General features: G+C 40.5%; 2 protein-coding genes across 3 annotated transcripts; one reads left to right on the top strand and one right to left on the bottom strand.

The window, feature by feature from the left end:
* On the top strand, positions 16,588 to 22,419 carry LOC109231544. The gene is made up of 3 exons (XM_019397204.1): positions 16,588 to 16,699; positions 21,488 to 21,781; positions 21,893 to 22,419. Exons 1-3 carry the CDS (start codon positions 16,588 to 16,590, stop codon positions 22,417 to 22,419), a joined length of 933 nt encoding a protein of 310 aa, XP_019252749.1.
* LOC109231035 (boron transporter 1-like) lies at positions 40,245 to 45,037 on the bottom strand. 2 transcript variants are annotated; one of them, XM_019396560.1, is made up of 12 exons: positions 44,431 to 45,037; positions 43,623 to 43,705; positions 43,302 to 43,494; positions 43,079 to 43,217; positions 42,718 to 42,883; positions 42,453 to 42,619; positions 42,177 to 42,350; positions 41,962 to 42,057; positions 41,674 to 41,811; positions 41,223 to 41,545; positions 40,863 to 41,130; positions 40,245 to 40,780 (listed from the first exon to the last, which is right to left on the bottom strand). In XM_019396560.1, exons 1-12 carry the CDS (start codon positions 44,532 to 44,534, stop codon positions 40,475 to 40,477), a joined length of 2,157 nt encoding a protein of 718 aa, XP_019252105.1. In that variant the 5' UTR covers positions 44,535 to 45,037; the 3' UTR covers positions 40,245 to 40,474. The 2 variants fall into 2 exon arrangements, with proteins under 2 accessions (XP_019252105.1, XP_019252106.1); XM_019396561.1 differs by having other exon boundaries at positions 41,223 to 41,542; positions 44,431 to 45,036.

A 72,089-nucleotide genomic window follows, 5' to 3' on the forward strand; every position in this document is an offset into this window, starting at 1 on the left:
TCTTCTAAAGCTCCCGAAACACGCATTTGATCAAAAACCCAACCGAAACACCTCCGAATGACCTGAAATTTTGCACACACATCCCAAATCACCTAACGAAGCTACTGCAACTCTCGGAATTCCCTTCCGACCCTCGGATCAAATTCTCACCTATCAACCGAAATTCGCCAAAATACTAACTTCGCCAATTCAAGCCTAATTTTACACCGGACCTCCAAAATCACTTCCGATCACACTCCTAAGTCACAAATCATCCCCCGAAGCTAACCGAATTGTCGAAATCCACATCCGAGCCCTCTAACTCATAGGTCAACATCCGGTTGACTTTTTCAAAACAAGCCTTCCTTGAAGAGACTAAGTGTCTCATTTCCTTCCAAAAAAATCAACCCAATTCAACTCGTTCACACAAGACAATGATAATGAAGCATAACGAAGCAGGAAATGGGGGAAACGAAGCAGTTCTCATGAGACGACGGGTCGGATCGTCACATCCTCCCCAACTTAAACAAACACTCGTCCTCGAGCGTACCCAGAGTTGTCCTAGAAGCCAACCAATAGATGAATGACCTTACCAAGCATATACCCGGGGGTGATCCCACGTCACCTTATCTCGCATAGGTCCGATAACACAACATAGCTGAAATTTCACAATCCATCTAGTCCATAAACCATAGAACCACATTGCACTTTCCGAAATCATACACAAGATCAGAACCTCACATTTATTCTCAGAATAAGCCCGAACCAGCTGTAATAACCCATACCTGCAACCTCAGGTGCAATCATATGATATACTACATAACCCAAACACTCGAAACGATAACTTCTATTCACAGCAGTTGCCCACAACACCCGAATACCGGTAGAAAACCTCTTATCAACTAAGGTCTTATTCCAACACTTTCATATACTGCCAACGATAAATGAAACACGCCATAAACCGTAACCATTTCTCAGATCAACCATTCATGAAGCCACTTCCTTTTTGACTAATACCACAGCAGATTCCGAGCCGAACCTCGATATTATCCTTCCAACAAGCTGAAATCTAATCCGTTCGTATTCATTAGTGAACCTAACGATCACCTCGAATCCAACACACCACTCTGGTGATATGACACCTCAATATAGGCCTAAGCCACAACTTGCATAATACGCGCACCAATAAGAAACAGTCTGAACATACTCAAATCATGAAAAATGACTCAAACGAAAGAGTTGTACCTCAAGCTCATCAGTACCATCACAACACAACGCATAGACCCTGTCTCACATCATAGAAATAGAACACCTGAATCTACCCCGAAAGGTCATATCTCCACGTGGCCTCGCTATAATGCGCGATCTTATCCAAACACTGTTACACATGAAACACCTCAAGTCACTATGCTCAAATTCGACAGCCATGCACAATTTGATGTCTGGAACCAAAGCAATTCATTACACCCGCGGTGAAACAAACAACATACGCCACGCAATCTGATAGGTCATAACCAATACTCCATTTACCGAGCAAGACCCAATTACTCTTCTCGCTCGACTCTCACTATGAATCCCCAATAGAACCGCACCACATGTGCCCATAACCAACAAATCATAACGTCTCACAACACCGAAAAGCAACTCATAGCTCTCCTCAAATCACTAACAAGCTCAATAAAGATCGAATCAACCTATCCCTCAACAATACAATTCGGGGCCAATCAAGCCAACTCAAGCTAAACACGTATCCACATCGGCCTACCTACGAACTCATTACCAAGAAAGCCTGAAGTTACACCTTCCACTACTATAACTCATGCAGGAGCCGTACGATACGGTGCCCGGCACCAGATCAATATCGAAATCCACAACCTCGCCCGGCGACATGCCCGACCACAAGAAACGCATCCGAAAAGTCCCTTAACACCGGAACGAAACCAATGGTAGGAACCTCTGCACTGACATCCATCACAAAGGCCCAATTAAGAAAAGTAATCCTTCCCAACCGTCCACTAAGTCTTTGAAATATAAACCACTCTTCAAGAACATAATCTAATACACCTCGTCACTCAACCCGTGGCATTTCCGGCATAGCCCGCAGCGCAAGAGTTCAGCATCACCTAACACTAAGACAACCAGTCTGAATTTCAACATCACATCCTAAATCTAACATGCCAGCAAATAAAGATCCACTCGAGCCTCCAAATCCCGATTGCCGCTAAACGGTGCCGAATACACACGATCCACAACCACGACATAGCCTATACATGAGAACTCTCAGTCTCCAACTCCATATAGCACACGAATCATCATACATGATCCCAATCTTTGTCGTCCGAACGCATACCACACCTTAAATACCCCATCACTCCACGATAGATACTTTAAAATTTCCTGTGCCACCAAGCAAACCCGAATACTACCAGTTGATCCAACAAGAAAATGCCGCAATACTACCGAAGTATCATCAGTTTAATCACATTCCCTTTTTTTCTGAGACATATACTCTCGTCAAATCGCTTCCAGTTAGCATCACCATTTCCTTGATTATCTGAGGCTACCCGTTGCCTAAGAGTGTTATGAACTTCTTTTCAGAACTGAACTGAAACCTCGTACACGCAAATCTCGATCCTCCACAACATACCGCATATACCATACCATCCAAGGATAGCAGGAAAACTTTTATCTCTCTTCTGAGACACAGACATCTACGCACTCAACTAGTCAAGAACTTCCATTGATCCCATCTAGAAGAAAAATCATTACACATTCCATGTCTCTCATATTCGTAGAAAATGCACCTCTTCAACCATGGTAGAAATCAACAGGAACTCTCTCAATTTCGTTTGCATAGATTAAACTGCCAGGACGGAATCCTTCTAACTCGACCAAGCTAAGCAAGCCATCAACACCCAAGAGCATTGCTGCAAAATACTTGTAAGGGCTCATTACCTCGAACACATACGAAGAATTAATCATATCCTTACCATACCGATTCGGTCTACTATCAAGCTACTCCATCTATCTAATTCCCCTTCTAATTCATCATCAACTTGATATTCCCCATTGCTGTATTCCATCTATCTAATTCCCCTTCTGATTCATCATCAACTTGATATTCCCCCTTGCTGTAGCACCACAGTTCCTCAACCCAGACTCACTACACGAGACCCAAGCACAAGACCACACTATCTAAGACCCATAAGCCACTGAATCCTCTCTTAAATATTCCCTGAAATACCACATTCCAAAATACTTTACTCTGAAGAACTTTCTACGAATCTAAATCTGTTACCTTTACTTTCCAGATACGGATATATAGAATCCCATAATTAACATAAAATACCACAAGTCTTGACCTTTTCCAATGAAAACACAGTCTCTAACCACATACACAACCTTAAGACACCCGATTGTTACATGTAGAATCTTGAACACATTAAAATCATTCTCGAGAGTCATTTACTTCTTATTCAAACTGCAATTCACCTTATCAAACGAACATAACCAACCGTGCCTCATTAGCACTCTGACACCGCAGGATATGACCTCATCCCAATACAAACAAATATCTTCCTGCTCCATGCACCGAGCATTCTTTACCAACAACAGCTTAAGACATCCTGTGATTCTCACACATCTACGAAGCACCATATAACCTTTGTCAAAATTTTGCTTCACTCGTGCCATCCTCGGCTCAATTTCCGCAACCAGAACTGATTCGCCAGCACGCCTCAAACTGGAACCAACATAGCACATAACCATACAATTAGCTAATCAATAGCAAACTCCCCAAGTTGGCTCGAAGCCACAGATCAAAACACTCCTAACAACTCATAATGCACATACTCCATTGCTGCCTTAATACCATAGTGAGATTAAACTCAATCCTACATAAGCTTGTGGAAACACAAATCATCTAGAATTTTTTTTTAACTCTTCTGCAAATCTCGCATTCACTCACACAACAGTTAAGCCCACTCTCTAGGCGATCCAATTTAGATGTCAACGCATTTTCTTCACTTGTAAATGAGCTCTTCTAATAGATAACATAAGGATCACACAACTTTAGAACACTCCGCAGGAGATGACCCACCTGCTTTGCCTCCAACTACCATTTCTGTATACCTTCCACCGTCCTAAACTGTACGCAGTCGCTTAGTCTTCCTGAGTCTGAACTCATACCGCAACATAAATTTTTTACTTCACTCTCAACTGGAAACATGAAAAGATTCTTCACGCGCCCATAACTCAGGCTATACCTCGAATCGCAATGGAATTCAAACACCTAATAGCTCTTCTATCATCCAGTAGGCCTTCCTCATCACATCCAAGTCACATAGATGCACCTTGAAGCACTAACATACTCACCATGTAGCTAACCAGCCGTCACTCCCACTAATAGGGGCAATGCCGAACATATAAGTTCGAAACACTTGCTCACACAATCAGCACCTCGGTGCTCAAGCCATAGGAAAAGATCCGGTCTCAAGTCCTCCAGACTGGCCCAACATAAACTCACATAGATTACATCTCGCCCCTTGATCGGGGAATCACAAGCCATCAAGGCACATCTGATACTGAGCGCTCATGCGCGCGTACGAACACGTGGAAGGAATTTCAAGAGTTCTTTTCAAGGTGAATCAAGGACGCATGATAAGAATTCAAGAATGTGAAGTTTTCCTAAAGGTTCTGCAGCCTCTCGAGGATAAGTACAGACGTCTCTGTACCGATCCATGAGACTCTACTAAACCGGCTCATGACTCGCGAGACCAAGTAACCTAGGCTCTGATACCAACTTGTCACGACCCCAACCCCGGTCGTGATGGCGCCCAACATACTGCTAGGCAAGCCCGACCATTTAGACAACCTTAACCAATTAATCACAGTGCATGGATAAATTAATGTAGCGAAATTACTAAGTCAAAAATAGTTGAAATCCTGAAATAGAGTTAAACATACGGAAACCCCAAAATATAAAATAACTACACAGCCCGCAGAATTCGGTGTCACAAGTCTGAGCCTCTAATATACGAGTGTCGACCTACTACATAATAGTCTGAATAAATGCGGAAGATCAGGATTGCAGACGTCATCCAACTACCTTGATGCTCCCGGATGTGATACTCAACGAAGAAAAGTCTCACTCAGCCTCAGTGGGTGCACCTAAATTTGCACACAAGGTGCAGGGAGTAAAGTGAGGACTTCCAACTCAGTGAGTAATAAACATAAATAAAGACTGAAAGTAAGAAATCCTGAATAGGCACAAAGTAATTCTATAAATATAGCAACCTGAACCAGTAGCATAAAACAGCAAAACAGTGAAAACAATCATGGAGATATCACAACAGATAAAGAATGAGTGACGATTAAAATATGCAATGCAACACATAGACCGGTACTCTCTAGTACCCGCTGCGGCGTGCTGCCCGCTCCATTTATTTATCGTCGACGGCGCTCACTGGGGGTGTGCAGACTCTGGGAGGGGCCCCTTACGGCCCAAGCGCAATAATAAGCCATCTCATGGCATCAACTAGGCCCTCGGCCTCATATCAATATCAACATCATACCGCTGCGGCGTGCAGCCCGATCCCATGCTTAGTCCAAAAATCACATAAGCCTCTCGGGCAAACCAAAATGTAGAAATTTTCAGCCCAAACTTCAGTTAAAAATATTAATTAAGTTTCAAGTTAAGAAAGTGGGGCTGAGTTTGCAAAACAGTATTAAAGACCAGGACTGAGTTCCATGATATGCAAAAATGGTAAGAAACCAGTAATAATAATCCCTGAAGGATTTAATCAATTGGCACGAAGCCCAAACATAGCAAAGAGCTCAGTTAAAAATGATAATAAGTAAATTTCAGTCAAATACGCAGTATATTCATCTACCGGGACGGACCAAGTCACAATCCCCAACGGTGCTCTACCCTACGCTCGCTACCCGGCGTGCCAGTCACCTCAATATAGCACTACGATGTGCAAACACGGGGTTTCAAACCCTCAAAACAGCATTTACATCTGTTACTCACCTCAAGCCGGCCAAAGTCCAAGCTCGCTATGCCCTTGCCTTTCGAATTGACCTCCTCGTGTACCGAATCTGATAAAAACCACAACGAATACATCACAATATGCTAATGGGACAATACCCATTCGAAAACAATCGAAAAATAACTAAAATCTCGAAATTAGCAAAACCCGAGCCCCGGGCCCACTTCTCAAAAATCAGAAAATTTACCGTCAACGGATTCCTTATCTCGCCACGAGTCTATACATATGAAGAACACCAAAATCAGAGTCCAAATGACCCCTCAAATCCCCATTCTTAACTCTCTTAAGTTCAAGCCCTAACCTCCATTCTAACTCCTTAATTCCTTAGTTTTTCAGTCTAAATTCACAATAAAAACGTGTTTTTAGTTCATAGGACTTAACTCCAATCAATCCCCGTCGAAACCCTCTTCAATTCCCGTCCAAAAGCTCTCAAGGTGTTCAACAATGGAGGAAAATATGACTTAGTTAGCGGATGAAATATTAATAAAACCCTTCTGTCCAGGCTCCTTTATCTTCTACGCAATCGCAGCCCCAGGCCTGCGATCGCAGTGAACAAAATTCCTAGCTCCAGTGCTAACTCTACGCGATCGCATATATCACCCTGCGATCGCATTGAACATGCTCCCTACACTACGCGATCGCAGACACATCCACGCGATCACGATGAACAAAACCAATCTCTTAAAACTTCCTTCTACGCGATCACACAAACACTCCTCCGATCGCACTTTATGGACTCTTGACTCTACGCGATCGCGAAGCCTCTCCTGCGATCGCATAGAGCAAAACTCTACAGCACTGACCTGCAATTTTCTACAGCATCCAAAGTTCCAAAAAACCTTCCGTTGGCCATCCGAAATCACCCCGAGGCCCCGGGACCTCAACCAAAAGCATCAACGTATCCTAAAACATCATTCAAACTTGCTCCACTCACCAAAACACCTCAAACAACACCTAAATCACCAAATTACATCGGATTCAAGCCTAAGTTCTTCTAAAACTTCCGAAACACGCATTTGATAAAAAACCCAACCGAAACACCTCCGAATGACTAGAAATTTTGCACACACATCCCAAAGCACCTAACGAAGCTACTGCAACTCTCAGAATTCCCTTCCGACCCTCGGATCAAAATCTCAGCTATCAACCGGAATTCGCCAAAATACTAACTTCACCAATTCAAGCCTTATTTTACATCGGACCTCCAAAATCACTTCCGATCACACTCCTAAGTTACAAATCATCCCCCGAAGCTAACCGAATTGTGGGAATCCACATCCGAGCCCTCTAACTCATAGGTCAACATCCGGTTGACTTTTCCGAAATAAGCCTTCCTTAAAGAGACTAAGTGTCTCATTTCCTTCCAAAAAAATCAACCCAATTCAACTCGTTCACACAAGACACTGATAATGAAGCATAACGAAGCAGGAAATGGGGGAAACAGAGCAGTTCTCATGAGACGACGGGTCGGGTCGTCACAATGGTCGAATGGGGTGAGATTGGAGGCGGCCGGAGGGGCGGTGGAGTTCTTCGGAGAAGAGTGAACCAGAAGGTTCTAGAGAGAAGGGAGAGGGAGAGACGATATAGAGAGATAGACGGTCTCAAAGAAATGAGGGGTTTGGGGGGTAATTGATTTTAATTATGGGAATTAAATCTGGGCCGTTGATCTCATTTGATCAACGGCTCAGATTAAAAATATTGACCGGGTTATTTTGGGGATTGGGCTGGGTCGGTTTAAATAGGGTATTGGGCCATTTAAAAATCTGATAGGGGTGTGGCCAATTTGGCTTTAATTGAAGTAATAAGGGTTGTGTGTTAAATAGCCATTTTCCCCTTTTATTTTATGAAAATAGTAGAAAAATGATTTGAATATAAATTAAAGGTAATGGGCTAATTAATAACATATAAATATTAATGTAAAAATACTAAAAGTGATTTTATAATTATAAAATGTTGTTAATTGTAAAGTAGGCTATAATTGCAATTATATGCAATTTAGCTTAAAAAAACCAAATGAATTTGTAAAAATACATAAAAATTACCTTAACTATATTTAGTATAAATATGAGAATAAAATAAATTACTCATCAAAAATGATAATTTTTGGGAATAACTATTGATTTTATACTGTTAAAAATGGACAATAAATTGATTTTAAAACATTAAAAATTAGGAAAAATGCCAAAAAGCTTAGTTATGCTTGTATATGCATATAAATGTTATTTTGAAAGTAAAATATACAGGAAAAAATTGGGTATCAACAGACAGGAGGGTCTTTCAGTTGCAGTTTTATTGAAAATCGAAGAGCAGGAAATCAGGGACAACAACAACAGGTATCACGACCCAAAATCCCTCCGAAGGAGTCGTGATGGCACCTAGTCTCTAAACTAGGTAAGCCTAGCATTTACTGAAATAACATTAGCATTTACTAACTTCAAATTAAATAACTCTCAATAGTTCACAATTCCCCAAAACCAGTGGTACAAGTCATAAGCCTTTCTAAGAGTAGTTATATAAAATAAATACAACTCTATTCCAGAACGAGATGGAATCAATGGAACGTAAATACAAACGAATGTGACTCCCAGGCCTGCGAATGCAGCAACAGGTTACCGTGAGTCTCCACCGCGACCATCCGCACAGCAACTATCGATCAATACCTGGATCTGTACACAAAAATATACAGAAGTGTAGTATGAGCACACCACGGCGGTGCCCAGTAAGTATCAAGACTAACCTCGGTGGGGTAGTGACGAGGAACAGTCAAGACACCTACTGGTCAAATAAAATGAACAAGATATGATGGTGAAATATCGAGATTAAGATAACGAGATAATATCAACAACGGAGAGAAATCAAAATACAAACAGCATGAACAATAAAGGGAGAACACGGTAGTAACGAACGATAACCAAGTAAATCAGATAACCAAGTAAATCAGATAACAAAGTAAATCAGATAACCAAGTAAATAAGATAACCAAGTAAGTCAGATAACCAAGTAAATCAGATAACCAAGTAAATCAACACTGACATAACAGGAACAGAGACAAGTAAGAATGTATTCAAATAAAGAAGGCAATACCAACTCAATCAATCACATCATGTCTAATACACAATCCCGACCATCTCAATCATCGGTTTCTCATATCATAATTCCAACTTCCGAACCTTCAGCACACATGGCATCTATTGCCCCCATAATGTTCATCTCACTTTTAACAACAAAATCCATATGCTATACAATACATAATGTCCATACAAATGCACTCAAGATGTTCAACAAGTCTCATTTACCTAATATAAGTAAATTACAATTTCTAAACTAATTAGGAAAGCCAGCGAGAAAAGATGAAGTTGTTTCTTTTGAAATCATTTGAGTACAGAAGGTACCCCTTTCAATTAAAATACAACATCGAATGGATTTACTTTTAACATGGGAGTTAATAACTTAAAGCTTAGTAGAAATTCTATTTTATATGTAAAATACAACCTAAGGCGGCTTAAGGGGATATAATTGAGAAACAAATTGAATTAAAGATGTAACAATTATTGAAGTTTGAAGTATTGGAATGTATATATATAAATACGGCGAGGTATTAAAAATACTGTAGGTTCCAACATAAAGGATCACAGCAATAAAGGGATTTAAACAGTTAAAGCACTTGAATTGATAACAACAAATAAACACAGCAACAGAAAGTGCACGGCATCACCCTTCGTGCTTTTACACTCCTTCTCACCATAAAATCAATATTCACTCTTATTCTTTCTTTTTGCGGCGTGCAACCCATCCCAAATCATATAATACTGCTGTGGTGTGCAACCCGATCCCATTTCACATAATACCGTTGCGGCGTGCAACCCGATCCCATTTCACATAATACCGTTGCGGCGTGTAACTCGATCCGATTTCATATAATACAGTTGCGACGTGCAACCCGATCCCCAAATACAATTCAACATCAAGCATAAAAGAATCCTGACAAGGGAACAAGAGTATAACAACAACATCCCGGCAAGGGAGAAAATATCATAAACAATAACATCCCGGCAAGGGAATCAACAAGTACATCATAAGGGTCACGGAAAAGAAACCAAGAAGCACGATAACCTCAACAAAATAACAAGACATAATAAGCACATGATGCTACACCGGTAACCACAACAATTGGACATGTAACATATTTGCACGAAGTCATAGAAGAACTCACAATCAAGAAGTATCCAAAACAATAAGGGAGGAAATTACTTCAATTAAGGCAATTAAGGGTCATTGTAACACGTAGGAATTAGAGTAAAGTTAAGAACATCATATGAAGCATATAGAGGCAATTCATGCAATTATTAAACCCAACCATAACAGGATATTTTCCATATAATGGACATAAGGACCTAAGAACTCTAGAGGCAAATTTCCCACAAATAAATCCGAGCACACACTCGTCACCTCGCGTGCACGGACTACAATTAGCATAGAAGACTCAAATCCTAAGAGGAAGTCCCCCACACAGGGTTAGGCAAGTTACTTACATCAATCCGGCAAATTCAATACTCAATTTAGATTTTCCTTTATCAATTCATCAACGCTCGGCTGAATCTAGCCAAAAACGACTTGAATACATCAAAAAATGCAAGAGAAAACAATTTCAATTAACAAAACTATGATTCTTAAACAATTTGCAAAAAAGTCAACTCCCCGGGCCCGCACTTCGGAACTCGACAAAATTTACAAAAATATAATACCCATTCTGCTACGAGTTCACCCATACAAAAATTATCTAATTCCGATGCCATTTGGTCATTCAAATCATCATTTTATATTTTTTGAAAGATTTCACAATTTTCCCCAAATTTTCTTTTAGATTCTCATGAATTTGATGTTAAATCTAAGATACAATCACAAAATATAGTTGGAAATTGATAAAAGACACTTACCCAATGATTTGGAGAAGTTTGGGTCTTTGGAAAATCGCCTATGGAGGTTTAGGGTTTGAGAAAATTGAAAAATGGGTGAAAATCTCGTCAAAAACCTCACTTAACAGGCCTCAGATATCACATTTGCGACCCAGGGTTCGCAATTGCAAACACTCGCAAATGGCGAACAAAGAAGGGCCGGAAGAAGTCGCATTTGCGACAAAAAGTTTGCATTTGCGTTCTGGGCATCGCAAATGCGATGAAAATGTTCGCATTTGTGAACACACCAGAAACCAGCAATTTTTCCTGACACGAAAATGAGTATAACTTCCTCATACGATGTCCAAATTCGATGAATCTTTTTCCTATGGCTTCGTAATTTCGATACGGATCTAATGATTCAATAAAAACTGAATTTGGATCTCATTTGATCAATGTGGTATCATATTTTCTTGAAGAAACGACGATGAAGCATCCAAAAACAAGCGCAAAATAGCCTAAACCTATCCGAAACTCACCCAAGCCCTCGGAGATCCAAACCAAACATGCACGCCAGCCTAAATACATCATAAAAACTTGCTCGTGCGATCAAATCATCAGAATAACATCAAAAAATATGAATATAACCTCAAACCTCATGATTTTCTAACTTTTCAACTGGACGTCCAAATCACGTCAAACCAATTCCGATTCTAACCAAATTTCACAGATAGGACTTAAATATCATAACAAACTTGTACCAGGTTCCAGAACAGAAATACAGGCCCGATACCAATGAGTTTAAACATTAATTCATTTATTGATTTCCTTTAAAAACCAGCACAATAATTTTCTTCAAAAATTATTTTCTAAGGCTAGGGACCTCGGAATTCAATTCTGCACATACGCCAAAGTCCCATGTTTTACAGCGGACCTCCCGGGATCATCGAAATATAGATCCGGGTCCATTTACCAAAAACATTTACCAAAATTTAACTCTAGAAATTACAATATTTTTCATATTTTCACATAAAAGCTTTCCGGTTTCACGCCCGCACTGCGCACGCAAGTCGATACACGTAATATGAAGCTACTCGTGACCTCAAACTACCAAACCGGATGCCATTTCTCAAAATGACCAGTTGGGTCATTACAACAGGGTTCTTAGACAGGGACACATTTGTCTTCACTGTCCATATACAGACCACATCATAGACAGGGTAATAGGAGACCATCATCTTCTAGACATCATAATTCTGGGCCGATATATGCCACTACTCTAGTCTGCCATACCTGTGGTAGATCACATTTGGGCCAATGTCATGTTCTAACTAGAGAGTGCTTTCGGTGTGGCTGGTTGGGACATCACTTGGGATTGCCCTCACCCTCCGAGAAATTTCAACCAGGCTTCTATTCAGTCAACTACACCTACTCAGACTACTCGTAATACTTCAGGTGCTACAGGTACACGAAATAGAGGTCGAGGTGCTGGAGACCGTGCTACTGTGAATCAAGGACAAGGGAATGCTGGTAGAGGTCAGGCGAGAGTTTTTGCAGTTAATAGACAGGATACTCAAGCCTCAATGTTGTGGTTACAGGTATTCTTTCTGTCTTTTCATTTGATGCATTTGCGTTGATTGATCTAGGATCTACTCACTCCTATGTGTCTCGTACTTTACTTTGAGGTTTAGTAGATAGCCTGAGCTATTGAATGATCCTTTTCTAGTTGCTACTCCTGTTGGAGAGTCTCTATTAGCTGAATACTGTATCGTGCTTGTCAGACTCGAGTTGAGGGTAGAGATACTCTAGCTGACCCTATTGTACCGGATATGATTGACTTTGACATGCTGATGGGAATGGATTGGTTATCTTCTTGCTATGCTATAGTCGATTGTCATGCAAAGATAGCAGAGTTTGAGATACCAAATGAACACAGTTTTATTCTAAGAGGGAGTCAGGTTCTAGAGACTTGGAAAATTGAATCTTTTATAAAGGCGTAACGACTTATGAAGAAAGCTTGCTTGGGTCTCTTAGCTATTGTAGATAACACAAGAAAGGAAACAGTTAGTATACAAAATGTACCAGTAGTGAGAGAATTTTCTGATGTATTTCTTGAGGATTTACCAGGATTGCCTCCGGTACGAGAAATAGACTTTGGTATTGATTTGCTACCTGACACACAGCCCATATCGATACCCCTATATCAAATGGCACCAGCAGAGTTGAGGGAGCTAAAGCAACAGTTACAAGATTTTCTAGATAAGAGTTTTATTAGACCTAGTGTATCACCATGGGTTGCACTAGTACTGTTCGTAAAGAAGAAAGACGGATCCCTGAGAATGTGCATTGACTACAGGCATTTGAACAAGATAAAAATACGCAATAAATATCATTTGCCTCGTATAGATGAAATGTTTGATAAGTTACAAGGAGCTGCCCACTTTTCAAAGATTGAACTCCATTCTGGTTATCGTCAACTTAGAATCAAAGATGATGATATTTCTAAGACTGCTTTTAGAACTCGATACGGGCACTATGAGTTTCTTGTGATGCCTTTCGGACTGACAAATGCTCCAGGTGCATTCATGGATTTAACGAATAGGGTGTTCAAGTCATTTCCGCATAGATTTGTAATAGTATTTATTGATGATATCTTGATATATTTTCGTAGCCAAGGAGAACACGAGCATCATCTCACGACTGTGTTGCATACATTGCAAGATCGGCTTTATGATAAGTTCTCAAAGTGTGAATTCTGGCTTGACTTTGTAGCATTTCTAGGGCATGTTATATCCAAAGATGGAATTATGGTAGATCCTAAGATGACATAAGCTGTACAGAAATCGCTCAGGCCTACTTCTCCTACAGAGATTCACAGCTTTTTAGGCTTAGCAGGCTATTACAGGCGTTTTGTGCAAGATTTCTCCAGAATAGCAGCGCCACTGACTAAGCTAACACAGAAAAATGCAAAGTTTCAATGGACGGAGGAATGTGACCAGAGCTTTCAAAAACTCAAACATGTTTGACAACTGCACCAATATTAGCCTTACCATCAGGTTCTGGAGGATTTACGGTGTTCTGTGATGCCGCGAGGGTAGGATTAGGATGTGTTCTCATGCAAAATGGTTGCGTTATTTCTAATGCTTCGAGACAATTGAAAAAGCATGAGCAAAACTATCCTACACATGATTTGGAGATGGTTACAGTGGTATTTGCTCTAAAAAATTTGAGGCATTACCTATATGGAAAATCTTGTGAGATTTATAATGACCATAAAAGTTTGAAGTATATCTTTCAGCAGAGAGATCTGAATCTTCGGCAGCGTTGGTGGATGGAACTACTCAAAGACTATGATTGTTCTATTTTATATCATCCTGAAAAAGCCAATGTGGTGGCTGATGCATTGAGCAAAAAATCTATTGGGAGTATGGTGCATATAGCCCCTACAAAGAGACATTTGGCCAAAGATATTTAGAGACTAGAAGATACATGTAACAGATCAGGCTATGTCTTCATTAGTTGAGCGCATTAAGGCCACCCAATATGAGGATGAACGATTATGCAAATACAGAGACGAGGCCAAAGCTTGTAAAAGCAGGGATATGATTGTTGAAAGTGATGGTGTTCTTCGAATGGGTGACAGGCTATGTGTAGCAAACGTAGATTGGTTGAGACATGCTATTCTTGAAGAAGCCCACAACTCTAAATACACTATACATCCTGGATCCACAAAAATGTACCATGACCTGAAGCAATTTTATTGGTGGGAGGTATGAAGAAAGATGTTGCTAACTTTGTTTCTAGTTGTTTGACTTGTCAGCATGTCAAGGCTGAGCATCAACGACCCGTAGGACTACTACAACAAATTGAGATTCCGAAGTGAAAATGGGAATGAATTACTATGGATTTTGTCATCGGGATACCACGAACCCTTAGAGGCTAAGACTCTGTATGGGGGATTGTAGATCGACTGACGAAATTAGCACCCCTATTGCCAGTAATGACTACGTATGGCACAGTGAGGTATACACAGATATTTATGAACGGAACTATCTGACTTTACGGAGTTCCAGTATCCATCATCTCTGATAGAGGATCAGAGTTCACTTCACGCTTTTGGAAATATTTTCAAGAAGCATTGGGTACACGAGTAGATCTTAGTACTACATTTTTCCACAGACAGACAGGCAGTCTGAACGTACTATACAGATCTTGGATGATATGTTGAGAGTTTGCATTGTTGAGTTTGGAGGTAGTTGGGACACTTATCTACCTTTAGCTAAATTTACTTACAACAATAGCTCCTAGTCCAGTATTCAAATGGCATCGTACGAAGCATTGTATGGTAGAAGATGTCGTTCTCCTATCGGATGGTTTGAGGCTGGTGAGATTAACTCATTGGGACCCGACCTAGTACAGAGATTGATTGTAGGTCAAAGTAGACAAAAGTCTTATGATGATAAGAGAAGAAGGGATTTAGTGTTCACAATTGGGGACCAAGTGGTCCTACGAGTCTCCCGTATGAAAGGTGTGATGCGGTTTGGGAAAAGAGGCAAGTTGAGCCCCAGGTTTATAGGACCGTATGAGATACTAGACCGAGTGGGAGCTGTGATTTACCGTTTGGCACTTCCTGTTGAGTTATCCTTTATTCACACAGTGTTTCATGTCTCAATGCTAAGAAAATGTATATTAGACTCATCTCAGGTGCTTGAAGCACCGACTATACCGCTCGATGAGAAGTTATCCTGCGAGGAGGAATCGATGGCCATTGTAGATAGGCAAGTAAGAAAGCTAGGGTCAAAAGAAATAGTGTTCGTGAAAGTCTTATGGAGAAATCATTCAGTTGAAGAAGCTACGTAGGAAGTAGAAGATACTATGCGAGTCAAGTATCCTCACTTATTTCAGTCTACAGGTACATACCAGACATAAATTCGGGGAACGAATTTCATAAGGTGGGCAGAATGTAATACCCTATATAATAATAAGGGTATATAAGTCTTCATAAATTTGGGTTGCAGTGCATTTCAGTGTTATCGATGTCCGTTTGGGATTTTGAGTCTGGGAATAGCTCCATATGGTGATTCTGGTATTGGGAGCGCGTGCAGAAGTGAATTTGGAGGTCCGTAGGTCATTTTGGAGTCATTTGGCTAAAGTTAGAAATTTGAAGGATTTGAGAAGTTTGACCGGGAGTGGACTTTTTTATTTCGGGGTCGAACTCCGATTCCAAAAGTTGGAGTAGGTCCGCAATGTCAAATATGACTTGTGTGCAAAAATTGAGGTCAATCGAACGTGATTTGATAGGTTTCGGCATCGAATGTAGAAGTTCCAAATTCTAAAGTTCATTAAGATTTTAGCATTGTTTGATGTGATTTGAGGCCTCGAGCAGGCCCACGTTATGTTATGGGACTTTTTGGTGTGATTATATGGTGTCACGGGGGCCTTGGATGGATTCCGGGTGGTTAACGGATTGATAATGGAATTTGCGGAAGGGCTGAAGCAGCTAGGCTTCCGGTGTAACCGCACCTACTTGAAGAGGGCCGCAGGTGCGGGCCCGCATGAGCAGGAAGGGACTCGCAGAAGCGTATTTTACTGGGGGGGGGGGTGCATGGACCGCAGATGCGGTCAAGGTCCGCAGAACCGGGACCACACCTGCATGCGTGGAGATGCAGAAGCGAATGGGAGCCGGAGATGCGGAGTTGAGGGGCCTGGTGAAAGACCACAGAAGTGGTAGTGGGGGCACACCTGCGAACCGCAGAAGCGGTCAAGTGATCGCAGGTGCGGAAATCGGGCTGGGCAGTGTGTTCGTTTAAAATGATGGTTTGGCTCATTTTCACCTTATTTCCTCCATGAGAGTCGGTCTTGGAGCGAGTTTGGAGTCCATTCTTCGTCATCAATATCAAGGTAAGTTATTCCTGCTTATTGTGAGCTAAATACACGATTTATATAGGGATTTAAATATGGAAATCAGTAGAAATTTGGACATTTGGTGGAAAAACCTAGAATTTGTATTGTAGATTTCAACCATGATTTTGGGCATGGAACTTGGAATAAAGTATATATTTGAGTTCGTGAGGTTAGGGGTAAAGTTTATCTTCGAAAAAATTCGGAATTCGGGCACGTGGCCCAAGGGTGATTTTTATCAACTTTTCGATCGGGGTGAGAAATTGTTATAAATTGGATTATAATGAGTATTCGAGCGTATACTAATGGGTTTGCATAATTATTGGCTAGCTATGGAGCGTTGAACATCGGTTTGAGTCGTCGGAAGGGCTTGGAAGCCGGTTATGGAACTTCAGAGCGAGGTGAGTCTCCTTTCTAACCTTGTAAAAGAGAATTAACCCCATAGATGAAATAATTAAATAGGTGCTCCTGTTTGTGGGGGCTACGTGCGCACGAGGTGACGAGAGTCCGTGCGTAGCTACTATTATGCCTATGTTCGGGTAGTTTTAGGCTACATCATGCCTTATTGATATTGTTGTTGATTTATGTTTACTCTTTGCCTTGAGAAGAAATAAGATTGAGGTTTGCCTAATAATTGTGTTGGAAGGAATTTAAATTGAGGAATTCAAGAATTTATGTGTTCCAATTAAACTTAATATTTTCAAAAAGAATTGAGGAATCTTATAATAACTGAAAAAATCTATGAGTAACCGTGTCGCATGTATGTTTCGCGTGCGGGGAAAATTACCTTAAAAGCTTCACGTTGAATTGTCTCTATTTTTGAAAAGAATCAAGAAAAGGATTTTGATTTATTAATAAATTTATATTTGACCGTGTCGCATGTATGATTCGCGAGCGGGGAAATACCTTAAATCTATATTTGACCGCGTCGCACATATGATTCGCAAGTGGGGTATTTCCTTCTACTACTCTCATGGGAGCAGGCCGATCGCCTCGGCAGGTTAATAGATGTATCTATGGTTCGCGCCATTCGACCCTCTTTGCAGTGCACAATTTACTTTTATGTTGAATCAGGTCGAATATATATATATACACTCATGGAATCGTGTGTGACATTTGGCTAGAAGACAGTGTATCTGAGGGTTTTTCCCTGATTTGAATTATGACAACTTCCTTAATGAACTCCACTACATCTATATATATGCTCCATTTACGGAGGGAAGTTGCTTGTTGAGAGCTTGAGTAAAATTATAAAGAGGGGAATTGCATCACGTGTTTAATACTTGTTTATTTCATATATTTACTCTGTTTCATGTTTATTTACTTGTACCCGATATTATTGGACCACTAGTAAGTGTCGGAGTCGACCTCTCGTCACTACTTCTTCGAGGTTAGACTGGATGCTTACTGGGTACGCGTTGTTTTCGTACTCATACTACACTTGCTGTGCATTCTTATTGCACAGGTACATGTATCTCTAGTGGCCTAGGGCGTAGCAGCATGGTTGGTACGGAGACTTAGGTGAGCTGCATCCCTCGAGACGACCCGCAGCCAGCAGAGTCTCTTTCAGAGTATTGTGTTTACTTTCTGTCCAAATTTGTATTCCGGACAATTATTGCACTTCATTTTATTTTCTAGTGATTACTCATGCACTTGTGACACCGGGTTCTGGGGTGATTATGGGATATTCAGTATTGAAAATTGTAAACAGTTTTGTTTATACTGTGATGGTTACTTTTTACTAGTTAAATTAAAAGAATTTATGGTTTCAAAAAAATTAAAATGAGAGTTTAATATTAATTATTTAATGTTGGCTTGCCTGATCGAGGTGTCCGGTGCAATCACGGCATTTAATGCATTTTGGGTCGTGACAATGTGGTTGTAATTTTTAGTCTATTGAGGTGATGTACTTCCACTCTTCAGTTTCTATGTAGCTAATTTGTATATACCAAGTACTAACTTTTTTCCTATATATAGCAAGTTCACTTTGGGTGAAAATCATAAGTTTTTTTCCAAAAAATAAGCTGCTAGGTTCAAGTCGTTTTCTGCCTTTTTCTCGTCTTTATTATCTTCTCATTATGTGGATGTTTTTCCATCAATTTGATCCCGGGAAGGAGAAGAGAAGGCAAAGGGGGAAGGGAGAAGATGAAAGTCGACATAATACATAACGTGTAAGATAAACTGTCATCAGTACGAGAGGCGTATCTAGAATTTAAGTTTTATGGGTTCAACGTGTAAAGTTTTTAGCATTAAACCCATTGTACTTTTTAACGTTAAGGGTTCATATTGCTATATATCGCAATATTATTGTATTTTACGCATAAATTTATACTCTCCGCTAAAAGTACTAGGTTTAGTTGAACCCGGTACCAATGCCTTGCATCCGCCTCTGATCAGTACAGCTAGAATACAAGTCTTGTGTTAGTTTATGTAGTAACTCATCTTTGGCAGGGGCGGAAGCCGAATCAGTAATTTCAATCCAAATCCTGTATTTATATTTAAAAATCTTACATACTGATAGGAACATGTGGAGGTCGAGCATTATGGTGGTAGGCTAGGGGGTAGTCGTGAGTTCTTCCCTCTTTGTACCGGGTAGTTTTTTAGAGTTTCGTTAGGTTTGTTAGCGGTCTTTGTTGTATCCACATTGGTGTTTTGCATAGTTTTGTGTTATTGACCTTTCACTTATTTGTTGTGGTTATTTTCTTTCTGGTCTTTTATTGTTACATGTCTTTTCTCTTATTTCTTTTCTGATATTATTGTCTTTCCTGTTGAGCCGAGAGTCTCCTGGAAACAGCCTTTCTGCCCTTTTCGGGGCAGGGTAAGGTCTGCGTACACTCTACTCTCCCCAGACCCCACTAGTGGGATTTTACTGGGTATATTGTTGTTGTTGTTGTTTATATACTGTATGTACAAAAATTAAATTCAAAACTCATGCGTAAAACCATTAAATTCAAAACTCATGCTTGATCCCTTTGCGCATCGCCTCAAGACTTGAGAACAAAACAAAGAAACATCATTATTAAGGCCAAATTACTCCAAGCTGGTCCAATACAAGTCAATGTTGAAATTATGGGACTTTGGTGCGTCACAAATCAAAACCCAAAAAATAAAAGTAAGAAGTACAAAAATGGTTCTGTTCGTTGCTACAGCTTCAACAGTGTGACTGTATGACTTTGAAAAAAAAGATGGTGTCATTTCGTATCTGAGGTCCCGAATTCCTCATAACATTAGAGGGGCGTTAATTGAAATGACGGGTTTCCTATCTGAAAAGACTGAAATGTTTGTGAAGCTTCAATTCTTCAAAACTCTTGACTAGAATATTGACAGAAAATACATTTTGGAGATTCGATATTACTTCTTTTTGCCTTAAATATATATACGTTGAAGTATACTGTCTAAAGCAAAAGTAAATTGGTGACATAGTAAATAAAATAAGTAATATACAATAATCAGTTAATTATTCTAATCTACACAGTTGTATTTAATCTGAACTTATTTTGTTTAAAATACTACGTCTACAGTTGCATAGTACCAAGCAGTAGAGTAGTGCTTGTGGTTACTTTCATGATAAAACAATGGAGTCACTCAGGGATGGAGCTAGAGGGGCAGAAGGAGGCTCATCTCAATTTTTTTTATCGAAAAATCACAGCTTAATTATATTTAAGATCAAAATTATTATTTTTATAGAGTAGATATTATATTGAATTGAAGAGATTTTTATCTCCCTATATTACATATGAAACTTTATTACTATATGGGTCAAAATCCAACTAGAGAAATTCGGCACGCGGAGACGATTGTCATGAGTGACCTGCAAATCAATATGGGCAGTTTGGCCGAGGTCGATCAGTGATCAACAACAAGCCACTGAGTGGTTCATCAGGGCCGAGGTCGAGCAGCATAGATAGAAGTAACGGCTAGTTTTGCTTTGGAATCTTTAGAGGGAATATTCTATTGAATATTCTCTCTATTTGTACTTTTTAGGGTTCTTTGTGAATATCCCATATAAATAGTGTGAGAGATAAGGCTAAAGGCATGTAATATTCTATATGATAAGAACACTTTTGAAAACTAAGCTCTCAAGATAAATACAAAGGATAACTTTCTAGAGAGATTAGACCTTTTTGGATTATCTATTGTCAGTTCCACCAGATCTGAGAAAGTGCTCAACATTCTCTTATATTCTTGTCATTCATCATTGTCAGAGGGAGGAATCATTCACCTCGTTCAATATTGGGTGAATCTTCCTCCTTATTTACATTTATTGCTATTGATTATTATTTAATACTTGATACTTCACACACATTATTACATTCGTTACGTTTATTGTTAGCACATTCTGTTTCTTCACTGCTCAAACCGTTCGTACTGTCAACTCAAGATCTAAAGTTATTAACTTTAACTAGGATTAACCCTTCTTAGTAAATGATAATTAGTTTAACCAAAGATTATCATTTTTTGGTCAAACAATTTGGCGTAGTCTGTGGGGATATTCTAGTTAAAATCTTAGTCTCTTTCAGATCTAAAAGAAAACCACACAAAACCTTGCATGTTCTTGCGTGCATAGTTGAACATGGCAGGTAATGGAGAGAAAAGAATGAAGGAAGTAGCCAGTCTTACTAACAACCTCCTAAAACACCATCAACGAAGTCGCTGGGACAGATGCTGAGGACGTGACACCAGACGCCTCCCCCAGGCGGAATGGTTCACCTCTCCCTCATGGCAGCATCACAGCCTCACACGGTAAAGGGGGCTCTACATCCACAACGGAAGAGGCACCACCAGCAGTGAAAACGCTGCTCGAGGCGTGGTTGACAAACACGCTGACTAGCATTCTCGACAAGCCCATCCAAAGGACGAACAGAGAAGATGCGAGAGTTTGCGTCGCACCAGCGACAGACGAGCAGCAAGGCCCTCCTCTTGTAACAGGTATTACTCACAATGTTAATGATGCAGGTAACGACACCCTCACAGCCATTTTGAGGAAGATGGAAGAGATGGAGAACGAGAACAAAATGCTCCGCGACCAAATGAAAGAGCATCAAGAAAGGGTAGACAAAATACCAGGCGCCCCAAAACTCTTACCAAAAAAGGATGCCGGCCGATTTGTTGAGCAACCGTACAGTGATGAAGCTGCACCACACGCCATAACTAAAACCTTCAAAATGCCGCCATACTTGAAAATATACGACGGCACGATGGACCCTGAGGATCATGTGACCCACTACGTCACCGCAGTAAAAGGCAACGACCTCGCAAAAGAACAAGTGTCTTCCATATTATTGAAGAAGTTTGGAGAAGCCCTCACCGGGGGAGCACTGACTTGGTACTCACAGCTACCTGCACGTTCCATAGAGACGTTCGAGGAAATGGCCGACAAGTTTGTAACTGTCCATGCCTGGGCTAAGAAAGCAGAGGCGAGGGTGAATGACATATTTGCCATTAAACAATCACCCGGTGAAGCACTAAGAGATTTCCTCGCCCGATTCAACCGTGTGAGAATGACCTTACCAAAATGTATCCGAGGGAATGGCAGTAGCAGCTTTCCAGAACGGGTTAAACAGGAACGGTTCGAGGGCGACCAGAAAAGTTAAGCCGACTCATGAAATATCCCCAAACCACTTGGGACGAGATACACAACGCCTACTGCGCCGAAGTGCGAGCTGACGGGGAAGACCTCAACGGGCCAACTCAACGACTAACCTCAATCCAAATGGAATCCAAAAAAGACCGAAGAAATGACAACAGAAGGGACCACGTAGGCCCGCGACCCAACCGTGAAAGACATCAACCATATGTTAGAGCCGCCGTCATACCACCTCCCCGTCATGGCGATGGCCCATCTAGGCCGCCAACAGGGACTCACCGAAGCGAAAAAGGTATGCCTCCACTACTATCTGCCCACAATTTCTGTGTTTCTCCCTCAGAAATAGTCTACGCCCTGGAGAAGCTCAGCCCAAAAATGAAGTGGCCGTAGAAGATGAGGTCCGACCCAAACACCAGAAAGTCAAACGCCCTCTTTGAATTCCAGGAACAGGGCCACAAAACCGAGGACTGTATCGCTCTAACGCAAGAGGTTGTGAACATGTTTCACCAAGGACATCTGAAAGAACTTTTGAGCGATCGAAGAAAGGCAAATTTTGCTCGAGGACGTGAACAGCATCAGGTCCACCAGAAGCGCCCTCCCCAACTCGAACCATCCAAATGATCATCGGGGGAGGCAACGACTCGTCAATCAACAACGTAAAATTCACAACCACCCACAAGCTGATACGGTCAATCACTCATGAACGGTATGACGAACACGAAGAGAGTATCATCTTCGATAAGTCGGATACCCACGGTTTGGTCTTTCCTCATTATGACGCCCTTGTTGTTACTTTACGCATCTTAGATATTGATGTAAAACATAATATGGTCGATGATGGGAGCGGCGCGTGCACTGTCCACCCTCAAGTTCTCAAACAAATGAAGCTCGAGGATAGGATAGTGCCACGCTGAATCACATTGATGGGTTTTAACAATGCAGTTGAGCAAACATCTGGAGAAATCATGCTACCCGTCTTGGCCGACGACGTCACTTTGGAGACCACATTCCACATCATGGACCAGGATACGGCATACAACGCCATAATTGGTCGGCCCTGGATACACACCATGAAAGTCGTCCCCTCCAGCTTATATCAAGTCATCAAATTCCTACCCCTTGGGGGGTATTCAGCATCCGAGGAGAGCAACGCACTGCCCGAGAGTGCTATCGCATCGCCTAAGACTGCAAACACACCCAACAATTGAAAGGCAAAGCCGAGGCCGCATAGCAATTAATAGGGTCGGGGTCAGGTGATGACGAAGGGAAAGATGTCATCAGAGACCCCAAAATTGTAGAGGCCACAGGGTCGACCGTAGAGGATCTCCACCCCGTACAACTCGACAAAGACGACCACAGCAAAAAAGCCTATGTCGGCCACAAACATTAGGAACCAAGTAAATTCCATCAATCTTTAGCTAACAACGCAGACTTGTTTGCCTTTTCCCATGCAGATATACCGGGCATCCCGAAAGAGATAGCAATACACAAGTTGAATGTCGACCCATTTTACCCCCCAGTGCGGCAAGTTAGGCAAAAATTCAACTCCGCAATAAATGATGCGGTCCACGGGGAGGTTGAAAAACTACTGGAAAACAGCTCTATCAGAGAATCAAAGTACCCTCAACGGGTCGTCAACATGGTCATGGTGAGAAAGAAAAATGGGAAATGACGGATGTGCGTAGACTTCACAGATCTGAACAAAGCCTGCCCGAAAGACTCATTCCCACTACCCATATTGACCAGATCATTGGCACAACTGCCGGGCACGAGCTATTAAGCTTCTTGGACGCCTACTCGGGCTACAATCAGATCCTCATGGAGGAGGAAGACCAAGAAAAGACCACTTTCATCACTCACCAGGGGACGTACTGCTACAGAGTGATGCCTTTCAGGCTGAAAAACGCGGGGGCGACGTATCAGAGGTTGATGACAAAAATGTTCAAAGACCAGCTCGGCAAAACCATCGAAGTCTACATCGACGACATGTTGTTCAAGTCAAAAAGGAAAGAGGATCACATCAACCACTTGAAAGAGGCCTTCGACATACTCAGACGATATGGTATGATATTGAACCCCAAAAAGTGCACCTTCGGCGTAACCTCGGGAAAGTTCCTCGGCTTCTTGGTATCACAACGAGGCATCAAGGTCAACCCCGACCAAATCAAAGCTATAGAAGGAATACCGGAGAACCTAACCAGTAAGAAATAGGCACAAAAGCTGACCAGCCACATAGCCACCCTATTGAGATTCATCTTACGGTCCTCCGATAGATTCCATAAATTTTTCGGCATACTCAAGAAAGACAATGGACTCCAATGGAACTCCGATTACGTCGAATCCTTGAAAGAATTAAAGACGTACCTATCTTCACCCCCGTTGCTCGCTAAGGCGGAACCTGGAGAACGTCTTCTCATTTACCTGGCCGTGTCCGATGTGGCTGTGAGTGCGGTCCTGGTTCGAGAAAACAAAGGTACACAATCCCCCATTTATTATATTAGCAAAACTTTGGTTGACGCCGAAACGAGGTACCCACACCTCGAGAAGCTAGCCCTGGCTTTGGTCGTAGCTTCACGAAAGCTTAGACCCTATTTCCAGTGTCACCTCATCTCGGTGTTCACGACCTTTCCCCTAAGGAGTATTTTGCACAAACCTGAGCTTTCGGGCAGGTTGGCCAAATGGGCCATAGAATTGAGCGAGCATGATATAACCTATTAACCACGAACAGTGATAAAGTCGCAAGTGCTCGCCGACTTCGTTGCCAACTTCAGCACAAAAATAATGCCTGAAGTCGAAAAGGAAGCCGCCCATACCTCCCCCAGAATACACGGCCTATGGGTTTTATATAACGATGGCGCCTCTAACGCATCGGGATCGGGACTTGGACTCGTGCTCGAGGTCCCAACAAGCGAAGTAATTTGCCAGTCCATAAGATGCCCAGATATAACTAACAACGAAGCTGAGTAAGAGGCCGTGATTGCAGGGCTAAAGTTAGCACTCAAGTACGGAGCGAAGCGAGTTATCCTACGATGCGACTCTCAGCTCATCGTCAATCAAGTCACAGGGACTTTCTAAATCAAGGAACAAAAACTACAAAAATACCAGGCAGAGATCTGCAAGTTGTTACCTGAGTTCGATGAATTCCACCTCGACCAAATCCCTCGAGCATAGAATATCGAAGTAGATGGCCTTGCCAAACTGGCAGCGGCTACTAAAAGCATAACCGGAGAAGGGAACATGGTCACTCTCCTCCACTCGTCGATCGATCAAATCGAGGTACGAACAATAAACCTAACTTGGGACTGGCGCAATCGTATTATCACATATTTGCAGGACGGAGTAGTTCCAGATGATAAGAAAGAAGCCAAGAAGCTTCGAATGCAGGCGGCTAGGTACAGCGTCATCAACAACGACTTGTACAAAAGAATGTATAGCGGCCCCCTAGCAAAATGCTTAGACCCAAACCAGACGCAATGCGTTCTGGAGGAAGTCCACGATAGTCAGTGTGGAGCTCACACCGGCAATTGAGCCCTAGTCAGATGCCTTATACGAGTAGGCTACTACTGGCCCACAATGAAAAAAGAGGCCGCCGACTTTGTAAAAAAATGCGAACAATGCCAAAGATACGCCCCCATGATCCACCAAGCGGGCGAGCACCTCCACTCAGTCACCTCGCCTTGGCCTTTATTCAAATAGGGGATGGACATTGTCGGACCCCTCCCGGCGGGACGAGGTAATGTACGATTTCTTTTAGTTTTAACTGACTATTTTTTCAAGTGGGTGGAAGCAGGTGCATTCGCCCAAATACGCGAGCAAGAAGTGATCGCCTTCATATGGAGGAATATCTTGTGCCGTTTCGGCCTCCCCAAAGAAATCAGTTGTGACAACGGGCCTCAATTCACTGGAAAAAAGATCGCCGAGTTCTTCGAGAAATGGCATATCAAAAGAATACTTTCCACGTCATATTATCCCGCGGGCAATGGGCAAGCGGAGTCCTCCAACATGTCAATATTGAATATCATGAAGAAGAAGCTCGAGAACGCCAAGGGATTGTGGCCGGAGTTGCTACCGGAAGTGCTATGGGCATACCACACAACGCCAAAAACAAGCAACACCGTATTCACTAGTCTATGGGACCGATGCAGCAATACCGGTCGAGGTCGGAGAACCAAGTCTAAGGTACTCACATGAAAGCAGGCCGAGAAACGACGAAAGCAGGAGGCAAGACTGATGTCGCCCAAACTCACACCACTAATTGGGATTATGAGGTGGTCGATGCAATTACAAATACCCAACGCGTGTCGGGGTCGATTCCACAGAGAGCTTTATATGGGATTAGGTATATACCAAGTCTAGTGTATGACGTTCCCAAGATTGCACTTCCACATATTCAGTTGTTTCTTTTCTACTTCTAATTTATATGCTAATGCTTGCAATTGAAAAGTTAAGAGACGATGTTTTTGGTATTGTTATTTTTCAAGTTTATTAAAGATCTAGGGTCTTGACTTCCACCTAGGTGGTTACCTAATGGATTATAGGCTATAGGGCAAGTTTGTTTGGTCGGGGTAGTAATATAGCAATCACACGCAATTACCCACTCAATACCTCTCGGTAGTTAGAGTGATTTTGCCCACTTTGGCTTTCTCAAGTCCAAATGGGTATTGCGCAAAACAAGTGATAAATGCTCAAATCGGGTCTTACTATCTCTAGATTCAACCCTTTAATTGGGGCTATCAATTTCTTGAGTTTACCCCAATTCCTTGTTAGCCAAGTTTTCCTAGACTTAGTCTCTCTTTCTCAAGTACAGACTAAGTCAACTAGGCATGAATCAATGTTTGCAACCATCAATTCTCAAATTCAAGCAAGAACAAGGCTAAATATCACTAACCCAATCACAAACAAGTCCTAAATAAAACACCCATTAAGTACCCACACTAGGGTTGGGTCACAACCCTAGCTAGAAATTTAGCTACTCATGGAAAATGAAGAAATTAAAGAAGAAACTAAGATAAAATTCATAATAGATGATTAAGGGAAGAAAATCTAGTGTTAAAATGTTAAACTATTACAATGTTACCAAATACAGTAAAGAAAAACGGCTATCTATTCTCATGTGCACACAACTTAACCTAAAAATGACAAAAAGATCTATTTATACCCAGCTAAAATTGTCGGACAAAATTGCCCCAGCGGAGGTTATGCGGCCACACAATTATATGTGTGGTCCGCACATTGAGACTTGGCTTGACAGGTTGGACTTCTGCGGCCGCACAATTCTGGATTGTGGCCGCACTCCTTCAACTTCTGCGGACCGCATAATTCTGAGTGCGGCCGCACTCTTGATTCTGCGGCCGCACAATAATGGTGCGGTCCGCACTTCTGGACCTTGGGCTTTGGCATGGGGGACTTCTGCGCACCGCACATTTCTGAGTGGGGCCGTGCTCTTCATTTTGCGGCCGCACAATAATGGTGCGGTTCGCACTTCTTCATGGACCAAAATCACAACTCTCTGAACTTCATATTCCGTGGCCATACCATAATCGGTGTGGTCCGCATTTTGCAAAGGAAAACTGACAGGGGTTGTCTCATGTTCTGCGGCCACACTCAATATTGTGCGCTCCGCATTTTGCCTTTTTAGCCTTGTTTTGGTCCTTGTCCAAAATTACTCCTTCTTGAGTTGATTTTCATCTCTTTAGCTCATATTTCAAAACCCCTGCAAGGAAGCACATTTCATTAGTTTTCGGGAATACCTTAAAGCAATTTTGAGCTAAAATGAAAGTAAAAGAGTGCAAATAAGTAGTCAAAATCCCTACTTATCAAAGACCTCGATGAGGTCGTAGAACGAAGAGACATGGCGTACATAAGGATGGTCGCCCAGAAACAACAGGCAGAGTGATACTACAACAAAAAATCCAAGATCATACCGCTCAAAGTCGGGGACTACGTACTCAAAGCCAAAACACAGGAAAGCAAGGATCCACGAGAAGGAAAGCTAGGGACTAATTGGGATGGCCCATACAAAATTACGGCGGCAACAAGCAAAGGGTCTTTCCAACTAGAAACGATGGAAGGAAAACTACTACCAAACAATTGGAACATCGCCCACCTCAAGTACTTCAACTTCTAAGGAAAGATGTTCTCCGAGCCGTACTCTTTTTCCCTCACCTGAGTTTTGTCCCAATTGGGTTTTCTCGGGGAGGTTTTTAACGAGGCGACGAGGAGGACATTTCGAAGTTAAGCATGAGCAGGTGAGAATACAAGTTATCAAGTTCATTGCTCGACCCCTCGAATACTTCTCCAGGTCAACCAATAAAGGGACTAAATAGACTAGGACTGGAATACCAACCCGAAAAACGTGTAAACTTCTCCAATGTATATATGTAAGCAATGCATACAAGCACATGATGGTCGCCTATGTCTCCACCAAGTTTTAACACCGCACCAATCAAGATACTCACATTCGACCTCGATCGAATTAACTAAGAGTAACATTCAACCTCGCTCGAATCAACTCACATTAGACCTCGCTCGAACTAATTAAGAGTAACATTCGACCTCTCTCGAATCAACTCACATTCGACCTAATTCGAATTAACTAAGAGTAACATTCGACCTTGCTCGAATCAACTCACATTTGACCTCGTTCGAATTAACTAAGAGTAACATTCAACCTTGCTCGAATCAACTCACATTGGACCTTGTTCGAATTAATTAAGACACTCACATTCGACCTCCTCCGGATTAGTTAAGAGTAAAATTCGACCTCGCTCGAATCAACTCACATTCAACCTAGCTTGAATTTCATTTCACAGTTAACCTCATCCGAATTAATTATGGCGGCGTTTAACTTTGCTCGAACTAATCAAAGACATACTCGGTCATGTTCAAGTTAACGCCTACCAACAGTTCTTTTAAATCAAGACAATCAATCGAGGAAAACATTCAAAGAAAAAACAGAGACCTAGAAATAAACAGCAAAAGTAGCATTCCAAATCAAAAAGGTATCTTACAAGGGCCGAACAGATGCCCACAAAAGTATAAAAAAGATTACAAAAAGCATCACTCAGCGCCATCATCCCCGCCTTCATCCTCTCTGGTCGAGTACGCATCATCATACCAAGCACTTTGCTCGATTCCGTCTAGCTCGTCTTCATCATTGCCCGCACGTGGCATGGCGGGATCATAACCACAGGCGATGTGCATGCCTTGGCACGAGCACCCTCGAACTCAACCTCAGTAACTCTCCTTGCCACCATCAAGTCCCTAAATATGTCTAGCCGGGCGGCATGGATCCACTTCTCATACGAATCCCACGCACCGCCAGGATAAGCGGAAGTGTGAGAGGAGGATGGTCGAGCCAATAGTTGCGCCCTTTCGACCTCAAGAGCAGCGACCTGATCATTTAAGTTCGAAAACTCTCCCTCAATCTCGCCAACCCGCTCATCAAGCCTTGCCTCCCTAAGCACGATCGTCTCCACTTCACTCGCCCGTTCAGATTTGAGAACGCGGATAACCTCCCCCGATTCTGCCATCCTGGCCTCCTCGGCCTTCTCCAACTCTGTCGTTTTCTCGATCAACTTATCACTCAAGCCATTGGCCCTAGCCGAACTCTGCTCAAGTTCAGCCCGCAGGGATGCCACTTGGGCCTGAAGATTGCCACACTCAGTAGCGACCCCTCTGCTTACCTCAAGCTCGTCCTCCTTGGCTCTAAAAGCTCCCTCGAGCTCGCTACATTTGCCGATGACCCTCACGAGTTCATCATCCTTCTGCCTCAACTAATCTCTATGAGACAGGAAATTACCGTTCGTGCCGAATTGGGCGCGTATCTCACGGTACTTGGCACGGTACTCACGAAACTTCAAAACCATTTTCTTAAAAATAACCTTCCGCTTCTCCTCTCGGCGGGCGCTCTCGATCTCCAAAATGAGAGTCTAGTGAAAAAGGAAGCCAAAAAGAGTCATTAAAAACAAAAAGGAGAAAGGACGTAAGGTACAAGAACAACAAAAACAAAAAAAAAAAACAAAAAAACATAACCTCAAAGCCATTCCGGATATGCCTAACGACAGATCGGCATCATTGAACGTCCGTAAAGTCCTGTTCTTGGTGCTAGAGCAGAGAGGAACCAAAGAAGGAACTATGCTCTCTGTATTCACCAACAAGTCACAGTCCAAGGGAATGACTATGGTGTGAGTGGATCCCTCCGACCTGACAGCAAAGACAGAAACTACATGAAGTGAAAAAGAAGACGGTATGAAGGTCGAAGCAACTGAAGATCGAAACAAGTTGACTTACCGGTCAAAGAAGGTTTACATCCAAACATCTTGTTGAACAATGACCACTCACGGATCCCCACCGTGTGGGGTAAAATTTGACTCACCCAGTCGCGAATATCGGTGACCAACGTAGGAGGCTCCTTCTCGGCTGCACAAAAGAGGGAGAAACAAAACAAGCAACCAGTTAGCAAAAACACTTACAGGCGAAGTTCCACACTTCAGGGAACCCACTGGGATTCTCCACCACGTGCTCGGTCTTAATGAAGAAGAAGTTGAACCAAATTTGACGATTTGCCTTATCTTCCATCTTAACCAATCCCTTGGTCCCACGATGGCGTAGGTGTATCACCGTACCCCTGTGAAAGCTTGGCGCAAAAAGGTGTAGCAGATAGCGGATGGAAATCTTGCGGTTGGCCAGCTCCGCGTACTTTATCAACATAAGGAAGAGTTTATAAATATAGGGGGAGAGTTAGGCCGGACAGATGCCATAGTAGCGGCAGAATTCCTCTGCCGGCAGGGGAAGAGGAAGAGAATAGCCCACTTGGAGCGGGTACGCATAGAAGGCAAAATACCCAAGGTGATGGATATGGATTATGTTATGGCCAACCGAGACCAAGTCGATATGGGCTGGGATGTTGTATTTGGCCCTAAGCTCGGCCAAGGCGGCCGCGTCCATTTCGGACTGCAAAGGTTCAGGTTCATCTGTAGCCGACTTCGAGAAGTCTGGCCTGGCTCTATTGTTACGAGGAACTATTTCCTCCATGATGCGAAAGCTCTCATCCTCAACAGCAACAACAGCATCCTCGTCGTGAGGGGGCATTCTCACTACTAGTGTAGTTGGTTCAGGAACCTCACCAGAGACAAGGGGTGTATTAGCCATTTTTGGTTAGTTTTAAATACAGAAGATACGAATTCGAAAGAGGCAGAAATGACAGGAATCACTCAAACCAGAAAGGAGAGTAAGAGTGCGAAAAATGGAAGCAACTAGAGTAGGAACACAGAAAGAAGAAGAAGAGAAGAAGAAAAGATGTAGGTTCGAAGGCTGGAAAATATAAAGGTTTACTCAAAGGATCCCCACCCTTATTTATAGAGAACACCGGCACTCGGATCAAGATAATCAACCATCAAATTCACAGGGATCAAAACGACAGGGACACGGGAAGCGATGCAACGCATCGGGAAGATGCGTAATTTTGATGCATGAGGCCGTGATGTCATTCTGAAGCAACGTCATTAAGTGTGGTTCTCAAAACACCATGTCACCATCTCGGCCGCGATCTTCACTATTTAACCTCCCCATCCGAATTTCTCAAACTACGACTAATGAAGTCCGCTCACCGAGCTCGACCAAAAGACGACCTCGATAAGCGAAGGGACTAACTGTATGGGTCAAAATCAAACTAGAGAAATTCGACACGCGGAGACGATTGTCATTAATGACCTGCAAATCAATATGGGCAATTTGGCTAAGGTCGATCAGTGATCAACAACAAGCCACTAAATGGTTCATCAGGGCCGAGGTCGAGCAGCATAGATAGAAGTAACGGCTAGTTTTGCTTTGGAATCTTCAGAGGGAATATTCTATTGAATATTCTCTCTATTTGTACTTTTTAGGGTTCTTTGGGAATATCCCATATAAATAAGGCAAAAGGCATGTAATATTCTATATGATAATAACACTTTTGAAAACTAAGCTCTCAAGATAAATACAAAGGATAACTTTCTAGAGAGATTCGACCTTTTTGGATTATCTATTGTCATTTCTACCAGATCCGAGAAAGTGCTCAACATTCTCTTATATTCTTGTCATTCATCATTGTCAGAGGGAGGAATCACTCACCTCATTGGGTGAATCTTCCTCCTTATTTACATTTATTGCCATTGATTATTATTTAATACGTGATACTTCACACACATTATTACATTCGACATATTTATTGTTAGCACATTAATTCCGTTTCTTCACTGCTCAAACCATTCGTACTGTCAACTTAAGATCTAAAAGTTATTAACTTTAACTAGGATTAACCATTTTAGTAACTGATTAATTAGTTTAACCAAAGATTATTATTTTTTGGTCAAACAATTACCCTCCCTAATCAAGTTCTAACTTAATTAGATGGGCACATACAATTTACCAATTATATACAAATTATTATTCATGAGTATCCCTTTATATTAGGAATTAAATAGGGAATTCCCATCCCTGCGCTCTCTCTCTCTCTCTCTACTTCTTTGTTCTTTTCCCAATTTTTCTTCCTTTATTTTTCTCTGCTTTTTGTCCTTTTTTTCCTGATGAATTTCAATTGTTATAATATAGAGTTTTAACTTAGCAATTTCCTTTCATGTTGCACAATTGGTGTTCGAATTGAAATAGTCAATCATAAATTTTGAAGGTGTTTGACTCTCTACCATTGACAGCCATTAAAAAGTTTCGTAGCTTTGAATTCGAATTTGGGTTTTTAAAAACTATTATTTGTTTGGATTGGGTGTTATTGAAAATAATTTGAAATATTCTTGGAGTTTATATCTCAATTTTGAGAGTGTTTGATGAAGATTAGACTTGATTTTGGCTGAATTTCAGATTGAAACTCGAAAAAGAAGAAGAAGATGGCATACAATATACTTACAAAATTTTATTAAAGTTGTATTATAATTGTACGTAAATTGTATTTAAGTTGTATTCTATTGTAGTTATATATTTTTTTATTTGAATGTTTTATAAAAGTTGAAAATAGTTGTATAATGTATGAAGCATTGTATGAAATTTGTATTTAAGTTATAAATACTATATTTTTACATAAAGCTGTTGATATGTATCAAAATTGTACAAAGAGATGAAGTTTTGATTGGAATTTCAGAGAGAAAAAAGAACACGCCACATACAAAATACATACATAAGACATATTGTATAAAAATTGGACGAAAATTGTATTTAAGTTGTATGATATTATAGTTATATTTAACTGGGTAAAAATAATGAATGAGAGGGGAATGCCGAATTATTAAAACAGATTGGATGGTCTCTCCTGTAGATCGTGATCTGTTAATACTAGAAATGAATTCTTTGTCCTCGCCAAACTTTATGACATGATTAAGGGTCATACAAAGCCAATCATAAGAATGGTGAAAATCAACTTTCTGCTAGTTTACTGAAGCCGACTCCTAAATTTCTAAGTGAATCGTATGGTATTAATGCCAAAGAAATCAAACATTTACTTCAAGTGTTACACATGTGTTTTTTTTTAGTTTCCCACCCGGTGTCCGGTACTCGCATTGGAGCCCGACTATATCCGGATTCGCGCCGCGTAGGGCTCCTTTCGGGGGGAAGCGCTCCCTACCAAGGATTTTTCCATACCCAGGGCTCGAACTCGAGACCTCTGGTTAAGGGAGGAGCAGTCCCATTCACTGCACCACATCCTTGGGTGGTAGTGTTACACATGTGTTGTTTCCCTTCAGAGATGAAAACTAGCAGCCTAATTTGGGACCCTTGGCAGATATATAAGTCCAGCGAGATGCTAACTATGAAAAAGTAATATGGCACGATCTTATGCAAAGTGAAAAAGTTGGGAATATTTATAGAAACTTTGAAAAAAGACATGGAGGATAGCACAAGTCTGAATTAACTTCATATGAAGCGTGGCTTCACTGCCCACGAATTTTGGCTCTCAATTGTTGAAGAGTGATTCAAAACTTTACTGTGTAGTAAATTGGGAATGGATAGTTTGGTTGAACTAGTGTTTTGGTTTCTGTTAAGTAGTTTCCTTTATTTACTCAAGTAAAGTTAGCTTTGCTAATAAAGTGCAATAGTGGGCTACAGGTCCTAGATATTAGGTCTGTTTTGTTTCTTTCAGGCAATATTCAAGTCAAGTAATATTAAAAACAAAGTTGACATCTTTAAGTTCCTTTCTTCTCTGTTTCTGCTTATTTTCTACTCTCTGCCCAACAAATTTGGCATCAGAGCCATTGTGGTCTTGTGGGCATTTGAGCGAACAACTTGGGTTCATTGGGTATTGAGTGATATTTTTTTTTCTTTTTGGGTCTTTCAGGGAAACACGAGAGAAAGAGAGGTAGAGAGTTACTTTGGCTTTTTTTTAAAAAACTATACAACAATGGCAGCAGTAGTTGGATTTTTTTCTTCTCAACCACTCATACCCATTTTTAATGGTGAGAAATATGAGTGGTGGAGCATCAAGGTGAAGACATTGCTCAAATCTCAAGAGCTATGGGACTTGGTGGAGTATGGGTTTATAGAAATATTTGAACCCAATGAAGAAGAGGAGGAGAATCTGAAAGAAATTAAGAAGAAAGATGCCAAGGCGTTGTTCATTCTTCAACAAGCAGTCCATGAGACTATTTTCTCACGGATTGCAGCAACAACCACATCAAAAGAGGCATGCTCAATCTTACAAAAATAATTTCAAGGTGATTCAAAGGTTATGGCAGTGAAGTTGCAATCACTAAGGCGTAACTTTGAAACCTTGATGATGAAGAACGGTGAACCAGTTGTTGATTTTTTGTCACGAACAATGGCAATAGTCGGTCAAATGCGTTCCTATGGTGAGCAGATTTCAAACGAAACGATCGTTGCTAAAATTTTGAGAAGCTTGACATCAAAATTTGATCATGTTGTTGCTGCCATAGAGGAAGCAAAAGATCTATCAGTTCTTTTTGTTGATGAATGGATGGGATCTCTTCAAGCTCATGAGGTGAGAATCAATCGATTGATAGAGAAGAATGAAGATAAGGCATTCCAAGTAAAAGACACAATCACCAAATATGGAGAAAATGATTGTCCAACAAGCAGAGGTCGAGGAAGAGGAGGATTTCGCGGTGGTCGAGGTCGTGGTCGCGGTTATGGAAGAGGCAGAGGAAGGAATGATGGGTACAGCCAGTCCAATGAACAAGGTAACACAAAGAATGGCATTCAATGTCATCATTGCAAGCGATACGGGCATATAAAGGCTGATTGTTGGTATAAAGACCAAAAAATAAATTTTGCAGCAACAGAATGAGAAAGACAATTATCTTTTTATGGCTTGTATTGATACCGACCATAGGCCGAGTGACTTATAGTTTGTGGACAGTGGTTGTTCGAATCACATGACTGGTACCAAATCCTTGTTCAATGAGTATGATGAGACACAAAAGATAAAGGTGCAGCTTGGCAACAAAGGGGAGATGCAAGTTGAGGGAAAAGGCACAGTAGAAGTTGACGCTAGCCATGTCAAAGTAAAAAAGTTGGATAATGTTCAATTTGTACCTGATTTAGGATACAATTTGTTGAGCGTTGGACAACTAATGACTAGTGGATATTCTCTTTTATTTGATGACGGTGCTTGTGTTATTACAAATAAAATGTCAGGCAAAAAGGTTCATATCAACATGACTCCGACAAGATGTTTCCGTTGGATATTTCTAACATGGAAAATTTTGCTCTCGCTGCAAGTGTAGAGAACGACTCAAAGCTATGGCATTTGAGGTATGGGCATCTCAATATCAAAGGTCTGAAACTGCTAAGTGATAAAAGTATGGTTCTTGGACTATCAAAAATTGGTTCTCTTGATTTATGTGAAGGATGTATTTATGGAAAACAAACCAGGAAATCTTTTCCCACCGGAAAAGCATGGAGAGCTTCTAAATGCTTAGAATTAATACATGCTGACTTATGTGGCCCTATGCAAACTAAGTCTTTGGGTGGGAGTCGTTATTTCTTGTTATTTACTGACGATTATAGTCGCATGAGTTGGGTGTACTTTCTGGAAAACAAGTCAGAAATATTTGAGAAGTTTCAAAAATTTAAGGCTTTGCTGGAGAATTAAAGTAGCTGCAGTATCAAAGTTCTTCGCACAGATAGAGGAGGAGAGCTCGTGTCCAATGAATTCAATTTATTTTGTGAAGAAAATGGCATCCATAGGGAGTTAACAACTCCTTATACTCCAGAGCAGAATGGTGTCGCTAAGTGAAAGAACCGTATCATTGTAGAGATGGCAAGAAGTAGGCTACAAGCAAAAGGACTCACAAATGAGTTCTGGGCAGAAGCTGTTGCAGCATCTGTTTACTTGCTGAATCTATGACCAATAAGGGATGTTATGAAACTCCTTATGAAGCTTGGCATGAAAGGAGACCAAATGTAAGTCATTTACGGGTTTTTGGATGTGCTGCTTATGCTTTGGTAAATTCACAAGCTCGTCAAAAGCTTGATGAAAAGTCTGAAAAATGCATTTTTATTGGCTATTGTACTCAGTCTAAAGCATATAGATTGTATAACCCTCTTAATGGCAAGATCTCAGTTAGAAGGGATGCTATATTTGATGAAAATACTAGCTGGAATTGGGATAGAGAACAAGGAAAACATGAGATTCCTATGTCCATTGAAGACTCTCCTGACAAACGACAAGAATATGCTCCAACAAGTTCCTCCAGTAGCTCAACAATTGCACCAGACACATCTGTAACACTTGAAGAAACTGCAGCTGAGCCAATTCCACTAAGAAGATCGACAAGAGTCAAGAAACCGAATTCAAAATATCCTAACAACATATATACTTCTTGTCAATTTGCTCTTGCTATTTCAGATCCGCTATTTTATGAAGAAGCTGCTGAAAAAGAAGAATGGCGGAAAGCAATGGTAGAAGAGATGAAATCCATTGAAAAGAATGGAACATGGGAGATGGTAGATCTACCAGAAGGCAAATATTCTATTGGCTTGAAATGGATATTCAAGCAAAGTTTGCTGCAGATAGATGTTTACAGAAGCACAAAGCTCGTCTTGTAGCAAAAGATTATGCCCAACAATATGGTGTTGACTTTGAAGAGACTTTTTCTTCAGTAGCTCGATTTGAAATAGTGAGGGTGGTTCTAGCATTAGCTGCACAATTGCAATGGCCAGTTTATCAATTTGATGTCAAATCGGCGTTCCTCAATGGAGAATTACAAGAAGAAGTCTTTGTAGTACAACCTGAAGGTTTCATAAAGGAAGGCAATGAAACAAAGGTGTACAAGCTGAAAAAGATAGTTGTATGGCTTGAAGCAAGCCCCTCGAGCATGGTATAGCAGGATTGATAGCTACTTTCAACAAAAGGGGTACATGAAAAGTGAGAACGAGCCCACCTTGTATGTGAAAAAGGAAGGTAAAAATGATTTCATCGTTGTTTGTCTTTACGTTGTTGATACCATTTATACTAGTTCCTCTATATTTCTTGTTGATGATTTTAAGTCTCAAATGATGAATGAGTTTGAGATGTCAGATATGGGTTTGTTGCACTATTTCCTTGGTCTTGAAGTCCATCAAGTTGAAGATGGAATTTTTATTTCACAAAAGAAATATGGCAGAGATCTACTCAATAAATTTAGCATGCTTAATTGCAAGCCTGCAGCCATACCCATGAATATTAATGAAAAATTACATTAGGAAGATGGAGAAGAGTTGACAGATGCAAGACTGTTCAGAAGCTTGGTTGGAGGTCTAATTTATTTGACGCACACTAGACCCGATATCGCATTTTCGGTAGGTGTTATTTCCAGGTTTATGCAGCAACCTTCAAAGATTCATTATGGAGCAGCAAAGAGAGTCTTGCGGTACATTGCTGGAACTTTGGACTTTGGTATCTGGTACTCAAATACTTTTAGTTTCAGATTGTACGGGTACACAGATAGTGATTGGGCAAGTTCATTAGATGATAGATGAAGTGTTTCTGCAAATATTTTCACTCTAGGCTCAGGTGTGGTGACTTGGAGTTCAAAGAAGCAAGCTACATCAGCATTATCAACCTCAGAAGCTAAGTATATTGCAGCAACTTCAGCAGCTTGTCAAGCCGTTTGGCTAGGAAGAGTGTTAGCAGATCTTCAACAAGAGCAGAAGGGAGCAACGAGATATTTTGTGATAATAAAGCAACTATCTCCATGACAAAGAACCTAACATTCCACAGTAGGACAAAGCATATTGATATTCGTTATCATTTCATCCGTGATTTGGTAGCAAAGGAGGAGATATCACTGGAATATTGCAGCACACAGGAGCAGCTAGCTGATGTATTGACGAAGGCTTTATCAAAGGAGACATTCTGCTATTTCAGACGATTGCTTAGTGTGTGCAGTTTTGAATCAAGGGGGAGTGTTGAAGAGTGATTCAAAACTTTACTGTGTAGTAAATTGGGAGTGGATAGTTTGGTTGAACTAGTCTTTTGGTTTCTGTTAAGTAGTTTCCTTTATTTACTCAAGTCAAGTTAGCTTTGCCAATAAAGTGCAGTAGTGGGTTACAGGTCCTAGATATTAGGTCTGTTTTGTTTCTTTCAGCCTATATATATGTAGGCACATGTTGTTATCTATTCAAGTCAAGCAATATTAAAAACAAAGTTGACAGCTTTAAGTTCCTTTCTTCTCTGTTTCTGCTTATTTTCTACTCTCTGCCCAACATCAATTACAGGAATTTTGGGTGGAGAGAGGCAGCAAAAATAGGAAAATTGAGGGGAGGAGAGGAAAAAAAAAGGAAAATGATGTAACTAAATCTCCTAATTTAAGGCACTAATAATGGATTGTATATAAATTGTAGGAAAAACTTGTTTAGGGTGGGTAATATACAAAATTTGGATAATTTTAGTAAATAAGTTTCAAATATTATATAGGAAAGAAAAAATCCTTATATTGAAACCCCGCAAATTCTACCTCTGGTGTCACTAGCATCTATTTCGCTAGACATGGCTAACTGGGTGGGCCCTAATTAAATCACGTAGTCATAGGCCTCATGTCATAACCGACCATATGAATACGTGAAATGAATTGTCACCTGAGTTTGGTGCCTTCAGTTTGGTCGTTTTCAATCTTCACTTTTCAACTCTTACCATTATTCCCTCAGATAGGCCAAAATAAAAAGAACAGAGATCCTGAAATCATTAGACAGTGATCTCCTATGTTTTCCACTTATTTAAGTCAAATGCCATGAAACCCACAAACTTCTCCCATTGCTTTCACATTCTTTCCCTCACTTCTCATTGTCCCTTCACTAATTCCATATAACATGCTTTCTCAAATTCAATTCTGACCTTTGCTTTCTTCCACCCTTCATAATGACTTCTTATCTAATAATCACCTTTTTTTTCTTTTCATTTCTCTATGCTTGGCTATATTCAAGTCACCCCTCCTATCACAAATCATTCGACTGTTGACTTTTTGTCGATTCATAAAAATTGATCTGAAAGAAGCTCCCGGACACAATGCTGATCAATCTAGAAACAAACTTTTGACCATTCAAAACTTAATCCTCTCCGATATACTTGTCACATGTTCAAATCAGGAATCTAATAACATCATTGATGTAGCTAAAAACTGCTTAATCTATAACATTATTCATGTCCTAGACTTCTTTTCTTTTTTCACCCTAATTAGTATTGAATCTGGATTTGGATGTAGCTGATCCATATGTTATGTGCAATTAATTAACTTTAAACAATAGAGTACTGTTGTAGTGTTATATTGTCTTTAGGATGAGCACTCCACTTTCAGGTAAGCGATTAATATGAGTTGAAAAAAGACTTGTGCAAAGCTGTACAAGTAAGTATGGATAAATACACTTTAGCTGCTATATATTATTAATATTATCTCCAAATTAAACATATGAACAAACAAACACTTCTCAACTATTATCATTCTAAGACATCAATACTCGGCTAATGTTACAGGTACATTTCCAAATGCATTGCTTAAAATGCAGGAAAAGGAGACAATCAAATGGAAATACAAAGCTTCAGGCATATCAAACTAGTTTAATCTTAGGAAGTCAATCGTCTCTTAGTCGTTAGAAGTTGATGTTCGAGGACTCGTTCCCAAATTGGATGGCTTTGGTTCTCCATTTCTCGGACTAAAAGGCCCTCTTCCGCCAGAAAGGGGACTTCTCAGTTTGCTAATCTGCGGACTGTATACTTTTTCTGGAATGCGTGGGCTCTGAAGGAGCTTGGAATCTCTTATTGGAGTTGCTGTTGAGCTTGTGATCTTCGGACTGTTAATGCGTTTGACTTCACCCCTGCTTCTAGTAATCATCTCATCTAAAATTTCCCCACTTCCTGCATAGGAAGGTCTTGAACCAAATTCACCCTCCTACATGCTATGTCATTAGTCCTCAAGTCCTAAAATTCATGTAGTTACAATCAAACACTAGTTTACTGAATAGAGAATTTACCGTAGGAATATTGAATGGTATAGCTGGCGACTCTTCATAATCTGCTGCATCTAAATCTTGTAGGTGTACCCCTTTGAAAAACTTAGGCAATATGTATTGTCTCACAGGAACCAAAAGCATGATCAGAAGAGGGAAAAGGAGCCCCGCGATTGGAACCCACGTAATGCCAAAGCAAGCTAGCAAGTATAGTGTTTGGAATATTGTGAATGTCACTATGCTCTTGAAAGGCACAGTCTCTACAAAAGTGGCATGATAATCCTCTAGAACTCTGCAAGCAAGATTCATCATTTTGTTAAGGAAATACCTTAAAAAACCAATTGGAAAGATAAACTTAAAGGCATTTTTAAAAGGGTTAATTACTTGTATCTTCTGCTTGGTGCAGTGAATAGTAGCAATATTCTCTCCCAAAATTGATTGCCTGGCAAACTTTCAATGGCCATGTAAGCGAAATATCCCCATAGCACTGAGGTTGGGATCATTCTGAGCACTGGCATGGCAGCAACACATCCCCCTACCATAGTGGCTTGAAGCAAGTTACTGACGCGCTGTTCTTTCACTTCAACTGGCAACAAATCATCAATTTCCTTCTCTACGTCGAACACTGTTTCATCAACTGGAGCATCAATGTTTCCCATGCTTGATGCTAACTGAATTGTTGATTCTTTTAACTCCTTCAAACCCTGCTAAAATAAAGAAATCAAGTTGTTATATGAGCTATAATTGAAATACTTGGTAAATTCAAGTAGGTAGTAATGGTTATAGATAGCAAAACTTTAAGCTTCATAAATCGGTGAAGAGGCATGTCACATACTCTAGCTGATGGATCTTGGTAGATCAGAGGAGTTTGCATCTGTTGATAAGCTTCCTGCATATTCCCATATAATTGTCCCAAGCTTGAGTTTTTCTGCATACTTTTGCGTGCCGTGGCAACAAGTCTGTTGCGAAGCAACTGCACGACAAGGATATCTTAGTTTTTGCTATAATTTACAGACGAGGGGAACATAACAGTCAACTTGTCGCCTTGCTGCTGCTTAATAGACGTCAGAGGACTGGAAACTGAAGAACAGATGTGAAGTAGTTTCACTAAGCTGGAATTTACCTGGTGTTTAAGAGTGGCCAGACTTTTTGTATGCATTGGGGACTGTGGGATCACACCGTTTGATGGAGGGATACCAACAAGGCCGCACATTAGTGTCTACAACCAAGAATCCCAAAGCGAAACATGAAGAGAAATGTTAAAGGAAACATATATGTGGAAGGTGAAGCAAAATGTGGAAGCTAAAGCTATGTGTAGCAAAATGATTTTTTGCATACCAAGAACCCCAAAAGAAGCAAGTCATAATGGAAAGAAGGTGGCTTTCTAAGATTGAATTCTTTCTGCTGTGCCAGTTGAGACGCCACACTGTGGTCAAAATAGTAAAGCACAGCAATCATAGTTGCAGGAATGAAAGCACCAAGTATGTAGAGGACTGGCACTTTTAGCATGTCCTGCAGATGACCAGAATATCAGAGTTAGTTGTCCATAAGGCAAAAATATAGACAGACGGTAGTTAGAGATGAAGTAAAAATCAGTAAGGAAGAAACATTTACCTTGATAACAGTCCAATTCTCAAAAGCACCAGGTGACCACGGATTTGGACTAACGAGGCGTCTTGGAATTCCTTGAGGAACACTTTCGGATGGTATATAGGAAACTGCTGTCCAGACCACAACCATAAGTGGCACACCATAGTCTGCAATAAGACTACGAAGCCAACCTGCAAATACGGAAGACAAAATGGTAAGTCATCCAAGTCTAAAGTGGTCGATTGGTATCCAAATATCAGTGACAGTTTAGTCAGCATGATGAAATTACCTGTTCCATATCGCCATGACCTTGCTTTTCGACTTTTCAAAGCAGTTAGCAGTAGACCAAAGGAGAGAACCAAGGCAAACATTCCATTAGCAAATCTCCACGAAGGCATGAACTCTGTTAAACGAGGATTGGTTCTTTCCGGAATACGAAACTCTTCTACCAGGCCCTAATATATAAATGTAAAAACAGAACAGAAAATTATTTTTTTGATTGCATTTAGCTAAACAATAGCGCGATAACCAGAAAGGAGTAGTCGAGGTAACACATTTTAGTGTTATTTCTTTTTCAAGTAATTCAAAACGCCCTCCTGATTGGATAATAAGGAGGGTAGTTGATTAAATAGTACTACTATTTCGCTTACTTTGATAGCTTGTTGCATGAAGAGCATTGCAATAAGCATGCCAAATAGTTCACCAGCCAAACGGGTAAACCTGTTAATAATGGAGCAAGCTCCTAATATTGCCAATAAGAAGAGTAAAATTGCAGTCCAGACGCATACCCTGGAAAATCAAAATGATATTAGCTTGTTGATTAGACTAACTGGTTATTCATGTTCAGACAAAAAAAGATGAATGTGTACTTACCAACCAGTCCAAGCAAGAAAGAGACCAGGACCTAGTTCAGGACGTTGTTTAGCAAAGTTAAACATGAATGTGTACATTATGACAGTAGGTTCTGCAACTCCTAAAATCAACAAAGGGTGACCACCAATGATGGAGTGTATAATTCCACAAATTGCAGTTGATGCTAATGTTTGAACTGCAGTTAGAGTTCCATCTGCAAATGTTGACTTTTGAGTATCAATTTTCAAATTGATGGACGAAACAGAAAAGAATTCTAAACTGCCCGTCTAAGTACTTAAAAAAACATTTGTAAAGCAAATTGCTAGTCTTGTAATAACATACCAGTATTTCTCTCCAGCTGCTCGCCAAATGAAATCACTGGAATTGCCGAGGCAAAGAATATGTATGTTGTAGGTGCCAAGATCCTGAAAACCAGTAGCTTCTTGTTCAGCTAAGCTAAACCTCATCAACATATAACGAGAGCCTAATGAAATAATAGTGCAAAAATTGAACCGCGGGCCTAACTTAACTAATGTGAGACATTTATCTCCCCTCTCATGCCCATGCCAGAGGGGAAGGTAGGAGAGTCTGATGAAATAACAGTGCAAAAAATGAACTTCGGACCTAACTTAACTAATGCGAGACACTTATCACCCCTCTCATGCCCATGCCAGAGGCGGAGGCAGGATCTGAAGTTTATGTATTCTGAATTTGACACGAACCTTCACCTAGTTTTAGTTACTAGGTTCCCAATTAAATAGCTATATGTATTTAAAGGATTTTATAATAAAGTATAGAGCCTAAGCAAAAGTTGCTAACCAAACCCGTAATTCATTCTCTAGCTCCGTCCATCTGGAGCGTGGACAACGTGATATGAAGCCCAACATTTGTTAAACCAGAAATAAGGATGGGTGTAGCTCGATACTATGGACCTCGTTTTAACATAACCTTAAAAAGTTATCTAAGAATTACCCAAAACCATATAGATAAGGAGACATCAATTAATTCCCTCAACCAACATGGAATTTTTAACAAGTACTAGTACTTGAATAACAACAACAACAAGTAATTTTATGAATTAGTCAACTGAAGACATTTAGCTCAACATACAGTTGGTTATTGGATAGTAGAAGAAGTGAGTGTGGTGTACCTGAAGCCAGCTTTGATTCCACTGGTCCAATCTTGCTTGTAGCAAAGCAGACGTCCCTGTAGATCATTCTTGATTCCACGAAATGGGACAAACGACTCTTCCATTTGGGCAGATAATAAAGTCGTTGGACTTGTATAAGTTGACGAATTTGATGAGATTTCTGTACTAGGGAATGGAAGAGCTGCACAATTAAAGTACTATAGGGAATGGCAGCAAGCCATTGTAGTAGCAAAATACACCATTTTCTAATTGGCACAATATAATATTTCTGGGGAAACTTCAAAAGAACACAATGCACGACACAAAATAAAATCTAGCAGAATTACATGATGCAGGGGACAGTGAAAAAGAATCCAAATAGGACAGAAGAAGATTCAAGTATGAAGAGAATAGCTCCTCAAAAGTTGATTAGGTGTGGGAAATGGTTTTAAGGGAAGGGAACAAATGTGAGCGCGCTAAGACGACAGTGCTGAAATACGCCAATATATAGAGAGAGAAAGACCAAAAAAAAGTGGAGGGGACGTAGAGAAAACTAGAAGGAAGGGAGAGGGTTGAAAGAGGAATTGGATATTCAGATTCTTCACTGTCAGTCTGTCATTGTTGTGGTTTGGTCAGCAGTGTCAGCACATACTTCGGAATAATAGTCAAATGAAACGAGTTGCATTAAACAAGTTAGTAAACCCTCTTGGGTTAAGAGCAGATCAGGGCAGACAATAATATTTTCTCATAATTCTCCAAATTCAAATTGAACTATACTTCAAGAAATTAATAATTATTAAACTTAATATATAAATAAGTATATTTTCTCTGTCACAATTATACGATATAATTTCTTTTTAGTTTGTCTCAAGAAAAATGTTATATTTATATATTTAAAAATAATTTAAATTTAAAATTCTACTTTTACCCTTAATGAGATGATTTATAATTATGCAAATGCCCAAAATTTATTTTAAATCACAAGTATCAAAAAAGGTAGTACGTGTTGTTGTAACTTTTCTCAATAAATAAAATGCTTGTTCACAGCAAAAAAAAAAAAAAGACCATTGCCTTCATCAATTTTCCATCTCTTTGCATATCTTTTGAAAGTTAAATTGTAAAAACAAAATCCAAACAAGAATTGAAGATTATGAAATAACCTAGACGTATTTCAATATCAAATGGCATATTTATCATTTGAACTTGTTCCATAATCAAAATTTAGGGAAGGCAAATAATGGATGTGGCGTTTAATTTAAGGGGTTAAAGCTAACATAAAATTATAAAATAAAAATAGGTAGTATTAGCAACAATATGAATACTTTCCATAAACTATATACAGTAAATGTTTAACAGAATATGCAGATGGTATATCGGTAGTTGACAATAATAATATTATATACATGACAGCAAACCACAGGTATGTTATAGGATCAACGATACCTCTAAACAACATTAAATAAAAAGAGATGAATATACAATGCATGCACTTTGAGCAACTTGAGATTCTGTTCTGGAAAATGAAAAGAGGTGGGTTTTCTTGCATCATAACCTACAAATTAATTGTTCCCGTCATTCTTCAGCAAAGTTGATTTACTAGTTGTGTTTGGGGGAAGTTAATTAACCTTTTTATGTTTTGTTCAGGGGCGGATTAGTTGCGGGTTCGGCCGAACCCAGTAGCTTTTATTTAAACCCTGTGTATTTGTATTAAAAAATCCAATAAATATGTACGAATTATTAATTTAGAACACAGTAACTTAAAAGGATTATAATCTCGAACCATAAGATTCAAATACTAGCTCCGCCTCTGTTTTTGTTCAATATTTACTATGAAAATCAGCCACCGAGATATTTATTTTAATTTTATAAATTATAAAAAAGGATATGAAAACGTTGTAAGATTCACCGAGAAGATGTTTTTCCCCTTCCTTTTATTTTCTTCTTTCATAAATAGTTTTAGCAAGATTCTTATGTTTAAAGCTTCTAGTACCTTAAATGTTCTGCTATTGTTGCTAATTTATTTTGTCATCTATGACCATTTAGGAATTTTACTAATCATATGTTTACCCCCTCCGATTTTGTCATCCAATGGTTAACAGAGCAAGAGACGGGGGTTTTATAATTTAAGAGGTTTTGAATTCCAAATACCGTCGTCATTTTCTTGAAAGTGTGAGAGAGCGTGTCAGTTTACATCTTTTAATAGGAGTATTATCTAAACATCAAGATATTTTCTGACCTCTTGTAAAAGAAAAGTTACGTTCTTTCATCATAATGTTTGCATTAAAATAAAATTAGCAAAATGGCTAAAAGAAAATAATTAACCACTCATATTATTCACTAAAAAATGGGTTGGATAATGAACTTTTAAAACGGGTCAAATATGGATAAGAACCATATTATCCATTTAGAAAATGGATATGGGTAACCAATGGATAATTAATGGGTAATTTTTACATTTGTAAAGTCTCAAATTGGAGGTTTCTCAAATTAGGGAGACTAAGCCCCGTTTGGCCATGAGTTTTGCCAAAATAAATTTGGGATTTATTTTCAAAACTCATGTTTGGCCATAAATTTTGCCCACATTTCGGCCAAATCCCAAAATGAGCCTGTTTTTGGGCCAAAATCCCAAAACTTGGGAATTATATACATGTTTTTCCAAAATAAAGTTGGAAAATATGTTTTGAAAACGTATGTCCAAACACATTTGCAACTTCAAACCAAACTTCACCCAAATCAGATTTTTCAAAATCAATTTGGGATCTATGGCCAAACCCTAGCTAAGAATCCTCCCAAAAGTGAACATATGCAAGAAGTCTTATCCGTATTAAATATGGGTCGGGTCGGATAATTTATCCGTTTTTCATTATACGGATTCGATCCGAACAATATCCGACCCTCTGTTTTAAAAGGCAGAATTGGGACTCGCCCGGGGGTCGCCCCGGGGCGGAGCACTCGTAAAACGCCCCTGGGCTTATGTGTGGGGCTTAGTTCCGTGAGACTTACATCTTGGCCACCAGGGCTTACGCCCCGGACACGCCCAACGCCCAGGGTACTGGGCTCGCCTAATAGAACTTTATGCAATTGTATGTAACTAAACTTGTAAATCCTCAAGTTTTCTTACCAAATCGTTGACTATTAAAAATTACTTTTTTCTTAATCATAAATCATTAAGTTGAGAGTATTTTATGTCATAATTAAAATAAAAATTATTGCACGTTATCCACTAAGACTACTATGATAGTAAATTTTAAATAAATCTTTCTTTTCAAAAGTATTTAGTTATTAACTTTTGTTATGACTTTACTAAATAATAGTCCATAATTTTTTTATAATTATTTTTCTAAATATTATTTTTTCACTTTTACAAGATACAGTACTTATTAATTTAATATCTCAATATTAACTAGTAACTATTTACAAATAATTAGTTATCATGATATTGTATGATGAATTATGTGTCAGTTTATTAACTTGTTAAAACTTCAAAATAAATGATGCTAGAGAATCATATTTAAATTGTGAATTATGTTTTTACATAAATTCTCTTTCAAATAGAAATCATATTAAATGAAAGGAGTATTTTAAGTAAAATATCAAATTATAATATTAAAATTCTTTCAAGATTTATTACTCCTTAAGAGTTACATATAAGATTTCATATCGAATACATTACTTTTGATGTTTGAGTTGTAACTACGTTGCAACTAATTTGCATATTATGATATATGTCATACTTTTCGTATTATTCATAGTCGAATTATAATTTATAAATATTTTAAATAGATTTTTTGTTATAAAGATGTAATTTTTATAATTATTTTTTATTTTGTACTATCTTAAAATTCTTGAAATTAGTAAAATTTAAAGATCTGTGGGACTTACGCCCCATGTTTCAGCGCTTACGTCTCTCCTCGTCAGAGGTAAAACGCCTCGTCTCTCGCCCCCGCCTTTTAAAACATTGATATGTAGTATCACTCACCTATTATTCTCGTTTTTGTTTTTCACCATTTCTTTTCAATCATAAATATAGTCTATATATAGAGAGAGAGATAGATAGGGACTATATTTATATAGTTTGGATTGAAAAAGTTTAAGTTATTGTATACGGGTAAAAGGGATAATGCATAAAATCCTCCCCGACCTATGATCATAGTACCAACTACGCACATTTTCTTTTCGGGGGTCCTATTACCGCCTTGAACTATTTTAAAGTGTAATAAACATCACCCTAAGTGCTCACGTGGCATAGAGAGTGTGCACACTCTCTTAAGGGCAAGTGGAAGTTACAAAAATAATTTTAAAATTGATTAACATGTACAAATGTCATCTTTTGATTAGACATTACATAATTAATCACATCTAATTAATTAGTCTCCTTCGTCTTCTAAACCTCTTCTCGCACGAACAAGGGGGACATCGTTTCAACAGCGAAATGCCGGAGCAAAAATCCAATATAACGCAAAATCAACCTAGAAAACAAAAGCAGATATGCTTAATAAAAGAAACAGAGCTACAACTAGAGGGAGCAACGAGCATGACTCAGTAAGAACCTACGAACAGTAAAAACGGTCAACAACAATGGAGTTTCGCCGGAGCAAGGGTCTTCGTCGGATTTCGTTCTCCGGCCAGATATGACAATCTCAAACAAGGAATTATATAAAACGCATCAAATGAGGCTTTTGCCTTTTGGTCGGATATGGTAATGAAGGTCTGCAAATAGAAAAATAAGGAAGAAGGAGAAAACGGTGAAAAATAGTTTTTAAGTAAGAAATACACATTTTAGGCGCGTGTATTTCACCATTTTGTACGCATCTGGTTGTAGCTTTTTAAGGGGTAAACAATTTTACTTTAAAATAGTTCAGGGGGATAATAGGACCTCCGAAAAGAAAAGGTGTGTAGTTGGTAATATGGTTATAGGTCTGTCACGATCCGGATTTCCCCACCCTCGGGGGTCGTGATGGCGCCTACTCGTAGAAGCTAGGCCAGCCACAAATCATAAACTCCTACCTATTTCATTTTAAATCCTTTTATCAATCATAACAACAAGCGTTAAATATTTAAATGACAGCGGAATATCAAATTAAAGCGGAAGACTTAAATTAAATAAGTTGAACAATGATGCGGAATTCAACATGTGCCTCTACCCAAGAACTGGTGTCACATCATCCACGGACTACTAAGAGTGCTAAATACAACCGTTTGAAAGAAATATAACACTGTTTGTCTCGAATACATGGGATAACAAAATGAAATAAAAGATAGAGGAGACGTCGGGCCTGCGGACGCCTGCAAGGCTACCTCGGTGCCTCAGTGGACTGAAGGCTGGCTCCCGAGCTACTGCTGCTGTCCGGGACCTGGATCTGCGCAAAAGAGCACAGCGTGTAGTATCAGCACAACCGACCCCATGTGCTGGTAAGTGCCTAGCCTAACCTCGGCAAAGTAATGACGAGGCTAGGACCAGTCTACCAAATAAACCTGTGCAGTTATATAATGTACATCGGAAAGTAAAACAGAAATAAATAAGTAAGGATGGGAGGGGGAAACATGTTGCGGGGAGATAATAGTTCCGAATAAAGCATCAAGTAAGGAAAGGAACAACATAACTACAATGTCAACAAGAAGCAGAAATCAAATAAGTGCACGGCATCACCCTTCGTGCTTTTACTCTCGTCCTCACCAAGCAATAATATAATGAAAACGTGCACGGCATCACCCTTCGTGCTTTTACTCTCTTTCCTCACCAAAGCAATTAGAATAATAAAATGTGCACGGCATCACCCTTCATGCTTTTACTCTCTTTCCTCATATATAATCAATTGAATTCGCACGGAATGGTACATCGTNGGAGGAATAGTAAATTTTTGAGTGAAACTTTTAACGAACCCCCCCCCCCCCCCGGCAAATGGGCATTGTCCCATATTGGAAGAGGAAGAGACTTTTTATTGGTATATAAGCAATTGCTCTTCTTCTAGCTCTTAAAGAGTTGAGAAGAAGGCAAGCCTCGCGCCGTCGTCGTCGTCGCTCGCTCGGCTTCGGCTTGGAATCAAATGATTGATTGATTAACTTTTTGGACCAAATTTATTTGTTAATAGTAAAATATTAACAGAAATGTTATTAAATATTTATTTTAATAACAGAATATTAATATTAAATATTAATATTAAATCCAAACTCTCTTCAATTTTTCCTCTTTATTGTTGAGTAAATGGCCATTTATGTAATGGCATTTATGCTGTGGGCGTTTTGCATAAATAGCCATTCTGAAGAGTTGCACCTCTTCAGATTTCAGCCCAACTTTGGCTATAAATACAACACTATTCTGCTCAGAATTTCACTACGATTTTCTGAGTTTTCTCTCCTTCTTCTGCATACTTTTAGCATCAAACAAAGTAAAAAGTAAGTGTGATTTGCTACCGAACTTTGTGTTCGCTGAAACACTGGGGTTTGAAGTACCACTACACCAGTGTGTAATTCGTTCTATCCTGGGAGGAAATAATCCATAACCTTGGGTACTAGGAGGGGATTAAATTCCTTAAGAAAACACTGTGAATTCAGTGGGCTCGAATTGGTTTTATGTCATTTCTGTTTATGTTCATTTCTATTTATATTCATTTATATTTCCAGAATTATTTTACAAATACAGTCTATTAACAGCATCTAAGCTGGAGCTCAGTCATAGTTAGAAGAGAGAAGAGGGGCTGGAAAATGTGAACTGTTTCATTGAAGAATAAAGCTACAGTATTAATAATAGATGTAACCGACTAAATTAACTCATGTTCAAATTACATAATTACCCTTCAACACATTAACTACTTAACTACCCTCGAGTCTATGTTCTCAATACTCCCCCTCAAGTTGTGTAGTGTGAATAAGTTGTACACTCCTAGCTTGGATAATAGAAAATCATGTTGTGCCTTCCCTAGTCCTTTGGTAATTAATACATCTGTTATTTGCAAATTTGTAGAGATATGTGCAGTCTGAACTAGGCCCTGTTGGATTTTCTCTCGAATGAATTGGCAGTCGATCTCGATATGTTTGGTCCTCTCATGATAGATGGGATTTGCTGCAATTTGAATGGCTGCTTTGCTGTCACAATACAACTTCACTGGAAGTATAAGTCCACATTTAACTCTTTGAACAACCCTGTCAACCAGACCACTTCTACTATTGAATTGGCCATATTTCTGTATTCAGCTTCTACAGAGCTTCTTGACACTGTATTTTGTTTTTGGACTTCCAAGAGATAAGAGAGTCACATAGGTTATGACAAAATCACTCACTAACCTTCTAGTCATTGGGCATGTCGCCTAGTCTGTATCACAATATACTGTGAGTTGGCTAGAAGACTGAGATGATAGTAGAACCCCCAAACCAGGTGCATTCTTCAGGTATCTTACCACCCTTAATGCTCCTTCCATATGTGACTTCTTTGGCTTATGCATGAACTGGCTTAAGTTCTGTACAACATAGCTGATGCTTGGCCTTGTAATGGTAAGGTACAACAGCTTCCCCACTAGTCTCTGATAGTTGCTTGGATCACTAAGCAATTCATCAGGACCTAAATTTCCATGCGAACTGGCTTGATCATACTCTGGACTGGTGAACTTATGGCTTGTGTCTAGAGGTGTGCAAGCTGGTTTGGAACTTGCAAGACCAAGTGTGGCAATGAGGTCAAGAGTAAACTTCCTTTGATAAACCAAAATGACATGCCTGCTCCTTGCAATTTCAAGACCAAGGAAGTATCTCATCTCCCCCAGGTCCTTAATCTTGAAGTGATATTGGAGCATAGTTTTAGCTTCCCGAATCAACTGAGGAGAGGAACCAGTGATTAAGAGGTCAGCTACATAGATCAGGATAATGACCAAGTGAGAACCAGACTGCCTACTAAAGAGGTAATAGTCATGCTGACTCTGGACAAAGCCTGAGGATGAGAGCGCCTCACTGAGCTTCAAGTTCCATTGTCTAGATGCCTTCTTGAGCCCATATAATGATTTCTAAAACTTGTAAACTCTAGGAGGCTCCCCCTCACCTAGAAGACCAAGGGGTGGAGTCATGTACACTTTTTCCAGTAAATCACCTTGAAGAAATTCATTGAAGACATCCATTTGGTGTAGCTTCCATCCTTTCATAGCAGCTAAGGACAAAATAGTCCTCACTTTGACCATCTTCACCACAGGGGGAGAAGGTCTCTTGATAGTCAAGACCTTCTTGTTGTGTGTAACCTTTGGCCACTAAGCGAGATTTATACTTTTCCACCTCCCCTTTGGCATTGTACTTCACCTTAAACACCCATTTACACCCTATAGCTCTCTTGTCAGCTGGAAAGGGAACTAAACTCCAGGTGTCGTTATCCTGTAAAGCCTACAATTTTACATCCATGGCAGCAATCCATTTGGAATCTTGAAGAGCATCATCATAGGAAGTTGGTTCTGTAACAGCTGGAAAAGAAAAAAGTGCCTTGAAGTAAGGTGGAGATAAAGAGGCATAGGACATGTAGGCAGACATGGGGTAGCTTGATCCCAAAGCATTAGAAGGACTAGCTTTTGGCATTCCATGAACAAAATCATTGAGCCAGCCAGGTGGTTTTGAGGTCCTAGTATACTTCTTTAGAACCTCTTCTGGCATGTCATGTAAGGGAGCCAAAGTTGGGTGTGGCATCACTACTACAGGAGGTGATGTGAGGTGAGGCTGTTGTATCACCTCAGGAGCTAAAACATCAGGGTTAAGAGTTGAGGAAACCTCAGGAGAAGGTTGAGGTGCAACTGCTAAATCAAGAGCTATCTCTGAGACTTCTGGGGTTGGATCTATGATGATGCATCGTCAACATCAACAAAGTGCTCAACATTAGGCCTCCTGTCCGTGAATGTTGCTGTTTTGAAAGGAAAAATGGACTCCTTAAAGGATACATCCCTGCTTACAATGAATGTTTATTAGTAGGACTATATAGTCTATAACCCTTTTGAGTAGATGAGTATCCCATATGCTCTGCTGGTTCTACTCTAGCTCCAAATTTTTCACTTCTACCAGTCCCCTTCACCTATAGTATAGATCTACTTTCAATCTACCAGTCCCCTTCACCTTCCTAGTGTGAAGGTCCTGCATTAGGCAAAAATCAGAAAAGAACAACGTACAATAATTTAGTTCCCTAGTCATTTTCGATACTGATAGTAGGTTATATTTAAAACCTGGGATGCAAAGCACATTGGATATAATTCCTTGATCTAACTCAAAACTTCATACACAAGAAATGCCCAAGATATCTCCATTTGGTAAATGAACCTTTCCACCAATACATTTATTAGACAACTGTTTGGGCTTAGAAATCATTTCACTATTTTAAACCATGTGATCTGTTGCACCTGTATCTACTATCCACTTATCATCATTTGCTTTACTATCAGTAGAATTAGTTACACTAACTGCATTTGCAAGCATTAGAAACCAGTTATACCTGTTGCATTAGTTGTAGGCCCAGGTGTATTATCCTTCTGTAGTATCTTCAGAATTTGATCATATTGTTCTGGAGTGAATGGCATTGGCATGCTCAATCCTGCATCTCTATCTGTCCCTTCATAACTTGTTGTTAATCCTGTGTACCCTGCATTGGTGTGATGATCACATTTGGACCCAATGGTCGTGTATTATCCTTGATGTTGTGCATGATTCCCAAATTGTGCAGGGTTACCAAAGTGTGCTAAATTAGCCACTTGCTTCCTTCTGCCTTTGAAATCTGCTAGATATCCAATCAACTTATAACAATTCTTCTTACTGTGTCCTTTGATTTTACAGAATTCACACTGTATATTGAAATTCTTTCTAGGTTTCTGCGTCTGAGGTCCTTTAGCACTCCAAAGTGCAATAATGTCATTTCTTTCCACTAACGAGTTGAGACCTACAGAGTTATGCCCTGACGATCCTCTCCGATTCTCATCCTCAATAACTGTTACACCCCATATTTTTGTACGTAAAAGTACACCATAAGTAAATTGATGAAAGCTTCGGAAATGACATGTTACATTCTGCATTTTCGTACGCTAAAGTTCCGTCATAAGTTAATCGACGTAAGCTCGGGAATGAGATTATTTTTGAGGTTATAAGTATTATGCTATTTCAAACAAGTTCGTGAAGGTGAGAGGGTAAGCAAATCGAAGAAGATGAGTTTCGTCGAAGTTTGATATTTTGGGATAAATACGGTCCAAGCTATAATACCCGATATTTATGGACTAGTGTCATACAAGGTACCACATGAACATGATAGTAAAATGTATAAAGTGTGTTAAAAGGGAGTAGTATTTTAAGTAATTTGGCATAATTCTTAATTAGATAGATAATTGGTTAATTATTGGTTAATGGGAGATTAACAAGTTAATTAAGAAACTGGTGGATAATTAATTAAGATCTTTTGGATAAGCCCTTGAACCCCAACGTGACAGCAAGAGATAATCAATCAAATGACTCGTTATTCACAAAGTAAGGTGGCACATATAAAGAGCTTTGTGGCTTAGTCATCACAAAGAATGTGGGGCCCACAACCCATAATCTTAAAAGCCTTTCCTACATTATGAAGTGAGATAGATTGGCTTTCTAAGTATCAGGTGAGATTCTCAAACAAGACTTCATAACGAATCCTTTACAATGCTTATGGCAACGTAATTTTGCTTCAACAAAATTTCATACGAAGTTATACTACGTAATAGCAACGGGATTTGCAATTCTAAGAGAGCACGGTACAATCTTTCTCAAGATTATCATACGAATTTTCCCCTACTTCGATCAGCCGTTACGTGTTTTCGCAAAAGACATGTATTAGAGGGATTGTCAAGAGAATCGACTCAGGTATGTTAAGGCTACCCCTTCTTTCCTTTTGGCATGATCCCTATGATACAAATGAAACGAGAAACGGCACAACTTTCAAAAATAACTCTATTCATAGAAATACTAGAGGTACCTACGTTCTTGATTTCCCATGTATTTTATTATTCTACCATCTATTCATGAGTCTCAGAAAATACGTAAGTTTATGAAGTTTATTTCATGATATTAATTAGAGGCATAATGGTCTTATGACGTTCCGAGAGATTTTATTGACGTACTTCTCATGCATTACATTCATTTATACATGTACATTGACCCATGACCAGATGGCGTTATATATATATATATATATATATATATATATATATATATATATATATATATATATATATATGTGTGTGTGTGTGTGTGTGTGTGTATGTGTGTGTGTGTGTGTGTGTGTGTGTGAGATAAGGGAAAAGGTTACAACGTTATATACGCACCACCACCTGATCAGCTGGTATACGTTGATGATTTTGCCCATAATGGATGAGATGATATGATAGGATACCCTCAGAGGCTTGATGATGTTATGAACGCATATACTTATGCATGGTATGACATTTATATGCATATGCATGACATTATAAATATTAAATGATTCACAGAGCTATTCAGACTTACATGTTGAGTCTTTTACTTCGTGTTTCTCTCATGTCTATTATTTAATGATTTTCATTCCTTACATACTCGGTACATTATTTGTACTGACGTCCCTTTAACCTGGGACGCTGCGTTTCATGCCCACGGGTCCCGATAGACTAGTCGAGAGTCTTCCAAGTAGGCTATCAGCTCAGCAGAAGGTGTTGGTGCACTCCATTTGCTCTAGGGTTGCTTACTTGGTCAGTATGATTTGGATGTGTATTGATTAGTATGATGGGGCCCTGTCCCGACCTTTATGGTATTGATCTACTCTTAGAGGCTTGTAGACATATGACATGTATATGAAAGATTGTATGGCCTTGTCGGCCTATGTTCAGTGTACGAGTGATCATTTTGGCCTTATAGTCCCGTATGTCATTTGTATAATTTTGTATTACATGTCGGGTCGTCCTATGTCGAGTGTTCCCTCATGTTTCATTCTAGTTATCTCACAACAGTCTTTCCGTTTCATTTACCTATGATAGTATGATACGAAAGATACGTTATGTTGGTACTCGATTGAGTAAGGTACCAGGTGCCCCTCGCGATCCATCGGTTTGGGTCGTGACAATAACCATGGCATATGCCTGATTTAAACTAGGTTTAGTGGATTTCATAAGGATTTGATGTCTTGCCTGACTATATAAGTCATTTAGACCTCCTAAAAATTGAAGTAGCCTCTGTTGACTTAGGTGCTCAACATAGTCCTTCACGGAGCTAGGAGGTGTCACTATTGCATCAAATTCGCCCCACAATTCCTTTAATCTTCTGAAATGTGTAGAAATAGAATCGGTACCTTGAGATATTGTTGCAATTTCCCTATATAGCTGATAGATCCTCATTTGATTGACTTTGTCAAACCTTTCACGAAGATCCTCCCACACAGCTTGGCATTCGATACATACACTATCCCATTGAGTAGATCTGGTGATACAGTATTCATAATCCATGAAAGGACTATGGCGTAACAAGTTTCCCAATCCTCATGCAGCGACACTGGAAATGAGACCTTGGTGTGTTTACCATCAATGAACCCTAGCTTTCGCTTGGCTTGAAGTGCAATCTTCATCGATCTCCGCCACAAGCCGTAGTTCTCGGATCCTTTGAGCTGAACCGGAATTAGCACTGAGCTCAGAGTGTCTGATGGATGCACGAACAACGGATGGATATGATCAATTCTATTTTCCCCTATTTCGGAGTCGAAGAAAACCTAATTGCAGAAGAAAGGTCACAAATGCCAGAATTTTGAGAAATCAACTATCTTCTAACTGAGCTTTTAGCTTCTGTAATCGAACGATAGAGAGGCGTATTCAGATCTTCTCTGATAGCTCTGATACCATGTCGAAGGCAGCCTTGGAAGCATCTAAGCTGGAGCTCAGTCGTAGTAAGAAGAGAGAAGAGAGACTGGAAAATGTGAACTATTTCATTGAAGAATAAAGCTACAGTATTAATAACAGATGCTAACCGACTAAACTAACTCAGGTACAAATTACATAATTACCCTCAACACATTAACTACTTAACTACCCTCGAGTCTATGTTCTCAATAACTTGTCATTTTATAGATCTTCTCTACTCAAAGTTGTTTATATAAACTTTATAATCAATCGATTTCATAATGGCCTTAAATGCATGTCAGTCGTCGGTTAGTTGTTCCTAGACGTGAAACGTCGCGCAAACCCTATAAATATCCCCTCCTTCATTCATTTTTTACTTTACGTTCAACCTTCTACCCTCGCACCCTAAGGATTTCATCACCCTTTCTTATACTCTAGAATTTTTACTCGTGTTGCTCAAAACTCTTCAGTACATTGCAAAGATTTTTACCTATTCTCCATTCAAGACAACACACCTGAGCATTCATTCTCCCACCTTTCTCTTATCTTTTTCAAGCTTTTCCAGGTAACAATGGCCAAAACCTCCAAATCCGTTCCCCAAAAAGATGCACCTTCTACTTCGCGGCCGTCCACTGAGGTTGAGGAGACTGCCACTGATATGGTCGTCCTCGAGAAGTCCGCTTCGAGCGTGGATGTTGACGAACCGGCACCCAAGCCCCCCTTTAAAATGTTCGTCCCCGGGGGATGTTCGGTCAATAATGACTTCAAGGTTGAAAAGCCTTATTCTGTCCAAGGCCGATGTGAGGCAGTGTCTCAGTACATCTGCTCCATTACCGAGGTCGTTCTCCCTACTGTTCGAGAGGACTACGGCTGGACGGATAAGGAAGTAGTGATTCCCGGGCCTGATGACGATATTACTACACATGTTGAGGGATATCTAAGTGTTTACACTTATACCTTTACAGTGGGCCTGGTAGATCTAGTTATCTTGGACTTCTGTAGGAGGTACGACATGTGCCTCGGCCAAATTCACCCATCACTGTGGAGGATTGTGATACTCTTCTGATTCTTTGCGAATAAAACTGATTTGTGCACGTTCACCATCGATCACCTGCTCCATTTATACAGTCCCCGAATCTTCCGGGAGGACTAATAAAACTTGTAATCGGGCCAGTAAAGCCCTATTCTCAAGCATCGACTAGGACCAGGATCGGGGTTGGCAAGGACACATTGTCGGGTAAATACCGCCGAACTGATACTCGCCAAGTGGAGGCCATTTCTCGATAAGTGGAACGTATCACGGAAGTACATCTCCTTTCAACGTTGGTTTTATGTTTTATCTTCGCTTTTCTCATCGGTGTTAACTGTGGTGCATCCCTTGCTCGAGTTCCAAACGTCATCCTTGGCTTAAGGAATGAATCGATGGCATTTGTTCTTAGATGCACTTTGCCGAACGTTCATGGCGCGAGCTCTCGAAGGGCCACTGGGAATCCTGTTATCATGGTAAGATCTTTCTCTCCGAATAAGTAGTTCTAGACATTCCTTTTCAGCACTTATGTCCTCATTGACTCATTTCTTTTTTGCAGGCCTGCCCAAGACTATCGAGCTTAGGCCTTTGGTAGGGGGCAAGGATCAGCCCACTGATCCCTATGCTCCCGGGAATCCCGAAGCCACAACAGGAGAGAAGAAAAGGAGGAGAGATCCGAGTTCCCCGAGCTCAGAGAAAAAGAAACCGAGAAGGAGGCTAGTTCATAAGCCAAAGGAAACCTCCAGCTCCCAAGTGCTCGACCCAGACTCACTCCTCCGGCTTAGGGGCAAGCTCGAGGAGGATGAACTCTTTATATTCCACGAGCCGTCTGTCCCTGAGGAACGGGTGGCAGTCGAGGGGGAAATGACAGAGGCTAATCCTTCTCAAGTTTCTGAGGCTGATGCCGAAGTGAGTTCCGAAAAATCTAGAGATGTTGGCTCTGCCCCACCTGGTGCTATAGATATTTCAAGATCACCTCCGTTCACAAAATCAATATTCGATGAAGCCCGAACAACGAAGGAGCAATCTAATGAGGGGGTCCATAGAGTGGACGATCCCCTTTGAAGCTTCTTTGACGGTGTAGACTCTTTCGCTGTGGAGGAATTCACCGGAGTGGGCGACTTAGAGGTGCCGAGGAAATCATCCTTTGAGGTCGACGGGCCGAACTCGAGCCCTAGGTTGGTCAACTGGTTCCCGACTCCGAGCACGGATCCTGTCCAGAAGCGATCAGTCGTTATTACCGTTCCGGAGGATGCCCGGATTCTTCCGCCCCCGCCGGGGTAGATAGTTACCTCCAATGCCTGGTAACCCATGAAGACCAGGCAAAAATGAACGAGTTGGATGCGCCATGCCTGTTCAACGAATCACAACAGGCGCTGAATTGGGTAAGGTGTTACCAAACTTTTTTATATTTCAACTTTAGTTCTTGATGATCCTAATATCTGTTCTCATATTTTCAGGCCTCAGTGCTCCACCATGAAACCTACCTCCGGTATAGGGATGAGCTGAGCCAACTTAAGGCCGAAGTCAAAGAGCTTGCTGAGAAGAGAGACATGTATAAGATTCTCAGAGAGCAATGTGAAGGAGAAGTCAAGAGCCTTCGAGCCGAGTTAGACGCAGCTCAGAAAGAACACGCCGACCTGGTGGAACAGGTAAAATTTTTTGAAGTTAGTGATGACGAGTTAGACACAATGACTAACAGTTAAAACCTGTAGGTCCAACAGAAGCTTGATCGGATCGACTAACTCCGAGCCGAGATGGACGTAATCAAGGTCGAGGCCAGAGAGTGGAAAGGCAAGATGGATTGTTTCGCTTCGGAAAAGGTACTGGCCGGGAGCAACTGGCCTCGAGGGAGGCTCAACTTTGAGCGGCGATGGAGAAAGTTGAGGCCCGATCCCGAAAAATCAAAGACCTCTAGTCTCAACTAGGCTCGGCTGTTGCCAATCGGGATACCCTTGCCAAGGAGCTTAAAGTAGCCAAGTCAGTGGCGGAAATAACCAAGGCCGATGCTAAAAAGATGGTGGCCCAGTACAAAGTTGATGCTGAGGCAGCCCAGGACCGCCGGAAAGACACTGTTGAATACCTAAAGTGGCAGTCCTGAAAGGAGGCCCTCTAGGAAGTTCATGCCCGGGGTTTTGACTTATTGGACGAGATCGAAAATGCTACAAGGATCGAGAACGAGGCCAAGAAGTTAGCTTACCCCGAGGACGAGGAGAGCTCCGAGGGTTTCGACGGATCTGAGGGCAGAGAAGACCCCGATGGCTCCGGTGATGAGATGGGCTCTAGCGAATATCAAGCTTGTTAGGTGCCTTGTAGATTTTTCTTTGTTTTTGTACTTTTTGTATTTTTCGTTGAGGCTGTTTGGCCTTTGTAAAGATCTTTATATATATACATACACACTCTTTTTTCCTTTCAACAATTTTCAAGCTTGTTTCTTTTTGCTTTTTTCTTTGTGATTGCAAAGATTTTGAATGGCTTATCATGTAATAATAAGGTCTTGTTCGGAGGTTCGAACAAGGCTTTTTCTCGAAGCAATTTTCCTTAAGATTCACAGGGGCTTGGTACAATCGAAAGCTTTCCCCAAAAATGCTTACTTAGAAATTTTTAGATTATAAGTTATCGAGGGTAGCCCTTTGAACCGGTTTGGAAATTTTTGAAGGCCTTATGTTTTGGTTACGGGTTCAGATGTCTCCAAGCCATTTCAAGGATAGCCGTAGCCTTTTAAGTGCGGATATTGCCAAATAGGCTTATTACCCCGGGCTTCGATACCCGAGCCACCCGGGCTTGCCCAGGACGACAGTCCTCGAGTACGGGCAGCCATAACCTTGAAGTTCGGGCACTACCTAATAGGTTTTTGTGCCACCAGGATATTACATCCCGGGCCATCCAAGTATGCCTTGGACGATAGTCCCCGAGTGGGATGATTTCCTGGATCTGGACAGAGGTGGCCCTTGGGCCTGATGTCCTAAAGGAACAAAATATAGTAGTTTTTAAGAGACAAAAAATGTATCTGCAAGGTAGAAACTTTCTTTCATTTCTGTGCACTACATACAAGATTGCAAATGTGTACACGCTTCATGTTATGGCTTAAGTGGTCTATGTGGGCATGGTTCATTTGATCGTTTGGCCCTTACAACAAATCCTATCCACCAAGTCCAGACTTGTTCGAGCCCGAAGTTTCCTTCCTTGCTAAAATCATTACTCGAGGGTGATGGTCCCCCAGTATTCGAGGCCGATCGATACTGTTGATGTGAACCTTGACTCCGATTCATAGTCGGTCTTCAATTCTAAGTTAGCACGATCCATTGTTGCCTCGTTAAAAACCTTGCCGGAAACCCATTTGGGACAAAACCGGTTCAAGAGAAAAAGAATACAACGCGTGCTTTCAGGCCTAATAGTTGCATTACTCCTTGGCCATTACCTGCAAGCGTTAGTCCAATTCATAATATATTTAAGGAAAGAAATGAATGGGGTCGTACCTTAGCAGTAGTATCGTTTTAATTAGGTTATGTTCCAGTTGTTCGGTAGCTGCTCACCATTCAGCGTTTCGAGTTTGTGTGAACCTTTGCAGGTGATCTCGATAATTCAATGTGGACCTTCCCAATTCGGCCCCAGCTTCACTTCGTTCGGGTTCGGGTGCTCAGTATCACCTTTCTTAACACCAAGTCCCTAACATTGAAGTGTCGAGGGTTGGATCTCTGATTGTAATACCTTTCGATTCGTTGCTTTTGGGCGGCAATCGGACGAGGGCGGCCTCGCGCCTTTCGTCTAACAGTTCTACGCTCGTAACCATGGCCTCGTCTTTTAACTCTTTGGTCGCGTATCGAAACTTGAGACTCAGTTCTCCTACTTCAACCGGTATTAGAGCTACGGCACCGCATACCAACGAGAATGGGGTGGCCCCGTTACTGGATTTTGAAGTTGTACGATATGCCCATAGGATTTCAGGCAAGATTTCCTTCCATTTTCCTTTGGCGTCGGTCAACCTCTTCTTGAGATTTTGGAGTATGGTTTTGTTCGTGGATTCCGCTTGCCCGTTCCCACTAGGGTGATAGGGTGTCGAAAGGATCCTTTTGATCTTATGGTCCTCGAGAAATTGGCTCACCTTACTGCCGATGAACTACTTCCCATTGTCGCATACAATCTCGGCCGGCATTCCATATCGGCATATTAGGTGGTCCCAAATGAAATTAATAACTTCCTTCTCCTTGACTTTCTCAAATGCTTGGGCTTCTACCCATTTAGAATAGTCAGTCATAAATAATATGAATTGAGACTTACCGGGTGCCCATGGCAGGGGGCCAACGATGTCCATTCCCATTTCATGAATGGCCAGGGTGACAAGACCGAGTGCAGCAGCTCCCCAGGCTGATGAATCATCGGAGCATGCCTCTGACATCCCGCATTTTCGTACGAACTCCTTTGTGTCCTTTTCCATGTCGATCCAGTAGTAGCCGTCTTTGATTACCTTCCGAACCAGCAATTCGGCGCCTGAATGATTTTTGTAGGTGCCTTCGTGGACTTCCCTCAAAACATACTCGGTATCTCTTGGTCCTAGACATATTGTGAGTGGGCCATCGAATGTTCTCCTGAATGGGGTACCATCTTCGGACAAGCTGAACCGGGCCGCCTTTGTACGCAGATCTCTTAATTCTTTATGATCCGAGGGCAGTTTTCTGGTCTTTAGGTAATCTATTTATCTGTTTCTCCAATCCTAGGTTAAGCTTGCCAAGTTTATCTCGGCGTGGCCTTCTTCCACTACTGATTTCATAAGTTGTACGACCGTCCCCGAGTTGAACTCATCGTCGTCGACTGACGATCCAAGGTTAGCAAAAGCATCGGCCTCGCTGTTCTGATCCCAAAGTACATGTTGCAAAGTCCATTCCTTGAAACGATGCAATGTCTGTCACGCCCCCTTTTTCTCGCGAAATCGGGTCTCAACATTTCTGGGACAACTCCTTTCCTAGAGGGTAGGTAATTGGATTTGAAAGAGTCGCCACCTAACGGATTAAGATGCGTTAGGGCACCTAGAGCAGATAACTCATGTAACCAGTTTACATCACCAGAGATCGGGTAAGGGCTCAAAATTACCTTGAGGGGATGGTGTTAGGCACCCCTCAAGGTCCACAACGGTGGGTCCCGGCCGAACTTAAATTAAGCGAATTAGTCTAAAAAAAAAGGAGAGAGGACGATTTGAACAAATATAATATCTAATTTATGTTAAACAGAGTATAAGGGGTGGTCCTAAGGTTTTTAGCCTATAGGATCATTCCATGCAATGCTTTGCAACTCCCTCAAGTTGGGGTGTTACTCATAGCATGAGCGCACATGCTATTATTTCCTTACTACCCTATTACTATCTTTGAGTTGTTACTTAAGCGCACTAGTTGATTCTAAGCCGTATCCTATGCGTGCACTACCTGTCCCTTACCAATGGCCCTGGAGGTATTAGGACCTCTATTTGGGATGGTTCTAGACCAACCTATGTTATATAATTTCACCTAAGCGACACACTAAACAAGTAGGACTTTCAAATAACAAACAAGTATGGGCTCACATTAACCTCCACACATAAACAACAAAAGGCATGCAATTGAATCAACAAACTTTATTAATTTTGGAATCCTATAGGCAGGATATCTATGTGAGAAAAACAGAGCGTGAAGACAATTTTATTAAGGCGAGCATTGGGACTTATTTGTTTGCATACTGATTTTATTCAGCATGGATCTGGGCATTTCAGGCAATAGTATGTCGTAGTTTTAAACCCAGAATCATTAGTAAGTCCTAAAGATATATTACCTAAGTGATTTACAGTAGCGATTGAATTCAGAATCGACCAACAGGATCCTATAGGCATGATTTCTACGAGTTTATTAATTACAGGCCTGTAGACATGATTTCTAAGTGTTGCCCTGATTTTAACTCATAAAGACAAGTTTTTTTATTCCTTTTAGATCCTATAGGCATGCTTTCTAATTACTGAATTGATTTAAACCCCTATAGGCATGATTTCTAATTTTGAAGCAGATTATCCTATAGGCATGATATCTATTAACTGTATCTGGACAGAAATTAAACATATTTGCCAGGAAAGATGATTGACTCAAACAAACAAGGTCCTATAGGCATAGTCACTAATGCACATTTAGTTAGAAACATGTGTAGATCCTATGAACATGATTTCTAATGTGCAGAATTAAACGTAAAGTCCTATATACAAGGTTTCTAGCATGCAAATGTGCAACACAGAATCAAAATGATCATGAAAAGTCATGTAGGCAGGATCTCTAAACACAGTATAGTACCCACATAATTCAATCAACATAATTAAATCCTATAGGCAGGATTTCTACCCAGTTTTAGCAAAATATATAAGAAAAGCCCCCCAACTTTTATTAATTAACCCCAAATCTGTCATTACAGAGATTATTACATCCCAGAATATCGAATGTATTATATAATGGTAACAATTATACTATATGGAGCCTTCATATTCCCAACTAAATCTGGGAACCAGGCCTTCCGACATAACAGCTTTGGAGCACAGCAGTGATTCATCCATGGCACATTCAAATCAGGCTTCCAGTGTGTCAAAGTTCCCAAAGATCCTCAAGAACCCCGGGCAATGCTCACACCAGAACCACATTCAGAAAAATAACTCATAAAAAGATTGGAAGACCAGCCTCAATGTGTCAGAGTTCAGAGGAGTCTCAAGGAACCTAGGCGGTGCTCCCATTGGGGGTGGTGAGAACCAAAATAACTAAGAGTAGGAGTTCGAAAACCAGTGCATAAAGGGTAAGGGGGCAAGTTTTTGGAATAGTTTATTTTCAGAAGAAGGAAAGTCCAGAACACAAAGTTGCAAGCATAACTGCTCCAAGAAACAAACAAGGTTCAGGTTCAGCATATAGTTCAAACTGGTTGGAATCTGATAAGCTAATACTCATGCTAATATTCAGAAGAGTCGTGGTTAAACCACATCATCAATTAGGGAGAAGTATTTGAATTAGACACACAATATAGGTGAGTTAAGTAACAAGCTAATTGACTACGTGTTTATAGTGCAAAGTTCAGAACAGGTAGAAGATTAACAAGTAATACATGAAACAAGTTAAAACTTAGGGTAAATCATGAAGGGGATTCATATTATTCAGAATAGCTTAGTCTAAACTAACAATGCTGCTAGATGAGATCACATAATCATGTAAAGAACAGAGTCATGCCAGGAATTGAAACAAATTAATCAAGCAAAGCATAGGGAATGGAATTGCAATGGTTAGGGCATACCGGTTGAGAAGGAAGCAAGTAAAGGTGCAGTAATAGCTAAATTCCAGAGTAATTTGGCCTTGGCTTTCAGCCAGTCAAATAATAGCCACTTAGTGCAGAAATCAGAACAAGAGCAAGAGAGAGAGAGCTTAAGGTTTTTTTTAGTGAGAATCAGAGAGTTCGAGACCTGTTCTAAGAGGGAGTGGGGAAGGGTTTTAAATAGTACTCAATGAGACAGACCAATAAGGTAATAAATCAATCATACATAAACAAGGAATGAAAATAATTCCATAATCAATTTAAGTCAGCTTCAGTCAATTAACAGGACATAATAGCATAAAATCAGGCTAGTACTATTCAGGTTAAGGAAAGTATTATAGAAAGTCAATCAAATAGTCAAGATGCCGGAACAAATAAGGTAGGGAGTGATGAGAACAGGTAAATCGAAACAAATAAGGAAGTACCAGTACTGAAACCCTAGTAAAGATTTCAAGGTCTTAATTTTAGGGCAAATAAAGTTAGTCAATAATTAACGGCAAGAATCACAGACACAGATGAATAGAAGCATCAAAGGAAAAATAATTATATATCAAAAAACCTTAAATTTAATATAAGTAAAATAGGCAGAAATTAAGTAAAATCAATCAGAAGTCAATAAAGAAATTATAAACACAGAGATAGATACGCGGAAACATTAAAGGAAAAATACTGAGAAAGAAAGAAATCATTTTGGATCTGGAAAGATCTTGAACCCTAGTTTTAGGATAAGTGAAAGATTCAACCAAAAATACACAGATTCGTAAGTGACAAGGTAAATAATAACATTAAAGCGAACCAAAATCTGGTTGTGAACCAGAGGTCCAAAGCCCTAACTGAAAGATACGAAAATATTCGTACTCACAGAGGTTAGGATGAATATAGACAAAAATAACCAAAATATAAGAGATTTTGAACCAAATCTGGTTCGGATCTCTTGAGATACACTTTCCATTTGAGGAAAATATGTTAAGTAACATCAAAGACGGATAGTAGGTAAAGAAGTATGGCCGAATAAGGCAAGGAATCAAGAAATGATTCCATTTCTGGCCGGACTTGAAAGAGAAATGGTGACGGCGGGTTAGGGTTTGAGAGGATGAGAGGTGAGGACGAGAGTGTTTGAGGGCGGCAGAGACAGGATAATGGGGATTAGGGTTGGGTTTGGTTAAGTCAAAAAGGGCGGAAGATCAACGATCCTGATTAAAGGGGTTTCTGGGTCGGGTGGTTTAATTTGGTGTGGGTCTGGGTTGAACGGGTATGGATATTAGGCTGGTTAATGTATTGGGCTGGCGTAATTGGGTTAGGCTAGGTCCGAAATTGATTAGGAAAAAGGCTAGATTTTAAATACCCAATTAAATCAGTAAAATAATTTATAAAAATAATTAATAAATAATAAAAATATCATTTGTGCATGAAAATAATTTAAAATAATTACTTACCATTATAAAAATAAAAAGGGTTATTTTTGTATAGATAATATAATTATGCATATATATGGGTTATTATTGCAAAATATGCAATTCTGGCCTTAAAAATGCAAATGTAATTATAAAAAATACAATTAAATATTTAAGCACTATATGGGCATAAATGATGAATTAAGATGATTAACTCATCACAAAAATAATATGAGGGATATTATTGGATATTTGTATAATAAAAAATGCAGAAATAAATTGGTTTAAAGCCTTTAAAATTATAGAATAATTATAAAATACTTGTGCATGTTTGTAAATGCATGTGCACTATTTATGCATATTTAAAATATATGAGGAAAAAATTGGGTATCAACAATGTCACTTGTAGCTTATCCAGGTACCTTCGCATCCGTTCTTCTTTCACTTCGAACGTTCCATTGACTTATTTCACCACGAGGAGGGGATCGCACTTAGCTTCGATTACCTCGGCCCCCAGGCTTTTAGCAAGTTCAAGACCTGCAATCATGGACTTATACTCGGCCTTGTTGTTAGTCAATTTTGTAGTTCTAATAGATTGTCTAACTACATTACTCGTTGGTAGCTTCAACACGATGCCAAGCTCGGACCCCTTAGCGTTTGAGGCACCGTCCGTAAAGAGGGTCCAGATTCCGTAGGAGGTCCCCTAGTTCAACAACAACTCTTACTTAACCTCAGGAATTAGGGACGGAGTGAAGTCGTCCACATAGTTCGCCAAAGACTTGATGGCGGTTCGGGGTCGATATTTGATATTGTACTCGCTGATCTCTACGGCCTATTTGGCCAATCGTCCCAAGAGCTCGGGTTTATGCATTATGTTCTTAATGGGTAAGTAGTCAAAACACATATGGGATGACAATAAAAATGCGGTTTTATCTTCCTAGAGGCGCTTAGCAAAGCGAGCGCAAAATTTTCTAGGTGAGGATACCTAGTTTCGGCCTCGCATAGAGTTCTGTTAACATAATAGATAGGAAATTGTGTACCTTCCTCTTCCCGGACCAGGACTCCACTTACCTCTACCTTGGATATCGCTAAGTACAGGTACAACTGTTGGTCTGCCTTCGGAGTATGAAGCAAAGGTGGGCTCAAGAGGTACCGCTTGAGTTCCTCCAAGGCTTGTTGGCACTCCGGGGTCCATGAGAAGTTGTTCTTATTTTTCAACAGCGAGAAGAATCGACGGCTCTTGTCGGAGGACCTCGAGATGAATCGACCCAAAGCGGCTAGGCGCCCGGTTAACCTTTGAACGGCCTTGACATTGTCAACAACGATGATGTCCTCAATAGCCTTGATCTTATCGGGATTAATCTTGATTCCCGGTCGGACACCATGAATTCAAGGAATTTCTTGGACCCGACTCCGAATGCACATTTCTCCAGGTTCAGCTTCATATTGTATTTCTTTAATATGATGAAGGTTTCCTGCAAATATTTCAAATGGTCCTCTACTCGCACGGACTTAACTAACATATCGTCAATGTAAACCTCCATTGATTTTCCTATTTGTTCTTCGAACATCTGATTCACTAGGTGTTGGTAAGTGGCACCGGCATTTTTTAGTCCGAATGGCATTATGTTATAGCAGTAGGTGTCGTACTTGGTGATGAAGGACGTTTTTTCCTAATCGCCCGGGTCCATCCTAATTTGGTTGTACCCCGAATAGGCATAGAGAAACTGAGGATCTCGTGGCCGGCCGTTGCATCGATCATGCGATAGATATTGGGCAAAGGGAAAGATTCCTTGGGGCATGCCTTATTCAAGTCTTTGTTGTCTACACACATTCTTACTTTTTTCCCCTTTTTAGGGACCGCCACTACGTTTCCTAACCAATCCGGGTACTTAACCTCCCGATTGGACCCTATTGTAAGGAGTTTAGATAACTCGTCTTTGATGAATGCATGCTTGACTTCGAGCTAAGGCCTTATTTTCATTTGACCGGGTGGAACTTTAGGTCCAGGGTCATCTTATGAGTATTTAATCTGGCGGAATCTTTGTCATATCGAGGTGGGACCAAGCGAAATAATCTACATTAGCTATAAGGAATTTAATGAGTTTTTCCCTGAGCTCGGGACTTAACCCCATGCCCAGGTATACCTTACCATCGGGCAGATGTTCGATCAGTGTGAATTTCTCCAGTTCCTCGATCGTTGATTTGATGGCGTCGGAATTATCGGGGACCATGAAAGACGTGGGAACTCCGTAGTCGTTGTCCTCACCCGTCCCCTACTTCTCTGGTTCGGTGGGGGATGGTATCGGTAATTTCTATTTGGTTTCTTCTTTGGCGACTGAACCTAGACCCTTCGGTGTTGAAAGTGCAAATATCGGGATCACCTCATCGACCGCGAACATCTCCTTTGCGGCCGGTTGTTCTCTATAGACTGTTTTAGTCCCACCTGGCATTGGGAATTTCAACACCTAGTGCAGCGTCGAGGTTACCGCCCTCAAGTTGTGAATCTACAATCTCTCGAATAGAGCATTGTACCTCATGTCTCCTTCGATCACGTTGAACTTTGTTTCCTGAATGGTTCCGGCGGTGTTCACCGATAATGTTATCTCCCCTTTAGTGGTCTCAATGCCATGTTGAATCTGTTTAGAACTCGAATTGCAAGCACGATTTGGTCTTGCAGACCTAACTAATCCACGACCCTCGATCTAATGATATTGGCCGAGCTACCTGGATCAATTAACACACGATTAACTCGAGATTTATTTACGAGTACAGATATTACTAGTGCATCATTGTGGGGTTGTACGATGCCTTCAGCGTCCTCGTCATTGAAAGACAGGTTCCTTCCGGCACATAATCTTGAGTCCGTTTTTCCCTCGTGATGGATACTTTGGTGAGTTTTAACATTGGTCCTTGGGGTACATCGACCCCACCGATGATCATGTTGCTGACATGTTGAGGTTTCTCCTGCTCGATCTACTTACTAGAGTCCCTATTCCTGGAATGGTTTTTGGCTCGATCGCTTAGGAACTCTTGGAGATGTCCATTGTTGAATAGTCGGGCTAGTTCCTCTCTCAATTGTCGGCAGTCTTTCATCCTGTGGCCATGAGTGCCATGATATTTAACACTAGGTTAGGTCCTTTTGGGTTGGATCAAACTGTAGAGGTCGAGGCCATTTGGTATCTTTCATGCGTCCGATGGCAGATATGATGGTTGCAGCATCGACGTTAAATTTGTACTCCGATAACCTTGGTGTTTCCTTGGGCCCGACGGGCTTGTCGAAACCGTTTTTGCTCATGAGTCCCTGGTTATTTTGACCTTGATCGCTTCTCCTCTCACTTCTCACAGGGTTTCGACCAGTCCAATTACCTCTTCGGTCTCCATTGTATGGTTGATACCGATCCCTGTTTGATCTTGGTTCATGATCAATGTTTCTCTTGACTCTGTCGATGGTTTTAACGGGATAAACGGACCCTGAAAGGTCCCCAAGTTGGTTATCTTCGACTCTAATTTTTGATTGATACCGGTTATGTACGTCGGCCCAAGTCATATCCGGATATTCTATCAAATTTTGCTTCAATTGTTACGAAGCCAATGAGTTTCGAGCATTGAGTCCTTGGGTGAAGGCCTGAACGGCCCAATCGTCAGCGATCGAAGGCAAGTCCATCTGTTCTATTTGAAACCGGGACACGAATTCTATGAGCATCTCATTATCTCTCTGTTTCACTTTGAAAAGGTCTGATTCCTGGTCTCAACCTTAATGGCCCCGGTGTGTGCTTTCATGAAGGAGTCTGCAATCATAACAAATGAGTCAATAGAATTATGGGGTAGGTTGTGATACCATATCATAGCTCCCTTTGACAAAGTTTCCCCGAACTTTTTCAGCAGGACGGAGTCGATCTCATCATACTCCAAGTCGTTCCCTTTGATGGCGCACGTGTAGGAGGTTACATGCTCATTTGGGTCAGTTGTTGCGTTGTACTTAGGAATCTCAGGCACGCAACACTTCTTCAGGATCAGCTTCGGAGGAAAAGGTTTTGAACAAATTTCTTGGAATCTAGACCCTTCAATATCGGTGGTGCTCCTGGGATTTGGTCGACCCTGGAATTGTAGGTTTCCACCTTTTTGTCATTGGCAAAGATTTTCTTCTCCCGATTCTACCCATTTTGTCAGCTCCTCGAGCATCTTTATGATCTCGGGGTTAGTCCTGGGTTCAGCTTCATTCGGCCTTTCCGTGACCGGTTTGTTTTTGCGGGTGACTTCCCGAGATGGCTCGGGCTCAATTCTGCTGGGGGCATGGCTTTGGTTCTGTAGCTGGGCTATCGCTGCTTGTTGAGCCTGTAGCATTTCGAAGATCACCCGCAAGTTGATCCCATCACCTTCGCCATCGTGCGTATTTTGGGCAATCGATCGGACTCCCCCGCAGACGTTGTTCTCAGGATCGGTAGGCAAATTCCCATTGATAGCCACATGTGAGTTAGTGTCGATCGGGTCCGCGGCTGGAACTCCGTTGAGATCGACAGGAGGCACCTCGTTTTCGGGTGCTATATTGTTGTTCTCGCCATGGTGACCGGACTCAGCATCCATGTTTAAAGGGGCAGATTGGGAGTTCAACATTTTAGACTTTACCTGAAATTAAAGACACTTCAAAGAACAAGTGTAAAATAAGATGTGTTATGGAAGTTTGTATCAAATAGACACTATTATCCTTAGTCCTACGGTGGGCGCCGAAATGTTTACCCTCAAAATCGGATAACAATTAAATTTATAAGTGATTTTAAGGATATGCAGATTAATTTGATACAAAACGATAAATTGAGTTAGAATGAGCAAATAAAGATATAGTAAATTCAAATCACACGAGGAGGATAATTCCAACCTTAGTGAAATATTCACCCTCGACCCGGGTTCACAGTGGCCAATGTATGAACAAGAAAAAGAGCTTTCAATAACAGTGAAAATAGTAGTATACTGCTTTGGAATGCGTGTTACAATATCTTTCACAAATTATCAGACCCCCTTTATATAGTAGGGAATCCTACTCTAGGTACAATTCCATAAAAGGTAAAAAATCTTCTATTTAACTGATTGCCGGTTCATCATCGATACGTGCCGAGATCC

The sequence above is a fragment of the Nicotiana attenuata genome, chromosome 8 (assembly GCF_001879085.1).
Source record: "Nicotiana attenuata strain UT chromosome 8, NIATTr2, whole genome shotgun sequence".
NCBI classification, from domain to species: Eukaryota; Viridiplantae; Streptophyta; class Magnoliopsida; order Solanales; family Solanaceae; genus Nicotiana; species Nicotiana attenuata.

Excerpts from the sequence above, each read along its gene's own strand:
- LOC109231544 (XM_019397204.1), top strand. The coding sequence starts at position 16,588 with ATGCAGAAGCGAATGGGAGCCGGAGATGCGGAGTTGAGGGGCCTGGTG. Across the intron at positions 16,700-21,487 it reads AAGCGGTCAAGTGATCGCAG|ATGCTGAGGACGTGACACCA; the intron begins GTGCGGAAATCG and ends TCGCTGGGACAG. Across the intron at positions 21,782-21,892 it reads TCACAATGTTAATGATGCAG|GCGCCCCAAAACTCTTACCA; the intron begins GTAACGACACCC and ends ACAAAATACCAG.
- LOC109231035 (XM_019396560.1), bottom strand. The coding sequence starts at position 44,534 with ATGGAAGAGTCGTTTGTCCCATTTCGTGGAATCAAGAATGATCTACAG. Across the intron at positions 43,495-43,622 it reads GCAGCTGGAGAGAAATACTG|ATGGAACTCTAACTGCAGTT; the intron begins GTATGTTATTAC and ends CAACATTTGCAG. Across the intron at positions 41,131-41,222 it reads GCACCAAGCAGAAGATACAA|AGTTCTAGAGGATTATCATG; the intron begins GTAATTAACCCT and ends TCTTGCTTGCAG.